Here is a 72089-nt window from a genome sequence, read left to right as displayed (position 1 = left end):
TGGGATATCGAGAGAGACCCCTGAAGGAGATACCAATCCTCCATCATTCTATTCAGAGGTATGGTGTTGACTAAACCCTTAGACGAGAATTCTTGAAACAAACCTTGGCAAAACCAACTTAACTTAAGCTCCTTACTTACTCCCCTTTTCACGTGTTAGGCTTAGGTCAGGCACACTGGGGTAGGCTTAGTTAGAAGCACCAGTTGAGTATGTTAGCCTAATGTATATATGACTGTATATATGTTTTATTACTTTTAAACCATTGTATGGCTAAGAAACCATATCAATGCTTTTACAGTTCTATTTCGCAATTCTTATCTTACTGTACGTACTTTTTATAATAACAGTTATTGCAATTGTGGCAATACATTTCTCTTGTATGAGAAGAAAGACTGTTCAATAAATGTTAACCCTTTATTGATAAACGCCCGTCTCTCTATTCTCTACATACCGTGAAAGTAAACTGCACTAGACTGACTGAGTGAAATCTGTGTCTATTGTTTCACACGACCCTAGAGATCGACTCTTGATCTGAGGAGCAAAGTTGTCATGTTGCACGGTTGTTGGAAAACTGAATCCCTTCTTGTCTGTGCCAAGGAAGCTGATCACTTCCTATGCAGAGAAGAAAGTTTCCAGTGACCTCTGAGCTAGTTGGTAACACAACCCAATTAAGTTTAGCATAGTCAGTGGAGGCCTGGAATATCCGCAGTTCCACGTCGATACTACTGTTTATGTTATTCCAATGCGCAGGGCCTAGTGGGAAACTAGGAACTACACTACATGGCGCCCTAACGTTTGGTAAGGCGATAAACTAACGTAAGACTTGTAGAGTAACTCAGTCGTGCATATTTCACACCCCTTTCTCCCGTAAATACTCCAATAGACGTCTGGAGTGGGTGAAAGGTTAAAATCCGCCCGACCTTAGTAGGAAGAGATTCCTATGTAAAGCTCTGGTTTATTCAACGTTGAAGGATACAGTGTTCCAAAATATTGTGCACCTAATCTTTGTCTCCTTGGAGACCTACTCTGCAAACCTCGCATTTTTACAATGCCAGAAAACGGCACCTCTGGGGCCGCAGTAGATGCGACTCAGCAAGGTCCCGAATACACAGACCCGGATGCTATTATCATCCCGGTCCAGTTAAGAAGATCTATAACGTTAAAACTTATAGAAAACGGACTGACACCTCAAGGTGGTACAGTAATTTTCGTGATAGAGGCTCACGAGTATCGGCAGACAGAGGTATTCTATTCATGGATAAACTTTCCAGCGGTAAACGCTATAACACAAGAGTTTCACTATTACAAAATAGAGGAACCTCCGGATGAGTACGCCCCTTTCGAGGAGGTTGAAATTCCACTTAAATTTCAAGAGCACCTGCTCTGGTTTAATGGCGCCCTAAAACACAATGATCACATTACCAGGCTCGGTCCACTAGGTAGACCAGGAGCCACGTGGCCGGTTCTAGCCAGCTACACACCACATCCTGACATTGCAAAAATGTCTAAGGAAGAGCTGTTAGCACAGCTAAACACATTAATAAAAATACATAGGCAATTAGTCCAATATGTAATACGGACTGCAACAGTCCAGCCAGCTGTTAATTCACACCAGCTGACCCCTCATCAGGGGAACACAAATAAAATTACACCACAGAACATACAGTCATGTCTTGGTAAAACACCCGTAAAACGGGAACAAATTCCTTTCTGGTTAGCCCAGAAAATCACTCAAATAGAGGCAGTATTTCCTGATACTACCCCTATTGAGAAACACAGAATCTTGACCATTTGCCTTCCTATGGGAATCGCACCACACGTGGAGGACTGCGACACTTGGGGTACAGTCTTTGCTTCCATTTACACAAAAACACAGGGTGTTCCGTCTATGGCGGTAATACCAGACGTGCTAAAACAGATTCAAAATGAATTCGGTCCAGAGCCCGCTTTAAATCTAGGTATGAAATTACTGAAAGACTTCAAGCAGGTCACGGCTATATTATTAGCCAACGTAAAGGGAGAAGCAGCATCTGTGGCGATCCGCCAGAAGTTGAAGGAAACAGATATAAAAGATCCTGTTGAACTTGCAAAAATCATAGAGAAATGCTATGAAGAATTAGGTAGAGACAGCTTGGGTGGAAAACCAGTTAAGCCCCAACTGCTCGAAAATCCTGAAAAATTATTTATTAAAAATAATTTAAACACTCCTAAAAAGAGCTGGGATGGAAATAAACAATCCACTCCCAAGGAAAAAGTTTTCCAGTCCAGAGGAAGGTCTCCTCGACGGAGGGAAAGAACTCCGACTCGAGAACGCCAGTCTCCCCAACGGGAGCCCTCTGAGAAAAGATATAACCTTAGAAATAGGGATAATATAAAAAAACCTGATAGATATCAAAGTATTGATACACGTCCCTCTCGATCTTCTCCACAGAATTCGGAAAGAAGAGGACGGTCAGACCCAGGAGAGCACACCAAGTCCAAAGACAAGGAACCTGCTCAAAATAAGAAATCTCAATTTCAGAAAAAGAAGGTAGCCAGTATTAGAGTAATCAACCATGCCGAGAATACTGAGGACACAGTTGAAAAACGGGGAGTGGGCATTGACAATGTTGGACAGTGCAGCAGAAATCAGTATAGCGCGCAAGAACTTGATGAGTCATCTGGAGACAGTGGACACGAATGAATACATTCAGGTTGAAACTGCCGACACCAGACTTAGCGAGCCCCATAAAATATACGAAATAACATTGCGTATGGAGGGTGATAAGACTAGGAAAATTAAGGGTCTATTTTGGGATAAGCTCTCAAAAGGCTATGATATTCTGTTAGCTGAAAAAGATTGCCCCCCGGAGTTTGTCAGGGAGTGCCCTCGTGGCGAAGAAGTGATTATGCCTGCCTTCTCGAATCACATACCGATTCACAAAAAATACACATATGCAAGGAAATGGGCAGTAGCCCAGGCACCTGCATTGTATAAAAATCATGTAGGATGGGATGAGGATTCTCCTCCTCACAAAATCCAACTAAAAGGTGAACCAACTGCCCAACGGCAGTATCCCATAAAGCAAGAAGCTAAAAAACAGGTCAGGGAGATCTTAGATCAACTTGAATACCAGGGGGTGATTGAAACATGCACCTCTCAAATGAACAATCCTTTGTTTCCTGTCTCCAAGCCAGACAATTCATATCGTCTAGTTTTGGACTACAGACACCTTAATACATGTTGCAAAACTTTTGCAGTACAAAACTCGCATAGTGCAGCCCTAATGAATAACATAGTTAGGAAAAAATACAAAACGACATTAGACATTTCTAATGGTTTCTTTTGTCAAAACATTGCACCAGAAAGCAGATACTTGACCGCTTTCTCCGCATTTGGGTCGCAGAAAAAATTCTGTCGACTCCCACAGGGGTTCAAGAACAGCCCAGGACTATTCTCAGCTAGGGTAACAGAGTTACTACAAATCTATGATGATGAAGCATTATCTTACGTAGATGATATTTATCTCACAGACGACGACTTGGATACTCACTTGAAAAGAGTGAACACCATTATACTTGGGTTCGCAGCAGAGGGTTACAAATTCAACTTTAAAAAGTCCCGAATTGCCCATCTGACAGTACTGTTTTTAGGGTACGAATTATCAAGTGAAGGGAAAAGCCTAGCGGACAACTTCTTAGAGAAGTGCGCTGTACTCCAAGCTCCAAAAACGCTGAAGAATTTACAATCAATACTAGGTTTTCTGAATTTCGGAAGAACTTACATTCTAAATTACGCAGAGAGGGTTAAACCTCTCTACGAACTAATTAAACCTGATTTAAAACAAATCAATTGGACTCAAAAACACACAGAAATTTTGAGATCACTGCAAACAGACATGTTAGCAAAAACAAAATTAGACACACGTGACAACACACGTGATCTTGTAATCCGAGTCATCCCAGGAAGATGCGGATTCACGTACCTAACCTCTAATGAGGGAGAAAAGGTACCAATAGCATACAAATCACATTTGTAAACAAGGGCTGAAATAAAATTCAGTTCAACGGAAAAAATTCTAACTGCGGTTCAGACTGCTGTAGCGAAAGAAAGGCCCCTAGCACAAGGTAAACGAATAATAATCGTAACACCCATACCGGCTTTGGAAGCGGTAACTAAAGCAAGCATTCCTAATGCTAAAGCTTTGCATCCGAGATGGATTCAGTGGGTTAATTCTCTTGCTGCAACAGACGTAGTTTACGAATTTGATCCTAACTTAAAAACACAGGAATTTTTACAATATGAATACGAATGTCCTCTGCCAATTGAAATCCTGCCTCTCGAAGAATACGGAAGTATTATATATACTGACGGATCAGCACAACCCGCAGTTGGGGGTAAGCAAGCTTACAGTGCTGCGTGCGCGATTGTTAAAGGTCGCTGGCACAAAGGAAAATTTAGACCATTGGTCACTAAAACACAATCTCTAGGAGATTGCTCGGCTCAACGAGCTGAATTAGTAGCATTTAAGATGGCGCTAGAAAATACAGATCGCGAATTCCCCACACTAATAGTGTGCGATTCATTTTATTGCGTACAATCTTATAATGAATACTTGCAGAATTGGGTGGAAAATGGTTTCAAAGATGCAAAAGGTGGCACAATAAAGCATAAAATGCTTTGGGAACAGGTAGTTCTTTTACAAAAAGAACTACAAAAGACTCACGTGATACATACACTGAGTCATCAACGTGATGGCGTTCACGTTGCAGGGAATTCATTGGCTGATGAAGCCGCGAAGGCAGCTGTGCAAACGGCTTCCGTAGCTGCGATAACTCGGTCACAAACAAAAATAGACAGCGATATTCTACAAGCTGTCAGTACGTCAGTAAAAGATGATAAGAAAACACTCCCAAAAGGCTTTCCTAAAAAGTACTTGTACTTAACGGATACAAATAATGTTCCTTTTGCTCGAATCCCTGGAGTGGGGGATAGAGTAATTCCAAACAGGGAACACAGACTAGGACTAATCAAAGCGGCACACGAAGGGCTTGCTTCTGCACACGCTGGCGTTTCCGCAACAATATCACTATTAAAACAAAGATATTGGTGGCCTCGCTTGAGAATACAAACTAAAAAGTATGTATTAGAATGCGACATATGCCAAAGGATAAAAGTATCAACAGTGAAACGACCAGCGCAGACACCCCTTCTCATCTCGGATAAACCATTTGCATGCGTTTACCTGGACCACTGTGGTCCCCTACAATGGGACGGCAACTATAGATATATTATGGTAGCAGTGGATTCCTGTACGAGGTTCATATGGATGTGGCCCCAGCGCTCGGCTGACGCTAGAACGGTTATAAAAGATTTGCGAGTCTTTATCGGCACATACGCAATTACCACGTTCCATTCTGACCAGGGTCCTGCTTTCAGCTCTCGAGCCTATAAGGAGGCCATGGCTAGCATGGGAATTGGGTTGCGGCATTCTTGTCAGTCATACCCCGGAAGGGAATAGTGTGGTAGAAAGAAAAAACCGGGACATAAAGCAATCTATAACAGCGAAGGTATTAGGTTCAGGCGCTGGGTGGGTCAAACATTTAATAAGTGTCCAGACTAGTCTTAACAACATGCCAAGAAATTCTCTAAAAGGTTTCAGCCCATACGAACTATTGTTCGGAATTAGAATGAACGTTCAGGACCTCGATAGTCAGATGTCAGTGGTACAAGAAGAAACAAAGCACTTTGATGTAAAAGACCGTTTGGCTGTTTTACAGGAACTGAATGAAACAAGAAAATCATTAAGCAACATAAAGTTAAAGCAACAGCCAAGTACCACTGACGAGGCACCACCCGCAACAGCCCCAGCAAGGCCTGTCTGGATTCCAAAGATTGGGGACCTAGTCAGAGAAAAGATCGCGGTTAAGAAGGAATTTGGGCCTTCTTACAGAAAAGCAGTACCTGTCTTGGCAGTCACCGGAACAAGATCAGTTGTGCTACCGCCGCTTGCTGGTAAAAAGGAGAACAGAATCGTATCCATCGATCTGGTAAAACCACAAGCATGTGGCCTATAATCAACAGTAGGCCCAGTGGACTCCCAAGAAACAACAGAATACCCAAACTTGCAACAATACAAGAGGTTCAAACTGAAAGACTCATCACATTCGATCAGCCTGCAGTGCACAATGAAGGACTATGCAATAATGCCATGGAACTCGTGCCTCTTGAAACACAGATTGAAACAGTTCGTCAAGAAACAACACCAGTCTACACTAATGTGGCATCAGAAAGTGCTACCGAGAGACAGATTGAAAGAACAATCCCATCAATTGACAGAACTGCCTCTGGTTATTTCATCAACTTCGACAACTTCTCTGAAGATTTTAACGACCCCGAAGTGATGCCAGAAACAAAAAAGTCTTTTAAAGATAAAGCAACAGAACTCTTTCATCAGCTGAAGGAAATCTACCTTGTTTCCCCTTGGTTAGAGTTCTGGTTCGGTCTAGGTGTATTTTTCCTCCTGCTTTGGCTCATCATGGTACTGTGTTTGGGAAAATTCATTGAAGGAAAATATATTACAATGGACACAGCAAGTCAGAACATCAACCTAGTCCTGAAACCACACAGATCATCCCACGTGAAGAAAAGAGAACTGTCAACAGTAAATGTCACAGCAATTCCAATACCTGGTGGGGTAGTATGGGAGAAAACAGACTATGAGATCTATGGTCCGGTCGAAATCCTGAAGTATCCTCATCAACTAAAGGTTTCCTTAAGTGACTTTGTGACACCAAGTACATTCTCTGATGATTGGGACTTTAACAGTATTAATGACATGATGTCTGATTTAGTAATGTCAGCTAGATTCACAGATCATGATTATTTACAAGGTTCATCTAGTTATGAGCAATTATTCTGTTACACCCACTATGGGGATCATTACTTGCATAAATCTGCACAGCCTAGAAATGTTTTTATGTATAATCAATGGGAACATTGTTCTACACCACCTAAAAGCAGTTCTAAAGCATTTTTTGAGAAATTCAAATATTTTTCAGGGTTTAACACAAGTGATGCAGAAACGTTTTATTATAAACTGTTAGATAAAACAGGAATGAAAACAATGCTGACAAATTCTAAATTGATATATTCAGAAGCATTTTATGATAAAATGATGACATTTGGTTTTGATTATTGGAAAAATAATATTGAAACGAAAACAATTTGGGGTACAAAAGATTGGCAGGTGCAAGGCTTAGAAGCACTGTTTAGAACCTGCATGATACCAGAACAAATGTTATTTTTAAATGACACTGTACACCAAACATCTTGTCTTGGCCTAGCTAAGATCAAAGACCTTAAAACACCGTCTATACCAAAGCCAATAGCTGAGAATGCAACTGCAGATAATGAGTTAGACGTGTCACACATTTTACATTTCAACAGAACACATCCTGATTGGAAAAAATGGTTAATCTGGCCTACAGACACAAATAGCTGTCAAGATAGGTTCCTGAATAAAACACAGGGTTTAAAAATGACCAGATTAGACTCAAGATATTCCCAGAGACAACATCCAGGAATAATAACAACATACAGTGTAGGGAAACTCTGCCTAGAATGGCTAACTACATCCACACTGACTGAAATTAAGCAACACTTGTCTTTACTAAAAGATGGTGCTGATTTGCGCGATTTCATTCTTGGACCACGCAAACAGCGTCAAAAGCGTTTCATAGCGACCAGTATCTATGCTGCTTACAACGAGGCTTGGAAAGTAAAGCAAATTGAAACTGCTGAAAAAATACGAGAAATTGATCGTATTAATTTGGAGAAATCACTTTCTGTGGTAGACAATGGGTTAATGACTCTGTCTTCCAGAATATATTCTTTGGACAATATTGTATCCTCTGCCTTTGATGTGATAGACAGAGATTTGCTAATGTTACAACATGGCCAGTCTCAATTACGCTCTATTATAGAACTAGGCTGGACGCTGCAAAATCTTCGTTCAGGCTATGTGCCTTGGCGTTTGATAAACACAACGTCATTATTTTCCATTTTTAACCTTACTGATAAACAAATCAGTTTGGCACAGAAAGGGGCAGACTATACAATCGTGAGCATCGAGAAACTCGAGAGATTACCATTGACAATGTCAGAGAGCCCTGTCATTGAATGGATAATACACGGAATTATCACAATTCCGATAACAACTTTCCGATTTCATAAATGCCTTGAGTACATACCTGCTGGCCAGTATGAACAATTGGGTAAGGGATATATTAAATCCGAATGGAAATTACCATACACTCATTCTTGCTATAGTGACAGCGACAAAAATGTATTTCTTAGTGGTGACAACTGTAAACACTCACTAAGCGGTATACTTTTGTGTCAGGGTATTAATTTACACGGAGCATGTGATGGAAATTCAAACAACCTCTCATGCCACCAGCTAGTCACACCTGCAACTCAGATAGAGCCCTTCTTTATGCAACTTTCGAACGGGAGTTACATTCTTAGAACGGATCACAGGTGCTGTGGCCTCGCGCCCGGACTAAGTTATCTAGTACAAGTAACGTCCATGGTCAAATGCTGTATGCAAGCATTGTTCCCGAGCGGGCCTCCAGACATAGTGACTCCCCTCTGGCCTCGTCTGAATCTCTATTCTATACGAATTGATACATTAAGCAAAATGAAATCTGTGCTTTTACAGACAACAGTGCCTATAACGTCATCTAAAGAGACGTATGATCTTCTAGTCGCAAGGACGGCTACTGAGGTCCATGACCTTTTATCAACAAATTGCCCCGTGCATTTCGTAGAAATGTTTAGCCAACTCCTTAACATGTCTAGTGCAACAAGCATCCCAGGCATATTTAAGACAGTCTTTACGGGACTGCTAACACCCTTCCAGGCAATTTTGGGATCTTTCCTAATTTTGTGCACTCCATCTTTGGTGGTATTCCACTATTTTTGGGACTCATCGCAGGGATTCTATTTTTGACCATCCTGCTACGTTATGGCAAGCCTCGGCTCAGACATAGCTCCCATGGGAATGGAAGAGACAATCCTAGCAATGCGCTACAGGGACAGGATAACTAACGTCCTCGGATTGGCCAGGCTGAGAGATCTAAACATGACCAGGTTCCTTTCATTCAGACCGATATGGCAAAGTTGCATTTTACCTGTGCTACGGTGTATGCTTTGCGGCGAGGAATGCGTGTTGGACATCTGTCTTTCACTTCCATCAGCAGTACCAATGGACGTCGATACTTTGCTAAGTCCAATAACGGCTCACGCATTGTGTTGTCCCCAGCGGCTACCAATCCTGATGACGGCATTCGTGGAGACTCCTGTACTACAGCCAAGTGGTAACAGTGGAGCGAGTGACAAAAGCAACATCATCCAGGTACAACGTTCTGTGAGCATTGCTGGTCCTGCCTTCGATGACAGCAATCATTCTCACACCTGCCAAGTTACAGCGCTATCTAATTTGGTTGAACTATCACCTGATTTTGTAGACCAATTCTTTGCGAGCCTGTCTGATACGATGTTCTCTCCCATAGAGAAACAATAACTTTTTAAACTTTTGAGAAGCTTTCCGACACACAGCGTTCCCATGAACTCTGAATTCGGCCTTCAGTTTTGATCAACAAACAACTGCCAGGAGCTTTGGAAATCTATTTTCTTTTGAATTGGACAATTTTTTTAATATTGACCTTTTTTGGCACGAACAATTCTTTGCTTAACGTAAAAACTATTCTTAGAGAACAGAAGCTTCACACTTCTATTTCTAAACACATCTAGAGACATAACAACATTACACCAGCCTCTAGCACACATGTTATTACAATGCATTTTTATGTGATGATTTATCTCGCATTTCTTCTGTCAGAGATACTTCATGTGTAATTCTTTTTGCATAATCGTTCATTGATTTTATATGCAATAACCTTTTGAATGATTACTATGCTTTAATAAACGTACAGTACCTAAATTCCATGTATTGCAAGTACGCCTATTTCGAATGCATTTATGTATTTTGGGGTGGGCTATGTTACACAATGTTACACATGCATCTAATTGCTTAGTTTTAGTAATTTTGATGGACATGAATACGTGGAGTGGGTGTTATGTGCTTATCTAGGTTCCTGATCGATACTGTGACCTTATGCCCCTATTCGGCTATAAAGCCCTTTATTCCCTATATTGGCATAACCGTTCAAGTGCGATTTTCTGTAAAGTCATCTCTGGCCTCACACGAACAGAGCCACATTCCAGCATGACTCTCTGCTACTTCCTTTGCGACCAATTAGTGCAATGACAGAGCAGCAGTCACTATCTGATATTCCTAGATAACACTCCGAGTTCTTCAACAAGATAAAAACTTAGCAAACCTGGAAATCCCCGCTTGCTATGTTTTGATTAGTAATGGAACTCTAATGAGCAACTGATAACTGTCACTTCCTAGTGACATCTTTAATTGACGTCTTATGTCCAGCAAACTTGCGTCAAACCCGGCACCTGTCAGGTATAAATATTACCAACGTTGCCTTAAGCAAGGAGCGAACCTGTTGCTGATGCCAGCTGCCTGCATGACCCCGTGTTGGTAACAACTAGCACTCTGTCGCTGCAGCCTGCTATCCTGTGGTGGTGAAGCTACTGATTACCATTATCGCCGCTACAGCGCGAACTGTGGTTCAGTACGCTTGAGGAGCCGTGCAGCCGTCCTCTGCGAAGACATCCAGCCCAGCTGCCCGCGGACGCTGTCACCCCTCCTTCCTCCCGACGCGCTGAGAGAAGCCGCTGCATTTCTCGTGCAGAGAAATCCAGTCCCGGCGCTTCCGGTTTACCCTCGCAGGTGACTGGGATATCGAGAGAGACCCCTGAAGGAGATACCAATCCTCCATCATTCTATTCAGAGGTATGGTGTTGACTAAACCCTTAGACGAGAATTCTTGAAACAAACCTTGGCAAAACCAACTTAACTTAAGCTCCTTACTTACTCCCCTTTTCACGTGTTAGGCTTAGGTCAGGCACACTGGGGTAGGCTTAGTTAGAAGCACCAGTTGAGTATGTTAGCCTAATGTATATATGACTGTATATATGTTTTATTACTTTTAAACCATTGTATGGCTAAGAAACCATATCAATGCTTTTACAGTTCTATTTCGCAATTCTTATCTTACTGTACGTACTTTTTATAATAACAGTTATTGCAATTGTGGCAATACATTTCTCTTGTATGAGAAGAAAGACTGTTCAATAAATGTTAACCCTTTATTGATAAACGCCCGTCTCTCTATTCTCTACATACCGTGAAAGTAAACTGCACTAGACTGACTGAGTGAAATCTGTGTCTATTGTTTCACACAACCCTAGAGATCGACTCTTGATCTGAGGAGCAAAGTTGTCATGTTGCACGGTTGTTGGAAAACTGAATCCCTTCTTGTCTGTGCCAAGGAAGCTGATCACTTCCTATGCAGAGAAGAAAGTTTCCAGTGACCTCTGAGCTAGTTGGTAACACAACCCAATTAAGTTTAGCATAGTCAGTGGAGGCCTGGAATATCCGCAGTTCCACGTCGATACTACTGTTTATGTTATTCCAATGCGCAGGGCCTAGTGGGAAACTAGGAACTACACTACACATGTTTGTTAACACATCATAACGTGCTAATCATTTGATATTAGCCATTCACCTAGTTTCAACTCTCAAACCTGCCAATTACATCACACTGATGAACTTAAAACACACAAAATTGTACAAGTGATTGTGCATCTTAGATCTTGCTCTAAGTGCGCCCAGAAATGCTGATACTGGCACAAATGATATTTGAACCCGATTACAGTATTTCAGGTGTCGTGGTAGTACCACAGACCACCAATTTTAACACGCTCAAATTTCTCCATGCAATACCTAGACAAAACCGCATGGAGAAACTTGATAAGAAAGAAATTTGTCTATAATACCTCTGATTCTGCAAGTTATCCTACATTCCAAGCAGGAATACTCAGAATTGTGTGGTAACCTCAACCCAGCGACAGACGTGGCAACGGATTTTCCTTGGGGGAAATTACTTCACAATAAAAACATTCTACTCCAGATCAGGACCTTAGAGTCCGCCTTTGGCTACAAGAAACACGTTTAAAGAGCCTCTGCATTTTTAGATCTTATTCTGAGGCTTCATGTGGAATGTTTAGCCATAATTGGGATCTTCCAAGCCAAAAGCTTGGGCTGTGCCATGATTATGGCGTGCAGTCCCTTCGAAGGCCACTGAGGGTGCATTATAGATTTTTCATGGGATATGATTTCATCTCATTAAAAATAAATGAGGTTTCTTAATCTGTGCTCGCTCTATAAAGATTGACAGACACTATATGCCTTCAAAATAACATAGTATAAATGTATTAATACCAAGGGTCATAAGTCACAGCTTCCTAGTGATCTCAGGGTACAAAGAAGCTGGAAGCCGTACCACAGGCAATGGGTCAAAAATCAGGACTTCTAGTGTAGACATTTTGAAAGTAGTGTTGTATCAGAGAGCAGGTAGGGAGGGTTCCGAGATGTTGTCAAGAGTCTGACCTTTGTTTCGGTATGGAGGTCAGCCGACAGGTAGGCGGCTGCCCCACCCGCCATATTACAATCCAACGGCCATGAAGGTGGGCGAAACATGCCTTTTCCAATTGCGGCTTCTGCTGCGGCCCGGAAAAGGTGCGCAGCACAAGCCTTAATTGGAAAAGACATGTTTTTAAACATTCAGGCACCACACCCCCCCGACCCCACCCCAGGCCACATAGCGAAGGCGCGAGGGAAATGGGTCCCTGCTGGGGTCCCCAAAGTCACTTTCCGGCTGCCTGTTCATGGCAGTGGGACCGCCATGAACTGGCAATCGGAAAGGGATACCCTAAGCCAGGGGTCTCCCCTACGGCGGTGCCTACACAGGCATCGCCCCATTGCAGGGATTAGGAATATGACCGCCCTGATCCTGTCAGTGGTGCTGGTCCTACTGTTCACAAGAATGCAAGACTGAGCCAATCCTTCTAGGAAAGACAGTAGGGAAGCCTCATACGAAACAGAGAACCAGAAAATGAGAAAATGAAAAGAAGAAAGCCTTTAAGGTCCGTCTGCCGTGGATGAACTCATGCTGTCAATCTGCACGCTCTCTTAACTCTTCTCTAAGGACCAGGCCTTGTGTTCTTTTGCTAGGCTTCTGTGAGACCTGTGAAACTGGTAACGCTTGATGTTGGTGTAGCCTGCCCTTTTTTACTGGAACGTGAAATGGATGTCGTGCAATGTAGCTCAACATTTTATGAATGTCACAATGTATCCCCATGCTATCCCCATGCTGTCACAAGCACAGAGTTACTATGAGCCTACCAACTAATGTTAAACAACCACTCCCAGGAGGCAGATTTACTAACACTTTGCACCATGTTTGTGTCACAAAAGTGACACAAACTGGAGCTGAGTGTTGAAGTGTGATTTACAATTTTCCCTCGAAAGTAGCTCTGAAGTAAATCAAAATAGTGCGATGCGCTGCCAGTTGCTACTTTGCACCAAGGTGTTGCACCGTGGGTAGTATATGGCCATTCCCATGCAACAACCCCTGGTTTTTTATGTAAAGTCATAGCTACTAAAAAGTGTGATAGGGCTTTGCACCAAAATTGTCTCGTCGAGTCAGGTGTAACATTGGATAAAGGTGTTCTTTTCTCAAGACTATTTCAGCTTTGCATTGTGTGCTGTGGTGTACAGCACACATACAAACTTGGAAAAGTTCTAAACTATATCGAAGCATAGTTTTTTATACTGGGAGGGTCCCCTTCCAATACAAACCCTATGCTAGACATCATGCATACACATCTACACTATAATGCAAGGGTGCCTAATGAGCACCAGTGCAGTGGGAGAGAGAAGCGGCACCATATCTTAGTAGATATGGCACTGTCCTGCTGTCTCGCTGTGACGCAACAGAGCACAGCAACTTTTATTACTGCACTGCATTGTTGATATCAGATTGAGGTCCCATGGGAGCTTTATTATATTTGTATGCATTTATATTTAATAATACAGCATCTGATTATATTTGGAATGTATTCGGCAGGGCGGGATACATTGAGATGATGGTGCTTCTCCTGCTTGTCATTTCCAAGGGAGACAATTATTTGCTGGCATGAGGTAAGGGGAGCAATGTTTACTCTGAATAGTAAAAGAGCCAGGGTGTTGCATGTCAAGGAGCTTGCCAATGGACACTTGGAAAGCCACCAATCAGGGTACATTTGCTGAACATTATTAGATGTCTACTCACCTTGCCATCTAATAGCTTCTTCCTTTCAGGACTGAATATTTATTTGTAGATCACCTGTTTCATGGCTGTGTCTGCTGAATCAGTTGGACAATATTGTTTTGGTGTTGGAGACATGGGAATTATGCTGCTGCTGGGAACCAAAACTAGAAATCCATGAACAGCAATGTTTGGTAACTGTAATACAGCAGGCCCTCTGGCAATAAGTGAAAGAAAAAGTTCCCGCTCAGCATCAAAGGGTAGACCAGTAAAGGTGCTCACAGGGCCTTGAATCATCGAACGAAACCCAGTATAAGCTGCAAGTTGCAGATTCCCCAAATATACTGTGGAATATGCATTGGGGGTAGGAAAACAGTGGAGAGCCATCCTCTGCTGACACAATTCAAGCACGTTCACACAAAAGCCAGACACCATAACTGTGCACCAAGGTCAAGAACAGCAATAAGCAAAGCAAAGATTTTTTTAAAACTGCAATCCAATGTTTCTGAAGTGTACACAAGTAGCTGCACAGGAGGTAGAATGAACTAAATTGTACATTTCCCCACGAAATCACAAGCCTGCATGAATTCCACAATGACATCCACCATCTTAGGAACTACAAGGCTTGGTGACCATGAAGTCACTGACCCTCAGCCTGGGCACCATACTGATGACCCACCACTGGCCCTCCTGGCAGTGTAGTCAGCTCTACTACCAATTATACCAATCATATGTTTCTTAAACCTGGCTCAAGCTCCATTGCCCCTCTGCAGACTCAAGCCAAGATTGCTTAGATGATGGCTTGGCTGGGACTGTTATCTGGCATACAGTTACAACAATGCAAGGCCTTGACTTGTCCTACATAGGGTTCAATCAAAGAAGTGCATTGGGTGGGAAAATAGAGTTTCAATTCCTCCAACAGCCATCCATAAATAAGACCAGGCCTCAAAAAGAGCGGTTTGGTGGATTTTCTGAAAACATAAATGTATGCCTAGTAACACAAAGGATGGGCGGAACTCGCAGAGTTTCACTCCGCAGAATTCCGCGTTGTAATATGAAAACTCCATGAGACTCCTCGGACTTAGGCAAACTGGCGGAATTAGGCATGTTGCACTGCTTGCACTGGTTTTAGTTCCAGGAGCTCGTTCCGTGCGAACAATCAGCGTAAATGACAGCACACGGTGAAGCAAGGGTGCTGCTTCTCACGGTGATTTTGCTGATGCTCAAGTATGTTTTCTGCTCGAGCGGCAGCTTTCTTACTGCAAGCGAATGAAAAAAATCTAACCTGGACCCTTATGACTTGGCCAACTACAGGCCTATATCCTTGCTACCTGGACTCAGCAAGATAGCTGAAAAACATGTGAATCAAGTTTTGTCCTCATTCATAGAGACCACAGGAGCCCTTCACCCATCCCAGACGGGATTTAGATCTAAGCAGGGGACAGAGACCGCGTTGGTGGCAGTGGTGGAGGCAACCAGGAGTATTGTAGATGCCGGAGGCTGCGCGGCGGTGGTCCTATTGGACCACAGCGCAGCCTTTGACAGGGTGAATCATCCCCTCCTGCTCCACCAGCTCCGCCTCGCCAGGGTCTCTGGAATGGCCCTTAAATGGCTCCATTCTTTCCTGTCGGAGAGATTTTTCTCAGCTTTTGAAGGGGAGGTGTCATCAGACCAACTTCAACTGTATCACGGCGTTCCCCAGGGATCCTCACTCAGCCCTACCATGTTTATCATCTACATGAGACCATTGGCTGAAGTGGTGCTTCCCTGGGGAATTCAGCTTATCACCTACGCTGACGATACACAGTTGGTCGTCTCGCTGACTAGGGATGACACCATAGATCAGGGGATTAGCAATCTGACCCTCTGCCTCACCAAGGTGATGGAGTGGATGACCTCCTCTTTTCTAAAACTTAACGGGTCAAAAACGGACATCATGCTCTTGGGCTATAAAGCCCCTCTCAATCTTGACCCCTGGTGGCCAATCTGTTTTGGTCCTCGCCCCCCCCCCCCCAAGACCCAAATAAAGAGCATGGGGGTATGGCTTGACTCTTCCCTTGGTTTTCAAGTCCATGCAAAGAAGGTTGCTGCGACCTGTTATGGATTGATTAGGGTCCTCAGGAAGGTTTTGACCTTCCTTCCTTTTGAGGCTAGACGCATGCTGGTCCAGTGGTTGATCCTTTCACGGCTGGACTATGCAAATTCGGTCTATTTTGGGGCCCCTGCAGGTTCCATTCAAACCCTGCAATCAGTACAGAATTGTGCAGCTCGACTGCTGATGAATGTACCCAGACGCAGTTCTGCGAAGGCCGCACTGCGGCTTCTCCATTGGCTGCCGATACATGACAGAATTACGTTTAAAATCATGTGCATGGCACATAAGTCCATCTGTCCTTCTATCCTTCACCCTTTGTTTCGTCGTCATCAATCTTGCAGATCCTTAAGATATAATCAGCGTAATCTGCTTGTAGTACCTAGGGTGCAGCGAGCTCGTATAGGAGGACGCCAGCTTTCCTTTTTGGCAGCCAAGTGCTGGAACAATTTACCAGACAACATCAGGCTCGAAAGTAACCATCTCGCTTTCAGGAAGCAACTGAAGACACTGTTATTCCACTGAGTGTCTATTCTTAGCACTCTGGTCTTATAGCGCTGAGATGCCTTAAGGGTAGCCATGCACTCTATAAAAGCGTATTCATTCATATATGAGAAAAATAATTGACCGTGGCAATCAGTAAGATGTTTGATGGTACTTTTCAGATGTGAAGTAATCCCTCTTGAATTCCATTCAAAGCACTTCTTTGAAGGCGGAATGATACACCCAGCAGCCAATAACACGATGTGTGAGAAAAAGAGAAACTCTCCCTCAATTGCACCAAAGCCGGCTCCATTGTATTCATTACTGAAGTGGTGACAAATGGTCATGCAGATGATGGAGCAAGGATTCGCACTTACAGCGACTTGCTCACATTCAAGAACCTCACATAACTCATAACGTCATTAACCAATCCGTTTTGTCATTAATATTGCACTTTCACACTACACGCGGGTGTCCCAGAGATGCTTGCCTATGTGTCTATTAATCCTAATGAGGCTTGCATACTACAGAATCGCTGCTTCGCAGAAACCCAGTCTGCGCATGCGTCGGTCATACCCATGTGATGTGACGCACTCGCAGTTCTGGAGGGATTTTTCGCTCATGCGCATTACAGCTAAAATGGCCGCTTTTCTTTAAACATGCTCTCCGCTTGCTCCTTCTGCTTTGCCCAGCTGTCTATTTCTGCCTAAAATCCTAATGCTATAGATATTATAAAGTAAGGGATGTAGTGCAGCTATTCATGGTGTACAGTGTATTCATCTTTTCTGTGTTTCTAATTTGTTTTCGCTTACTTTTCATGTACCGCGTATCTGTGGGCCTGGGAGTGGGGAGTCACTCCATCTTTGAAACCCATTACACCCCAATTATGTGATGAGGGAAAATTCAAACCGCGCAGAAGCAAAACCTCGCCAGCTGGCTGCCGAAGCTGAGATGCTCATGAGAAACTGAACTATGACCCAGCGAGAGGAGGTGGTGACAATGACCTAACCACCTCTCCTGACCAATCCAATGTTGGGTCACTTGCAACATTTGTCGGTGGCCTAGTGACCCGAAATTAGTATAACCAGCCTAGTTTTAGCTAGAGAAATTGTCCGCCTTGTCCGAGTAGCAGACCTGTCACCGACCCTACAAGCTCTATAGGTGAATTGATACAGAGAGCTGCGGAGCACTCTGTCCGAAATTTCCACAAACACCAAGGGGTGGAATAGTTTTAAGTGCTGGCGAAGCACTTTGCTGGGAGATTCGAGAACCAAATCGGGGTTACTGGCAGATTCCGTGCAGAGAGGGAGTAGCGCAGGCGTTGCATCCGAAGCTGCAGGTGTTGGTCGTGCCCTTTGGTGAGCCCAGTCCTGATCCAAATCCTGAGGGGTATCCTGTCCTGACTGTCCATGAGCTGTACCTGATCGCCTACTGGCATCCTAAGTCTTTGAGGGTCCTTGTCCTCGCCTTTTCCATACTGACCCGTGGCCAGGGTTAGTCCTCATTCCTGTCTTAGGTAAATATATATTGGGTGACCGTCTATCTATTGCTTATTTTTCCCTCTTTAATACAGCACTTTTGCCCGTATTATTTCCTCTTTTTTTCCAAAATTTATATGTCATTGCTTATTATTTATGTTCCATTTTTCCCTACCTGTAGGACATCATTGAAACTGTTTTACTTAATTAGTGTGATCTAATATTAATGGGATTTAGAATCTAGGCTTGAATTAGCAGTTAGACTAAGATCAGTTTGAATCACTTGTAGGATTTTAGCAATTCACTGACCAATATGTTTTAAACTCACCTACTTTAGTATAAGTCTGAAAACTGAATAGTATGTTCCCTGTTACCCTTACCCAGTAGTTTTTTCCACTCGCACTCAATGGTGCTTGCCCTCATTCACAGTTACATTGTAGTTATAATCCTGATTATTGATATTCTAATCTGTATCAGTCTTATTCTTATGTCATTCTGATTTTAAACTTACTATATAAAATCTTTAAAACCCTTCAGGTGTCTGTGGTCATTATATAAGGAATATGGTATGATTAAAGGTATAAAGTATTCTGGCTACTCTTATCTTCTGTCCACTGCTAGCTCCTGATCCGTCAGGAAAATAGGTACCTGTGGTAAATCAGGTAATTTGGTAATAGTGGTAAAGAAAACACATAGAATTACTGATGGTGGTGTGTAAACTCGCCCAATTCACAAAAATACAGTCATAAACACGTCATGGGCCCAAGTGTGTGAAATCTGGTGAACATAAAGAGTCGGGCGACCTGCGCGCTCTATCACAGACAACTGTGCTGTCAAGACAGACCTAAAAAATCATGGTATTGCATTCATGGATTATTTCAACAAACTGTGAACCATCTAGACACTTTTACATATATACACACTAATAAAAAAAAACAAATATACATTTGCTTGTAAGCGATCAATTGCTGCGTATGGTACCTGCACCGTGCTGGTAAAACCACCCCGGTCACTCCTCTACGTAAATACAAAGGGGCATATTTACAATTACTGGCGCATCCCTGCAAAGTAGAAGGGATGCACCAGTAATTGTGCGCCATGCCTCCGCCACCCATGATGCACCGCATTTACAATGCGGCGCACCATGGGACAAAAACGGCACCGATGCGTCACGCATCTGTGCCGTAAAGATGTCGCTTTGCTGGAGTTGCGTCGCATGCGCGACGCAGCTCCAGCAATGCTCTGGGGGCCCATTCTACTAATGCTGTGTCAAGCCTTACGCCTGCTTCAAGCAGGCGCAGGGTTTTGACGTAGCATTGGCCTAAAAGTGACTGAGTGAAATCTTGTGGATTTCACTCAGCCACTTTTAGGAGGCGTTCCTGCGCAGGAACTCCCCCCCCTGGCACCGGAACGCCTCCTTAAGGCGCAGGGCTTTACAACGTGATGCATCTCCCAGATGCGTCACGTTGTAAATAGCTCGCACCATAGTGCATCTTTTGCGCCGCCACTGCGTCACAAAAGTGACTCAATTGTGGCCCAAAAGAGGCGCAAGGGGCTTGTAAATCTGCCCCAAATTTACTAAGAGTAGCACAATAGAGATCGTTTTAAAGAGCACCACACACTGATTCTAATGGAAGGAGCGGAATACTTTCATTCAAAATGTCCGGGAACGTGTCCACGAGGGATTATTTCCTTCCTGGACAAAAGAAAAGCAAACACAAACAGATTAAAAAAATACACCTGGTTGAAACACACGTTGCAGCGTTCGATCGGGTTAAAGAATGCTGCAGTACTAGAAAAGCAGGCAGCTTTAAAAAACATAAATTCCAAATAAGGACCCAAGGGAATAGGAAGGTGCGTATTAAATAAAAAAAAAGAACCTTCTAAAAATGTATATACTTTGCTGGGGGAAAAGGTAGGGACGGAGTGGAAACAGCACGTAGACAAAGCACACGCTGAAAGGTCAAGAGGTCATACATTAGGGTAACCTTTCCGCTCCATTACACTTGTATGTCTATTCTCTACTTCTCGTGCTTCTAAGGCCGCCTCCTGGCCTAATGCACGGAATGTTTATAAGACGTAGATTAATGTAGCATTCAGCCTTTTTCCCCGAACTGTTTACACATCAGCGGTGAATTGGTGCAGACATTTTAAATAAACAGAGAACAATACAGGATACAGCCGGGGAGAGTATTTTTGCAGTGGAGCTGTTTTCAGCAGGGTGTGGCATGTCACTCATTCAGGCAGTGGAGCGCTGAGTGAATGCTAGGTTACAGAACTAATGCCCCCGTCCTGACCTTGCTATGAACGGAATGTTAGTCTTTCTGTCTTTTAAATCACACCGAAAGACATTCAACTTTTCCAGACCCAACACACGTGGCTGCCCCCCAAAATGACCATGGTTTTGTCTCTTTGACCCAAACAAAGTTTATCCAGGGGTTCTGATGGGGGTTCCTTGAACCCAGCAAGTCATCGAAACTCAACTTGCTTGGATCAAACCCAAAGTAGCAGCAACAGTAGGGATTGTAATGTATTGTCAGTAGCATTTGTGTAGCATTCAATTCCCTCTTTTAGGCTAAAACCACTTCCTAGTAGTCGAGTAAGAGGCTACCTATGCGTTTTACAAGCTCATAGAGTGATGGTTCCTAGTGTGTGAAGCAGTGTGTATGTGGTTCAGGAGGTTTAAAAGGGTACCCCCGTCACCTTGGGGCACTTCTGTTACCATGCTTACCAGTGGTCTGCAGCAGAGAGGTGTAAGATGGCTAGCGTTCCACCTGCATAGATACATACCATGGCTATCATTCCGCCTGCATAAATACATACCATGGCTAGCGTTCCACCTGCATAGATACATGCCATGGCTAGCTTTCCACATGCATAAATACATACCATTGCTAGCATTCCACCTGCATAGATACATACCATGGCTAGCGTTCCACCTGCATTGATACATACCATGGCTAGCGTTCCACCTTCATAAATAAATGCCATGGCTAGCGTTCCACCTGCATAGATACATACCATGGCTAGCGTTCCACCTGCATAGATACATGCCATGGCTAGCTTTCCACATGCATAAATACATACCATTGCTAGCATTCCACCTGCATAGATACATACCATGGCTAGCGTTCCACCTGCATTGATACATACCATGTCTAGCGTTCTACCTGCATAAATAAATGCCATGGCTAGCGTTCCACCTGCATAGATACATACCATGGCTAGTGTTCCACCTGCATAAATACATACCATGGCTAGCATTCCACCTGCATAGGCTAGCGTTCCACCTGCAAAGGTACATACCATGGCTAGCGTTCCACCTGCATAAATACATACCATGGCTAGCGTTTCACCTGCAAAGATATATATCATGGCTATCATTCCACCATCATAAATGCATAACATGGCTAACGTTCCACCTGCATAGATATATACCATGCTTGCTTTGCACCTGCATAGTTACAAACCATGGCTAGCGTTCCACCAGCATAGATACATACCATGGCTAGCATTCCACCTGCATAAATACATACCATGGCTAGCGTTCCACCTGCATAAATACATACCATAGCTAGCGTTCCACCTGCATAGATACATACCATGGCTATCTTGGTGATCAAGTAAGAGGTTGCTCCATTTGTTAGGTAAGGTTTATAGAATACCAGTTTGCATTGTGGACTTTGCAGGAAGTTTCTCTTACGCATGAGGTTCCGATGGGTGCTCCAGGCGCGTTGTGGTGGACTTTTAGGTGCACTAACGCAAAGAGTGCAAGACATGCCTGGATAGATAAATTTGGGTTTGCAGTTAATCTTCTGCTGGTATGAACTATGCCTTCGAAGGTCGCAAGTTTTGGAACATCCTTGTGTTTATCACATTCCAGTATGCAACATTTTCATTGATGATCTTTACTGTTGCAGGGTGCGCGTTCCAAAATCTTGGCCATCTGAAAATTGAAGAAACATCGGTCTGGCATCATGTATCGTCTGGTGGGAAAGGTAGAGAACCCGACGTGTGATATGGCTGGCCTCAGGCAGCCAGGGTAAGGCTTGTAGAGTAGGAATTATGTGGAGCATGCATAGATAAAGGAACTCTCTGGCAGCCACATTCTGAGCTGCAGGATAAGTAGAAACAGGCCCCAGGATAGTGCAATAATGGCCTGCATTCTGGAAGACAATCCTACATCTCGACGGATAAGATATATGATTTGCAAAGTGTAGAAGGCACCTTTGCTTACTTGATTTCCCTGCAGTACAAGCGAGAGTTTGGAGTCTACTGATTCCTCACTGCCATCGAGGGACTTCCTCGGTGCCCAAGTTCCTGGGGCAAGATAGTGAAAGGATGATAAATTGGTTCGCGGTTTGGATATCTCTTGCTCTCAGTTACTTCCCATTTTCTACGACCCTTGGGGCATATTACCAAGCAGTAGCGATAATTATCGCTATTGCTTGGTTAGAGACAAACATTTACCGCTGAGCTGCGGCGATTGTTATCGCAAATAAACCTTGGTATTACCAAGGTTTATCGCAAATGCAATAAAAATTGCCCGCAATGCATGAATATCGCTGAAAAGTCAGCGATATTCATGCATTACCGAGCTAATGCTCTTAGCCATGTTATCCACCTCCCATTGGATAACATGGCTAAGAACTGCTCAGGGCAGGTGTTAGCTTTTGGAGATATTCGCACTTAGCGCGAATATCTCCAAAAGTTGGTAATAGGAGATAGCGATGTTAGCGACTGATTCCAGTCGCTAAACATCTTGGCACGCCCACTTTGCATGTCATTAGTGATAAATATCACTGACATGCAAAGTAGGGCCCAAGATGGTCGCTATCTCCTACTAGCTGTCGTTAACTGGAGTTAGCGACAGCTAGGTAATAGGGAGATAATTTTATCTCCGCTTTCTTGGCTTTTAAAGCCAAAAAAGCGGAGATAAACCCCCTTGATAAAATGCCCCCTTATTCCTAGTGCATGTGTTGGTGCCTGGGCCATATCCTGTAACCCTCGGAAAAAGAATCATCTCATTTATTGTACTATGCCTGTCATCTACAAAAAGAAGAACTGAGATGCGCAGGAGTAGTTAGTTAAATTAGTGAACACAGTGACCAGAGATGCTGTTCTAGGCACCAAGGCCCAGATGTAGGTAAAATAGATTTACCGATTTTTAATTACCGAATTGAAGCCCATAGGAATGAATGGGTCATTACCGGTCGGTATTTACCGAATCGGTAAATACCGATTTTGACAAGGGTGCAGGGGGTGTCACTTTGACACCCTCTAGCACCCCCAAAAAAGATTCGGGGGGCCATGTGGCAGGCATACCTGCCCTAAGGGCAGGTCTGCCTGTCATATGGCACAGGTGTGCATGCACACATGTGCATGCACACCGGAATCGGTATTTTACCATGAAGTTGGATTTCATGGTAAAATACCGATTCTGTAAGGCTTGTGGGACTCAGAAGAGTCCCACCTACATCTCATTGTTACCGAATCGGTAAAAATACCGATTCGGTATTTTACAGATTCGGTAAATTTACCGATCGGTAAATTTACCGAATCTGTAAAATATGTGGCCCTACATACCATTTTGTGAATCTCGGTCGGTAACGGCCGAAAATACCGATTTTCGGCCGTTACCGACCGACCTACATCCGGCCCTTAGTCACTGATATCTGGCCGGAAACGTTCTAGTGAGGGTGTGAGGCGGTCTTGCCTTCACTTGATTTCTTGGTCATATTCCACCTCAACGCAATAAATAGTCAATCTGCCCTCCTGACGCGATCGATTTTCACTCACTGGATAATAGATTCTCCCTTTTCCGCCCATATCGCCACTATTTCTGAATAAGTGGCACATTAGCAGAAAGCTTGCACCGAAAAAGTACTTCATGTTAGGTCGATGAATCGCTTTGTCCGATTTGTAAACGGGGCTGCTGTGAAAAACCACATGGGTGCAGATAAAAATCGGAAATTGTTCTTCGGGTGCTTAGAACAAATGTAGCATTTCAAAACATGAACTGTGACCCGGGATAAGCCGGAATTTACTTCACTGACATGAATTGATGGAATAGTTACAACGCTGCAGTGCAGACTTCCACATAAAAAAGTTCACAAAGCAACAGATTTGTGCCACGCTGTAATTTCAGTTTGAAATATTAGCAAATATCTGTGAATGTGGATGCTGCTAAACCTGTATAAAGGTAGGTAGAGTCACGTTCACCTTGTTATACATCCAGGAGGAAAGGTTCCAGAGAGTTACAAAGATAAGCTGAGGTGTGTGGCCTGCTCTGACCAGGAACCAGTAAACTTGTGCGCCAGCCCTCCAGCCCTCCAGCCCTCCTGCCCTCCTGCCCATCCCTCCGCGACACCTCCTGCCGTCTTCGATGCCACCTCTAAGGGCTTTACCTCCTACCCATCTCTCTCATCTCCCCTTTTGCTCTCCTAACCTCCTGTCTGTCCTAACTACGTCATCACCTTCCAGCCACTCCCTTCCGTCCTTCTTTTCCCTAAGAGACAATACCCTCCTGTCCTCCATTCCCTTCTTGACGTTCTTCTTCCCCCGTAGCTTTCACCTTCACCCTTCTCTCTTCTCTTGTCCTGCCCTCTTCTAGACATTGAAACAAATGGCCGCCCGCCCGACCCAAGACATGACCAAGCGGACGACACAAGATAACGAGACAGGGAAAGGAAGTATTTTATTGCTTATAATACTTTTATTTGATTTATAAAAATCATAAAAGGGTGGAACTTACGGTCAACATTTTCATCTTTAAAACAGTAGAAAGTGAGCAACAAGTCGAAATTAAAAGTAGTAACGTAAAAGTACACAAACTTTGCAGAGTTAGTCTAAGGGGAATAGTAAATCTTAAAAGAGTTGTGTAAATTGGATCAAATTACACGTTTTAACTTAAAAGGGTACTTGTATTATACTAGTGTTTGGAGGGAAGAATATCCATTGAGCAAAATGAAGGAGGGTCCGTGACCAACTATGACCAAGCCTATTATCATAAGTCCTCTTTGGTTGGTGCCTTGTTTTCCAGCTCTTGGGCGGTGTACTCCAGAAATGTTATAGTATTACAGGATAATTGGATCCGAGACCCACTAAGGCATTTAATAACGGCCTCCCTGCAGGTTCTCACCTGAGCGTCTCTTAAAAGTGGTAGCAAGAGCGTTTTCCTTAGTTCCTGAAGTGCCGGACATATGCATATTAAGTGCAGTAGTGACTCCGCACCGTTTCCACAAAGGTGACAGTCGTGTGTTGGCCACGACCGTATCCATTTGGGGGTAAGGTCTTTACTCGAAAAGCAACCCAGCCTTATCAGGCTTAATTTCCTTTTGTAATAGTCCCTTAAGCAGTCTTGCAAATATGGATGGAGTTTCAGATAGATGTATGATGGCAAGACTATCCAGGCGTGGCTTTTGCCAGCCACTCCAGCTTTGTCCATTAGTAGTGACGCTTGTTTAATTGCTTTGTTGGTTAACTGTTTGAAAGCGGTGTAAGTCATGGGTAAAAGCCAGGATTCTTCCAATGCTAACGCATGAAGCGCTTGCCTAAGGGACTTGTATATGGAGTTGGGGAGCCCTGCCTGTTTTTCGACTTCTAGACAGCACAGATGAGCCAGGGAGTGATCTTCTGCGTCCCTCATTCACCAGTAGAATTTGACAAGGGCTCCTTGTCTTGCCGGAAACTGATTTGTGAGACCGTATTCCAAACGTATTTGGGCTTGGGAAATATGACGCGGAATTGAAAAAGGTTTTTGAACAGGCTAGATTGGGCGAGATTTAGGACTATGGAGTCCCGGGTTGCAATCAACTCAGAGCCGTATGTGAGCGAAGACAGGAATTTGGCAGCTACAATCATTAAAATGTGGCCAGTGGAATTTCCCCGTAAATGTTTTTGGACGGTTTTAAAGGCAAATTGGAGTTGTTTGACTTTTGATTTCCCTTGTTCCAAGTGCTGTTTATACTTTAACTTATGGTCCAGTAAAATGCCCAAATATTTGTATTGGTCTACCTGAGTTAATGTGGTAGAGTTTATCTTCCAGACAAATTTTTGTCTTTTCTTGCGAGAGCCGGAGAAGCATAGGATGTTTTTTTTTTAAGGTTTATTGCTAATTGTACATTCGAGAGATACAACGCAAGTTTGGAAATCATGCGTTGTAGGCCGAGAGGAGTTTGCGATAGGAGCACAATGTCGTCTGCGTATTGGAGACTCATTATGGGTAAATTACCCAGTTTGGTGGATCTCCCTGGATAGAACGTAAGTCGCTTTCTAGGTCCGCGGTGTAGATGTTGAAAAGGCAGGGAGCCAATACGCAGCCTTGCTTTAAGCGGTTAAGCGTGCAAAATTTCTTTGTCAGGCATCGGCCGTCTCCTTTTTTCACTTGGACCCTAGTGTGTGAATAAAGCTCTATAATTACTCCCATTAGCTTTAGCGGCGCACCCCAGGCTTTCATTTTAGCCGAAAGTTTGGATCTGGGGACTTTATCAAATGCCGCTTTTAGGTCCAGAAAGCAAGTGTACAGCGAGTTAGAATTGTCAATTGCCTTTTTTGCTAGGAGGGTTATCGTGGATAAGTTTGTAAGAGTGCCCATCCCTGGGCAGAAGCCTGTTTGTGTTAGAGGAATTAGCCCTATGCTGCTAACCCAAGCTTCCAGTTCTTCAAATAGTTTTGACGCGTAGAACTTAGCCTCCACATCTATTAAGGCTATCAGCCTGTAGTTGTTAGGGTCTGATCGGGACCCGGATTTATATATTGGGTGTAAGATACTACCCCTCCACGATTCTGGAATGTTCCCGGTCCTTAGACTGTGATTGAATAAGGGGAGTAGTTGGCTGGCCCAGAACGTGGGATCTTTCCTGAATAAGGCATTGGGAAGACCATTTGGTCCAGGCGCTCCATCTGCTCTCATTGATTTTATGGTGTTAGAATCCTGTATAGGTGTAATCAAGTCAGTTTTTCCTGTGTGCTTTGTTAGTAATGGTTCACTGATAACTTTAGGATCAAAGGACTTTAAATCTGCTGTTGTTCTCAGACTTGACGGTAGAGTCTCTGAAAGAGACTCGGCTTTGTTATCTATGCATGTATCATGCGTGGAGTTATATAATAAGTCGATGTGGCTGCACCAAAGCTGATCTGTCTTGTCTGAGTTAAACTGCCGATGTTTGCCGTTGAGCAAAAAGTTTATTTTTGACCAAAAATCTTTTGAATTCTGCAACTTGCTTGCATGGAGTATGGTGCTCGCTAGTTTTTCCTTATATGATCGCTTGGCTCGATTTGTCTCTCTTTATAGCTCTTTTTTTTAAGGCTTCAATTGTTTTCAGAGTATGTTGTGAAAAATGAAGTTCCTTTTTGCGTTCAGCCCTAAGAAATGCGTTCATTTGCCTTTTTAGTTGTCGTAGTTTTGGGGTGAACCATTTCCCTCCACTGTTTCTTATGGTTTTTTGTCCTCTGTGGTTAGATTGAAATTTCTTATTTATATCTGCTACAAAGGACTCCCAGCTCTTTATTATGTTCTTTGATGTGTCAGATAGGGAAAGCAATACGTGGCATGACGCCATTAGGTTGGAGAGGTTTTCTTCTTTCCAATTTAGCCGTTGTAGGTTGAAATTTTGGGTGTTCAAAGATAGAGGCTGTGCTTCCTCTGACTTTTTTGGTAAGATGGACAAGGTAAAGGTCTGTAGGAAGTGATCACTTTCTCCACGATCCTGGATGTGAAAGTCTCTGATATAAGGGAATAGGTCAGGGTCAGCCAGGGTGTAATCTATGGTTGATCCTGAGTTCTTGGAGACCCTCGTTAGGGCTGCCGGTGTATCTAGGTGGCCCCTTCCATTTAGGGTGTACAAGTGGAGCGCTTCCAATTCTGTAGCACATTTCCTTCCCATTGCACTTTGTCTGCCTTGATTGCCCTGCCGTGGATCAATATGGGTCGGAAGGGTTCCCTCCTGGCGTTGAATTAGATTCATATTGAAATCTCCGGTTATGAGGATGTTTTCACTTGGGTAGGTGGACTTTAACATGTTAATTACGGTTACTAGTTGTTTTATCCTTTTCCCTTTTTGTTTTCCGCCGGGATGCATATAAAGGGTCACGATCAGAAGGCCCATGTTGGGGGAAATTTTAATTTTGATGCATTGCATCCATGTGGAATCTCTAGTCAATGTAGCTATGTGACCACAGGAAGTCAGTCGATGTAAAAATGGATAGACCTCCTTCAGCCCTGCCGGAACGTGCCTCCTTGTGTGCTGGTAAGCAGAATTCTTTGTATCCCACAAGAGGTGTATTTTTGGTCTGCCATGTTTCCTGGAACAATAATATTTTAAATTGAGTGATAAACTCTATAAAGTCTTCTTCCTCCAGCTTCGCATTTAGTCCGTTGACATTCCATGAGCAGAACGTACAACACTGCTCTTTCCCGGCCGTTGGTCTACTGTTGATTCATTCTCTGTTCCCTTGGATCGATGCCAGGGGGGCATGTTGTTGCCTTTCGGGCATATCTGCCTCCTGATGGGCAATCGTGACTGTAATTTGCCTGGGTTGGTAACCTTCTTTTTCTATGCTGCTTTTTAAATCTGGGCCTTTGGCGTTTTTTAAGAGGCTTGGTTTTGGATTTTGTTTCTGCAGAGGGCTGGGATATCGAGCGGGCTCTACTTTTTTCAGATCAATACCCCATAAGGCAAAGTCCTCCCGATAAGTCAGGATCAAATCTGTGATGATATGGTCAGTCCATGTCGTTATCGTGGAATCAGAGCCTTGTTGAAAAGGGTTTGGTCTGAACTCTACTTGTTCCAAGTCACTTGATTTTAAATGTTGCAAACCTGGTAGATCTTCTAAGAGTGTTAAGATGACCCCTCTATTCAAGATGTCATGGGTCCCTCTTGAGCAATATTGCGGAGTTAGCTCGATTTTGTTGCTTAAGGTGTTCCGCTTATGGATTTTTGGTCGTCTGCTCTCTTCGATAATTACAGGGGCCATTCCTGCCCGGTCGGCCTCTGGGTCAAATGTATGCGGGTTGACTGTCTGTAGACTACTTTTAGTTGCCTGTCCGTTGAGGACTATAACTGGTGGTGCCTGGGTTTCTCCGCCCTGCGTGTCTCGTGAGGTTGTTCCCTTGGTCTTTGCGGGTCTATCTGTGCCATCTTGTCTAATATTTTCTAGTGCTTGGGTGGATGAGATGTTATCCTTTAATCTGTTTCTTTGCTGAGTGATTGAATTTGTGGCTTGCTCTTGGGTAGATGTTTTGCAATTTGACTTTTCTCCGGGTGGATTAAAAATACTGAACACTTTTTTTGCGTTCTGATTTGAATTTGTGCAAGCTGTGGCTCCTTTTAGGATGGTAGTTTCCTTGTCCGTGGGATTGACTTTTAAAATAGGTCCTTGCTCTGGAGTTGTTTTGGTTTGGAGTGGAGCTCCCTCTAGCTGCTCCTTAGCTTCGGTGTTATTGGAGTTGTTATTGATTTAGTTAGGAAGCGTTGGTGGTACACATCGGCTGTGTGATTTTGCTTTTCTAGCTTTCCTTAAGCGCTTCCTTTCTCTCTTGGTGAGCGTATGAACCTTTATGATGGGGTTAGAGTCGGGTGCGGCATTTAATGGTGACTCCTGAATTGGGTGTGTTTCTTCTCCATGATCTGCTGGATTGTGTTTGTCTAAGCTTGCTGACGTCATGGTATCGTTAGAGGTAGAAGAGTCTGCTTGATCTTGGGATTCCAAGCTTACTTCGCCGCTACTGACCTCGGGCGGCCTGTCTAAACCTTCTATAACGTGCTGTTGGCCTGTTGCTTGACTTATAGATGTAATAGTTTCCGAAGGTGAATCCATAGAGGATTCTGTGACAGCCCCCAATATCTGCGTCATCAGACTGGGTACTGCAGCCAGTTTATCTACTATTTAGGAACAGTGGCAAGTATAAAAGGTGGAGTCCTTGTTAAGTTGCACCTTAATGATCATGTTGTTTAAGTCTTGTAAATTTGATTCAATTCTTCAAACATGGAAGGCCAGGAGGTTGAGCAAGTCGACTTGGGTGTCCAGTTTGTCTGCGTGATAGGACATGGCAGCACCTATGGTTTCCATTGTCTTTAGTAGTTGCGGCCAGAAGGAGGCCGTATGGGTGCGCTCTGATGTATCCCCCTGGGGATGACTAAGTGTAGATGAGGTAACAGGAAGCTCGTGGGGCTCTGATTGGTTGCGATGCTCACGCGGTTGCGCACTCCTTGGCGATGACTTTTTAACTGTGCTTTCCTCCTTTCCTGGACTTTGATCATGTTGGACCGAGAACTGGCGCATACTTCGTTCCAGTTCTACAATCTCACTTATTGTTGCATTATCTTCCTGTGGTTTCGATGACTGAAGGGGGCATTCCTCGAATGTTGTCGGGTCGTTTTCTGAGTAAATTGTGGGCTTTGCACTAGAAAGATCGAGTCATTGCTTGTGTCCGGGGCCCAGTGGACTAAAGCGCGTACCGGTGATATATAGGCTGTTTGTTGTGGCTTGCGAGATGGATTCCCCCTAAATTGGTCCGAGCCTTTGACTAGTTTGCAGGTGTTTGGGTCTTCTGACCCGATAGGGCCGGATCCCCCACTCCCAAGGTTCCTTCTTGTTCTTGTTTTTGTGTTAGAAGCGTTACAAGGTTCACTGTGGCACCTTGGGTAGGGCAGTGATGATGATGGCAATGTGACGCATTTGTTCGTGCCCTGCTTGGAGGCGCTTAATTTAGTACTGTTATATATAGAGCTAACATCATGTGGTGGGGGTTCCGGTCCGCTCCCAGTTGAAAGTCTTTGACAAACTTTAAGAAAGTCAGTAATCAATGCCCATTTGCTTGCTTTGTGATGCAGAGCTTGAACTTTGTGGGTCGGCGATGACGTTATATCGTACTCAGGTTGGGCCTTGTTCTTAGCTGCGGGGCTGGGAACTGTACTATCCTTGTGGGGCCACTTTACTCCCTCGTCTAAGCTCTGCAAGCCTGGTTCGGCATGATGATGTATCGAGGCCAGGGGGTTTTTGCAAGATCTGTTAAGTTGGAGCCTTGTTCTTCCGGGGTTGGATTTTTAGGGCTTTTGCCCCAGCCTGCAGCGGTCCCTTCCTCTGCTTTGTTGGTCACGCACGGAGGATCACCCTTGACTTTTTTTGTCTTCCCCTGCGATTTTTCTGCTGGGATTTCCTCGCCTCGTGGCTTCCCTGATCTCATGATCAAGGTGCTTCAGGTTAGACAATACAGTTTATCCTTTAGTAGGTGAAGTAACTTTGAGCTGGGAGCTCCGTTGGTGAGCTGGAGCTAGCCTGCTTTTGGTTTTTATGATGAGTAGTTTTACTAGTTGAATTTGCTATTTAGGCTTTACAACTTATGATGATATGGTGAAGATGGTGGGCGAGATAGCAGGCCGCAGATTTTAAAGGCGCCTGCTGTCCCCTCCCGGAGTGACTGCGAGGGGGGTGATTTACCGACCCCTTGCGTTGGTTTTTTTGGGGGGAGGGCTTGAGGGCTTGGGCAGCTCTGGGCAGTTTTTTGTTGCAGTTTTTGTTTCAGGGCGGGGGTACGAGCGCCGTGTTATCAGCTTGGGCCCAACGTTCCAGTTGTGGGGGGGCAGACAAGCAGAGCACACGGGGGGACCGCAGGCTGAGCAAACTAGTCACACAGCCTCCCTCGGTCTACTCCCCGGGCTCTTACTTTGCGGCCGCCTCTAACGGTGGCCGCGCTTGTGTCCTCCCCTCCTGCCTCCGCCTCTTACCTCGCCAAGCGCCGGAGCGCCGATTCCTTCTGCCTTGAGAGGTGCAGGAGCCTTGAAGCTGGGGCCCGACCGCTTCTCGCTTCTCACTTTCTCGCGCCCTGGGGGGGGTCCCAATCCTCCCCCTGAGTTGGGTGGTGCTGTGTTGAAGAGGAGGAGGCAGCGGGGGAGCCAAAAAATGCCGGCTTCTACCCTTCCTTCTCTTACGGCTTCTCTTGCGATTTCCCTCGCTGTGGCTTTCTCTGCAGTTTTCTCAGCAGCTACCGTGCTGCCGTGCTCCCCTGCTGCCGGGCTCGTCTAACTGATGTGCACGTTGCTACCGTAGCTCAATGCTGCTCTCTGCTGTACTCAGAGTACTCGTCACTTAGAGGGTTTCATTGCAATGGAGTCAGTGGGAGCGTACTTTACTGCCTGCCCTTCCACTTCATGGCTTGGCTTTACTTCATGTAAAGGTGGGAAAGGAGAAACACCTGATTTTTTAATTAAATAGCCTTTTACCCTTAACTTATTTTATATATAACTCATCTGTGCCAATGTAGAGCAGACAATGCAGTGATCAGATGGTAAAATAATGAGAGTGCAGCCTGAGAAGCTGAGGGACAAGATAAAGAAACGGATACAAAAGGTTGATGGGATGCAACGGGTGGGCGGCCACAGACAAATGGTTGTGATTAACTCTAAGACACGTTTTAGAAACGGACGTATGGAAACTCATAAGAATACAAAGACAATAATAAAATATCGCTCATCCGGGGTATAGGTTAAACAGCAGATTTCATCTGGGCAGCCACAAACAGAGACACGAGTTATCACATACACACATTAGGACAAACCACTATCCACAGATGGACTGGTTAGCAGCGGAAAGAGACCTACTGATCATAAAAACACAAAAGGGTTCTGTGGCAGGTAGGAAAACCCATCCCATCCCTCATAACACTCTCCAGCGACCCTACTCAAAACTCTTAGATTGACTAATCACTAACCAGCCACAGACTAACTGATGAGACATAAACGCGCGGGTGTGGGTGGAGGGTGGAAGGGGTCACCCATGTCCTTTCTCTCACCACATGTTATCATGCAAACACTTGAACATCATACCACCTACTGTTCATCTCCTGATACTATAGACCCCCACCCACAGCCTCATCTGACCTTCTCAGCCTACCTCTTCTATCCAGTCTTCACTCAGGGCAAAACTCTGCACACCTCCTGAGTTTACCCACATTTCCACCCACACCAGACTCTATACATCTCATTCTGTCAACCTCCTGATGAAAAACATCCTCATACCTCACCGCACCAGCACTGCCCACTTTCTCCCTGACACCTTGCCATCATCACTGCCCATCAGCATGTTAACCACCCTCTTCACTATATAACAGCACAATCGTTACCCCACACCACATCCCTATGACCCTGTCCACCTACTAATACCCCCTGACAGCATCATCCTCCCATTACCATTTCCCTGCTGACCAACACCACATTTGTATCCGTTCTATATACCCACCCAAGGGCAGGGTGCATTGTATGTGAAATGTAGAACATGCCCTAATGTGTGTGGCATGTCCTGATAGCGAATTACAGCCAATTTAGTTTTTCGCTATTGCAAGGCTATCTGTCCCCATAGGCCAGAATGGGCAGTTTGATTATAACATCTTATGATCCTAACTGACCCAGGGAACATGGTAGAAAAACTAATTTAGTACGCTTGAACTCAGAATGCTAAAATACATCTTTTAGTGAAGTTGGTTTGAACATTCTGTGTTGAAAATACCACTTTTAGAAATAAGGTATTTTCTTGCCTAAACCATCCAGCCTGCCTCTGCTAGGTTATGTATTGCATATCTGGGTTGTGAGTGACAGGGGCTGAGGGGATTCCAGGAGGCAGGGTGAGTCAGCACTAGGCTGAATAGACCTATCTGCATTGGGAATGGTGGGAGGAGTGGCACCTGGGCCTGAATAGGGCTGTGCCTGCCTTCCACAATGCTGGCTCCACCTCCTGTGGTGCGTCTGATGACCCTGGCCCACACTGACAAAGGAAGAAATTGTGCACTGGCAGAATGAACCCAGAACTGGTTTGGACTAGGTACAGACACTCTCTGCCCTCAAACACAAAGGATTTGTGTGTATAAAAAGGGGGACTCCGTCCCCAGAACTTTAGATCACTTCTGGACATCAAGACAGACCTTTTGCCAAGGAGAAGAACCAGAGAATCTGCAGGACTTTTTGACTTTCCCTGTGCCAGTGTGTTGCTTTCTGGGGCTGGCCTTCAGTAGTTTCTTTTATTGCCAAGGAAAGGAGAAAGACTTTTATTTGCAACTTTCATCATCTTGAAGAAGAATCTCCAAGGGCTTCAACTGTGCTACTCTCCTGCTGAAGTCTCAGGGATACATGACTTCACCACCAGCTCCCCCCTGAATTTCCTTGCTGGGAATTCTGTATGCAGAAGCGTGTATGGTGTTGGGAGATGGAAGCGTGCTCAACGAGAAGAAGCGTGTCGCATCCGCAGCTTTTGCCGTCGCGTCATCGGAGAAGCGTGCCGCCACCGCAAGAGTTGCCATTGCATCACCGTAGAAGCGTGTCTCCGTCGCAGCTGTGTGTCGTCGCATCACCGGTGAAGTATGTCGCTAATACAAGGGTCGCCGTTGCATCGCCGGAGAAGAGTGTCGCAGGGCCTGTCAAGGCTCCAAAGTTACAGAGTCGTCGCACGGCCGCCGGGCGTGCACTCATCGTCTTCACTTTGTCGCATTGCATCATGGGTGCCATTTCCTCGCATCGCGCTGGATCGTCGCATCGCATCAAGGCACCATCTTGTCACATCGAAACCGGGATGCACCACAAGATTGTCGCATCACCTCCTCTCCGGTAAGGAGCTGACGCATCGCCTACTTTGCGCAAGTACTGAGGAACAGACGCATCGCCTCACCCAAAGCAAGGAACCGACGCATCGTTCTCCCTACGAACCTTTTGTTTAACTTGCGTGATGCATCCAAAGGTACTTTGTGAGAAACGTGTCACATTTACCATCTAAAGTGAACTGAGTTATTTCAACCATCTTAAAGTCATTTTCTTAATACTGTATTGAGGATTTTTGTCGTTTGGGTCTTGTGTTAAGTTTATATAAAGAATACTTATTTTTATAAAACCTGCATTGTGTCGATCTTAGTGGAGAGGTGTGGTGCAGTGGCCAGGGCAGCTGACTTCGGAGCATAGGGTTCACGGTTCGATCCCTGACTCTGGCGGCAACTCAGCTCAGCAACATGTGCCTCTGGGCAATAGCTCACTTAATTTCCACTATGGCCCCAAGTGCCTTGAGACCCGAAAGGGTGAGTAGTTCGTGGTTTACAAATACGGATTTTACATCTGTCGTATTTTCATTAGATTACTGTATGTGTTCACAAATGCTTTACACACTGCCTGTGAGATATGCCTTCCTGCTCATGCCAAGCTACCATAGGGTTGAGCAGGTGCTGTTTAGGAGTGTAACCCCCTTAATCTGACTAGGAGCAAGGGTCCCTATTTGGACAAAGGTGCAAGCCATTGCCAACTAGAGACCCCCAGTTCTAACAATGCTCATTATGAAAACTCTGTTGATTAAAACACACACACAAAGTGATGGGTGAGACCAATACAATTGCAACAATTGACTCATGGATTCCCAGACAATGGACTGAAGGAAGGTGTCAATGCTGCCTCTCTCCACCTTCAGTTATTCTCCTTCTTGCTTTGAGATTACCTGCAGCATAGCATGGACAGTGTGCACATGGGTTAGACGATAGGTCACCTAGAAACCATCCGCAACGACTCCCAAAAAAGCCAAGAAAACAAGTGGAGGGGTGTTCATCAGGAGTTTTCAGTTTATTTAAGGGTTTTATTACAAAAGGAGACTTAAGACAGGTACATAGGTAATGAGGGCTCAAAGAGGCAGGACCAACTGGCGCTGAGGTGTTCCAGCCCTTCACCAACATATTCCAACTACAATAGTACATAGAATACAAGCACAGGCAAAATGGAAGATTTCACATATGGCCTGTAAAATAAGAGCATCAATAAAATACAATGGCAACACCCCACCCTTTGGACATCATACATTTTGATTATCCACAAAATAGAACTCGCTGAAACACAGACAGAAAACAAAGAATGTCTACAGAGTCAGCTCTAATGGTTAACCTCACTATTTTAAAATATTAACCCTGCCCAACAGTGCCAAGAGCCCGAAATAAGTGTAAAATGATGTAGCATAAAAATACAATACATCATACTCACAAATGTAATCACCTGCCCACCTACAGCAAAACCTGCTATTTTGTTTCACACTCACTCTGATATTAACTCACTCTCTCATGCTCAACATACTCAAATATCCATTCATGCAGCCATTTTCATATTACTCAGTCACATAGCCATCCATCCACACATGCTGTGTCACTAGCATATTCATTCATATACTTACTCCTATAGTTACCCATAAACTCATACTCTCTCATTCCCCCAGTCAGGTCATACAGTTTGTAATTACTTTTGATTTAAATTATTTTAATTAAACTGTCTCTAAAGAGTGTGGAGTTCATATACCCATCACATATCCACTTACTGACTTAATTGTTACTCAGTCAGTCAACATTCTTTATTCAGTCACATTAACGACCATAAAAGAACATACAAAATACATACAACAAGCAGAAATCAGTCATCAATACACATTTAAAAAGTTAAAACATTAGAAGTCTTTACTATAAAGTGTTACGCCCATGGCACCTCCAAACTCACCGCCGTATATAAGGGTCTGGTATAAGGGTCTGGAATTCTCATTTTTCTTGCGTTGCAACACCTCTTTGCTCCTATTGGCATCTCTTCGCTCCTGTTGGTGTCTCTTCGCTCCTGTTGAAATCTATTCACTTCTGTTGGTGACACTTTGCTCCAGATTGGTATTTCATTCCTGTGGGTTCCTTCTTCCACAATTCTCCTCTTCTTCTCAGGTCTGTCTTCACCTTGCTGACTATCCTCTTTGACGTGTCCTGTTGCCTGGATTCTGAAGTCACCACCTCCATCAGAGGTTTTTTCCCTTCTGGGTTTTCTCCTCTCGGGTACTCCTTCGGGAAGGCACTGTCTGCCCTGACGTTAAATTGTCAGTAGCGCCATGGCTACCAAAAAGGTCGCCCTTACCTCGGACAGACCAGAACCCTCAAGACCCTGAACTGGGAAACATCTTTACACCTAAAGGTTAGAAGAAAGAATTCCGAACCTGACAGAATGATGTTTCCCAAAATAAGCCACAGTGGACAAGTACAGGGGAACATGGCAAGTTGTCAGAAAATTTCAATTACAGTGAGAACTATTTATGTACCATTAAAAAGGAAAGATTGTGATTATAACATCAAACATATTTGTGCAAAGAGCAAAACTCAGTCACGATTTACTAGCATACTTCTGCCTGGGGGGTTTTAGGCACTGTATCACTTATTCTAGTATTCATTGTTTCATAGACTTTAAAATATATTTAATAATGCATTTAATCACTAGGTTTAGTCAAGTCTCAATTACTGAATTACATGCATGTGCACATATTCTCTCACTCACATATTTTAATGATAACCTTCATATACATTCTCACCTACTCACTATTTTACATGCAGTACAAACAATAAACATTGAAAAATGTGAACCCTCATTTAAAAATTACTGAATAATGCTACATCTGTGAATACAATGTGTACAATATATATGGGATAATGTACCTTCACCTGTGTGTTCTAAGGATATTGTAACTCACCATTGAGTTCTGTGACCATGTATAGGCATTAGGCCATAGGCCAAAAACGTTTTAGGGCATGAAATGCCAGTGTGCACCGCAATATCCTTTTTAAGGATACTGTTGGGGTATTTGAATCACTGACATAACCTCGACAGTCCGAATATGAACTAGACAAAATATCGATGACAAATTATCGACTACAAAAATATCGACTACCAATACTTAAACAAGAAATAACAAATATATTGAAACAACAATATTGATAAAAAAATATTGACTACAACATTATCGACTATCTATATTATCGCATGTAAAAAACATCGACCAGCAATCCTTAACAATAAACGCCGTCAAAATATCGACCATCACTATATAGAATACTATAATATCGAACATTTAATATTATCGACTTTACAAAATACATACAAAATGCGCTCTCTAATTAAAAAAACATATTATACACATCACAAATATAGATAATATATTTTTTTAAAAGGATACTACATACAATAAACATTTCTAAAATTTAAAAAAAAAACATTCACATCAAATATACATTTTAGAATACATATACAACATTGCAAATAATAAAACATTGCTTAATACACATAATAAATATTCTTTATCTTTAAATATAAAAAACGACATTAAACATTGAAAAACATTGCTTTACCCATAAAAAAACATTAATTGGCGTCCCCCATTTAAGGAAAACAATTACCAAAACAAGTAAAAAAAATTCAAATAAACCAATAAGAACAAGGTATCAAAGTGGATAACCAATAAACTTTCAGAAACAATTTAACACACCTTATAAAAAGAAAAATGACACCTGCTAAAATCGCTATCTAAAACACCAAAAAAAAGGAAGGAGAAACTCTGCCACTTTGCTGAAAGAAAACTGATTTACTTCTACCAAAAAGCAGCTACAGCTATCTAAAGTAAGTACTACCGCCTTTATATCTGTATAAAACGTAAATCTAAAACTTCTAACTGGTATTTAGAAAACAAATAACTGAAATATCTCTTTTATTCCTACTCTATTTTTTACAGATAAAAAGAAATTAGAGAAAAACTGCACAACATCAACACTTCAAAGAAAACATATAAAAAGTAGGTATCTAATCTAAAAAATGAATAAAAACCTTAATAAATAGAAAACTAAGGACAAACTAGGTAGCTGACCAAAACCAAAGAAATAATGTCTACATTTGTTTATTTTTACTTTATAAATTTAAATAAATAATTTCACATTAATTATGAAATTAGTGACAACAAATTCTCTAAATTAAAAAAAAAAAAAATAATAATTTAGAAATTAATTTCAAATAAATATCCACATTTAAAATAATAATTTCGAATGCTTTTCGATTGTATTTTCAAACAAATATCTAAATTTAAAGGAAGAATTTAAATTTCATCTCCTAATTATTTTCAAAAAAATATCTAAATTGTTAAAAATAAATGTATTTATTTTCGAAATTAACTTCTAATTATTTTCTAAATTTAAATAAACATTTTCACATACATTTCGAAATTATTCTCAAATAAATCTCTAAATGTAAATTATTAATTTTAAAATAATTTCTAAATTAATTTCAAAATAATTTCTAAATTTCAATAAATAATTTCACAATAATTTCGAAATCAATTTCAAATACATTTCTAAATGTAAATAAATATTTTTAAATTATTTTTGAAATTTAATTTATAAATATTTTAAAACACTTCCACCCTATTCCCCTATTAACCCACAACCCGCTACTAAAACATACATTTTTACTCAATTTTACAATTATTATACTTTTATTTGAATTTATTTCTATATATTTTAAAACACTTCCCACCCAATTCCCCTAAAAACCCACAACCCGCTCCTAAAAATGTTTATTATTTTTTAACTACATATTTTTTTTATTATTTACATATTTTATTACATTAAATAACAGACATAAACAAAATATTACAACAATAAATAAAAAGTACAACATTTTTAACATTATACATTCCACAAATCGATATTTTAACAGTCAATATTTTCTCTTTCTGACAGTCTATACTTTAACATTCGATATTTTTTACATATACAAAAACTCGATATTTTCTACACTCGATATAAACTACTCGATATTCTACACTTCGATATTTTTAAATACACTTAAAAATTGATAAAATTAACATCGATATTACTTACCTCGATATTACTGCCATGTCGATATTCTGTAGTCGATATTCTGTCCAGTTGATAAAAAATCTCGATATTTAGACTGCACACTGGGGTATTTATGTCATATAATAAGTGGATTTTCCTAACCATAAACAGAGGTCCTAAGGTATGTTTGCATTCTGGAACTTGAAGATTTGTGTTCCCCTTTACAAAGCAGGACTACAATGAACATGATGCAAAAAATAAATAAATGCAAAAAAGGACTAAAGTTACTGCTTATTCCACAGCTCTAGAACCTGGCAGGAGGGATAGAGCAGCAGGATGGCACAACAGATGATGTCGGCTTTTGGACTATGGGTGATTTACGCTCCTTGGTATCTGGAAGGGCTTCTTCCTCCTATAGATGATGTCTTGGAGAGGAGATAGGAGACTCATTGGATAGAGCAGGACAACTGCACTGTGGCTCAATCGGCTAGGAATGGCAAACAGTTAGGCAGGTGCAAGGTTTCGGTGAATCTGTGACTGCCAGCTACAAGGACTCCCTCCTCCTGCAGATGAGGTCAGGATTGGTGTAGGTAGGAAGACCTCAAATCGAACAGAACAAAAGTAAGTGGTTTTTATATATGCCTGTAATAATTTGCTACAGGCATAGTCTAGCATTAGAATGCACCTGTAACAAGAAATGTAACATCCAGAGATTTATAGGGAGATATCAATATCCTACTCATTAAATATTTTATTTTTTATAAATCTTTTTATTGTAACCAATGTAATAGCAGCACATCAGTAATATCATCATTTTACATATAATCCGATCAAATAGTTTGGTGTTACCCACTTATTAAATCTTAATTGTATTTGAAGTACCAGATACCAAACCAAAATCACACCACGGAAACCACCCTTATAGCAGCAATGGAAGACATCCAGATGATACCCGACAGGGGGGGAACGGCAGCCCTCCTTGTTCAACACCTATCAACACCATCTCACACCTCATCCCAATAAAACGATTCCACAAATCAGGCATCCAGGGACTGGCCCTCAAATGTGTCCTGCACTCACCTGGTATCAACTGCATGGACGACACTGGAGCCAATGCTGGGCCTCCTATCTCTCCCGAAGACAGCTAATGCCTAGGAATGTAAACCTTAGAGCACACATTTTCCCAAAGGGGAAGAGGGTTTGGGATAACATAAGAAATGAGAGACTTGCGGTGTTGGATCTGCTGTACGACTGTGTGACACTACGTGACGCGACCTGTCACTTCTGAGACCTTCTACATTTTGTGAGGTAGCTGTGCCTGGGACCAGAACCTTTGTTTTTGCAATGACGCAACGCACTGGAAAGAACAAAAGGAGGCAGTTACCATCTGTACTCTAACAAGTTTCTACATAAATGAAAATGCATTACTTTCAGTGACACAAACTTACAGGTTTCAGCAGCAGTTCGGCATGAGAGCAGAATATTCATAATCACAGATTGGAGTGAGTGACTCCTAGGAATAACTTGAAATACCGATTTTGGTACAAGGTCCATACATACAGCAAAGACTCTGAGAGGCTATCTCCAGGTACTACTGTTCATCAGAGAAACACAGAGCTCAAGTCCTTACCCGTACGCAATATATTTCTAGCGCCAAGGTTGTAGGGAGTGTCCGGAGATTAAATACACATGAAGTGCTGGAGTAAATCACAGAGAGGGAATGGAGGAAAAGGCTATAGTCTTTGAAAACAGGGATATTTGGTCCTGTTTACTACTGTGGTACGTTTAGTTTAGTGCACACTAACCTGATATCAAGTACTTAGCCTTGTTCTTCAACTTGTCTGAAGTTCAAAGAAGATCTCAAAGCCTTTACTCAGGGAGATGCGTATTACGGAGTAGCTATCCACGAGAGAGCGAGGAGGAAGACATTGAGAGAGCGGATGCCACAGGAACGACTGGTTCAGATGGAATTAAAGGAGACTGTATCACTTTTTGGTTCCAGTAGGATTCTTTAGGTGAGTGTGAAGGGGGAAGCTCATTCTTCAGGGAGTGAAGCCATGCCACAATTCGGGTTTGGGTGGAATTTATATACCCTCTTGAAAACTCGATGGATGTAACTAAATAACGGGCAGTACATGGGGTACATGGCCATCTGGAAGGTTCCCAAGCCTCTGAGAAAACACGTGTTAGTACACTCTCTATGACCTTACAGAATAGGCAGGTGCAGCTTGTTGATTGGAACCAAATTAGAGGACACGAGTGTGCTGGGGAAACATCAGTAATAAATATCATAGTGGACCATAAATTGCCATGGAGTAAAGCCACATAAACCCTTCACGCTAGGCCCACTGCACAGAGGGCACATGAGAGAGTCGTGACAGTTTCCCTCCACAAGGAACGACCTACAGTTTGCGATTTGTCTGGGTGATTGGCATGGAAGGAATGAGACAGGCAAGGGGCATTAACATTGCTGGATGGTTCCCAAGACTGCTCTTCAGGACCATGCTTTTACAAGTGTCTATGCTCACGCTTAGGGTCAAAGATTCTGTATACTTTGAATTCCAAATGGGAGAGGGGAGAAGATGTGGCGGTCGACCTTGAATCTGGGGAACCGGGTTCGAGTCTTAGCAACGACGTTCATCATCCTGTGATTCTCGGCAAATCACTTAATCTCCCTGTGCCTAACAAAAAAGAATGTGTCCATCTGTAACACAACTGGTGCCCATGTAAAGTGATCTGATACCTGATAACTTTGGGTCGAGTTTGCGCTATATAAAACTCTGGAGAGAAAAAAAAGACCATCCTATGTAATGGGTGAGAGAGGGGGAGCAGGATGGGTCTGTGCACAATAGAGCTTCAATAGGGACACATGACATACTGGATGAATGGGTAAATCTTCTGGCAACTTTATTTTCACAGCTAATGGGCTAATAATTTGTTTGATAGAAAAGGGACCCACATATCTAGGTTGCAGCTTGCTTGCGACTTGTAATCGCAGGTGTTTTATTGGACAACCAAACTTGGGGCATCATTAGGATTTAAAACGGCTTTGCCCGCCCGCCATCCTATCGGAAATCGGGACCGCCCGCCCTAAGGGCGGGGGTCCCGCACGCACCATTAGGATGTGCCCGCCACTGTGGCGGGCACATCCTGTATTTTTAGTATTGTGGCGGGCGGAGCTCTGTGCTCCGCCCGCCACAATACTAAAAATGCTTTGCAGCATTTACATAATCAAAGTGGCAGGCACCGCGCGGTGCCTACCGCTTTGATTATGTAAATGCAGGGGGGTACCACAGGTACCCCCCCGTGTGCCACCCCCCTTTGGCCTTCACTCTGGGGGCCCACAGGGGGCCCCCAGAGTGAACACCGCATGCCTTTCCGTGGCGGCATTGCCGCCACGGAAAGGCATAGAAAAATGCCCATTGTAATATTGCGGGCGGTGTCTGATAGACACCGCCTGCATGTTACTCGTTTTCCGCCCCGGCCGCAAGGCGACCGGGGCGGAAAAGTGGCGGGTGGTGTTTGGCTCCGCTGCGGTCCCCCCCGCCATTGTAATGTGGCGGGGGGGAAAAGGGTGGCGAGCGGGTATTTCTGGTGGGCGGATCGCCACCGCCACCATGGCGGTGGCGATCCGCCCGACATCATAATGGAGCCCTAAATTTTGATTTGAATTAATTTTTTTTGCAAAATGTATCTTTAAATGTGACATTTTTAATATACTTTTGTAGAGATTTTAAATTACAGTTTATTGCTAAATTATATTTATTTATATATGTTAAAATGAAGTAATTTATATCATTTTAACTGGTTTACATTTTTTTTATTTATTGTTAATTTTGTACAAATTTAAAATATTTGAAATAATATTTAGAAATATATATTAGGTTTAGGTTATTTACAACTTATTTCCATAATAAAATAATTATGAGTGCATAGCTTTATCATAATTTATTATGTTTTAAATATAAATGTTTTATATTTGTTTAATAAAAAGATAAATTGTATGTTTATTTGATTAATATTGCCTCAAAGTATATTGTAGAAAAATGTAGAAGTAACAATTTGTATGTGTAATATATTGTTTTACTGTTATGTCATTTAAAAAAAAATTATATGAATAAATATTTTGTATTATTCATATCTCTAAATAATTGTTTTTCTTTAAGTTTTCTGTGGAATGGTTGTATATTTAATTATGTGTTGTATTTTTAATGCACTACTTGTATTTAAGTCTATGTGATGCAAAATGATTATCTATTAATAACATTTATTTAATAATAATGTATTGTTTGTTATGATATAATTTAATATTATTGTATATCATTTTTACGATTTTGTAATTCTTTTAATATAAAATATATGCACATTTTAATACATTTTTAACTTAGCTATTAATATGAATTTTTAGAGTATTAAATATATAATGTGTTATATTTAGGGCCTGATTGCGATGAGACTTGGAAAGCCTGCACAAGTCGGAGCCTTTCTGAGTCTCATCGCTGGTTTAACTTTCGACCGCCGCATTACGATACTGGCGGTCAAAAGTGAAACTGTCCGGTCATTCCGAATGGATTCTGACAAGCTGGCCAGTCGGAGACTTGACCGTAACCCCTATGGATGGTGTTTCTGCCATAAGGATTTTGATGTTGGTTTCCAACTGGCTTTCCATGTCAGACTTTCTGACATGGAAACACAGCCCGCCACAGCCAACAGGAAACCGGTATTCCCAGGCAGTGTTGCAGCAGTCAGGGGCCATCCATATGCTTGTCAGGACTGCCGCAGTCGCACCAAGCAAATTAGGAGTTTCTGCTGTGCCTGGGTTTACATGGCGGTTCCTCATTGATGTAAACCCTGGCAGAGGGAAAACAAAGGGGGCCCTCCAGGAGGCCCCCTTGTGCCTCTGCGCCCTGTGGATGCATACGGTGTTGTGCCCCCCGTATGCATGCACACCAGTTCCTGCATTGCATGGATTTAAATGTCCATGCCGGGCAGGAACTGTTTTTGGTGTTCCCATTGCGGTGCCTGTTTTTAAAGGCATCGCCATGGGAATGCCCCAAAAATCCAGCCAGACAGGAGGAAACTCCTAAGCTGACGGGCGGCCTCACTACGGGTTTGGCGGTGCAGCAGTGGGGCGAACCCTAATTGGCCCTAAGTGTACTTTTCTAGTCTATTCCTATCATTTTTTATTGGATTTGCTGGGAGTGGGTCATTGTTACATGCTGCTGATCGTTAGATAAGGTAAGAACTTTTCTGGTTTTGCTAGAAGGTTTTAGGGTTGGGGGATATGGGTAGAATTAGTTAATGGTACGTATAGTGTCTTAGTTATAACTTCAAGGTTAGTTATTTGTCGTTTGTGTTCTGCTGTTTAGTAGTGTTGTATGTTAGGCCTACTTAGAGTTTGGTTGATTGTCGTGTTATTTTGTTATGTACTATTTAGTGTTTATTAAAGTTGGAATGTAAAGTGCAAGTTGTATTTGAAATTAGTATTTAATTTTTTTTTTAAATTTTTTTTTATTGTTGCATCATAACACCTGGATACAAAGTGGATCGATTGCCGGCGTGGCGTCAACATTCAGCCACGGTCAGCCGTGCGCGCAACTTTTCTGAATACAAACTCGCGGTAATTGTCAATTCTTCCATTAAACAGTACAGATTATACAGATGTATCATCAGGCAGGGGTCTAGGTATCGTGCTCTGTAAGGGGGGAAGGAGAATACTAGTGGGTACGTGAATACCCGCCTTGATGGAGTAGGATCAGGGTCTGTACAGATCTGATGACGGTATTACCAGTAACTTGGGGGACAGAACTGTGGGAGGGGAGCATATAGGCGCTGGCAAGAGCTCGGTAGAGGAAAATGTATTGGGTGTCGGGAGACAAGGGGTTCCCTCAGTGTGCACTCGCTTTAAGATAGAGCAATCAGAGAGTGGGGGCATTCTGTGACCGTGAGTAGTCGGGTGGGTGGTGTGGGGACGGGGCCATGGCCAGGGGCTACGTGCACATTCTAGTGGAAGGGGGGGAAGGGTGGAGGGGGGCGTGGGTGGGTCCTCCGTGTGCAGGGTCCGCCTAAAGCCATGCAGGAGCATGGCCCATTCCATAGAGATGGGATGCTTGCGCGCACCTCTGGCTTCCTCTTCCCTAAGGGCGTCCTCTTCCGCCGCCGCCCACTTACAGACCGCCCCCATCCAAGCCTCTATAGGGGGGCCTTCCGGAGATCGCCAATGCATAGCTATGCATCTATTTGCCAGCAATAGCGCCAAGGACACGAAGCGCCTGTGCACCGGGTCTCGTTTAGGGACATGGAAGATGCCTAGTGCGCTGGATTCCCAGGAGGCTAGTGACGTGAGACCTGTAAGATCTGCCAGTGTGCCGTGTACCGTTTTCCATAGGGAGTGGAGGTCAGGGCAGCTCCAGAACATGTGACGAAAATCTGCATCAGGGGATTGACATCTGGGGCACAGGAATTGTGTGGAAGGGTAGAACCGCTGTAAGCGTGCTGGGGTGAGGTATGCCCTGTGGAGTATATAGTATTGAATGTTTTTGAATCGAGCGTTCCTAGAGACGCGTTTCGGGGCCTCGAACGCCTTGGTCCATTCTGTGTCGTGAAGTGCGCGACCGATGTCTTCCTCCCACGTGGCCCGCAGGGCTGTCAGGGGGGCGTGCGAGAGTTCCCGAATTGACTTATACAACCAGGTGACCAAGTGGCGTCCCACTCCCATGTGTAGGATGGTGTGTATTACTGGATGTGTGTCTGGTTCGCCTGCCCTTAGATTACAGTAGGGACGGAATCCCTCGAGTAGTTGTCGGTATCTGAGGAATTGACCTGGGGGAAGTTCATACTCTGCCACCAGCCGATCGATTGACTTCAGCTGTCCTTCCTCGAAAAGCGACTCCATGTCTGTGACTGCACAATGCGTCCATTCGGTAAGCATTGACGCCGAGAAATAGGAGTCCCGTCTGGGGCAGCCTACTAGCGGCAGTAACGGGGAGTATGGGGTTCTACTGGGGGCCATCCGGTGGATCCGCATCATGCATTGACGCGCTATCGCGACCTGGAGGGGATATGTGCGCCGGGATTTAGTGCCCGGTAGGAGAAGACGAGTGAGCTCTGGGATCGGGACTCTACCGGTCGGGGTGAAGGTCTCCTGGTTGTAGCGGTCCGCCGTCCAGTACGACAGCCACTGAAGCTGTGCCGCTAGGAAGTAGGACTCGAAGGAAGGCGCTCCGAGCCCGCCTTGTGTTGTGGGAAGTTGGAGGGTTTTTAGGGCCACTCCGTGTCGATTCGTGCCCCAAATAAGGGTACCTAGGAGAGAGTTGAGGTCCCGGAAGAAGGATCTGGGCGGCACCACTGGTAGATTTGTGAAGTGGTAGGGGGAGCATCACCATTTTGGCCAGGGCTCTCCGTCCCACCGGGGCCAATGGGAGCTTGTTCCAGAAGGCGACCGTCGGGCGCAGGTTAGCGAGCACTTTACGGTGGTTGCCGTCGAAGATGTCTGCCGGTGAGTGGTACAGGCGGACTCCGAGGTACCGGGGAGCTTCCGCGGACCACGAGAGTCTGTGGGTTCCGAGCTCAACGTCCAGGGGAGGTAGGTGCGGGTGGAAGGGGTAGATCGTGTACTTGTCCCAATTCACCTGGAGTCCCGAGGCATCTGCGAACTCAGTCAGGGTCACTCCTATGGGAGTTAGGTCCGCCTCGATATCCCGGACATATATAAGGAGGTCGTCCGCGTACATAGAGACGCAGTGTGTGTCGTTCGCGATTGGGATGCCCCAGTGTATCCCCTCCTGGCGTAGCCGGACTGCCAGCGGTTCGACGGCCAGAGCGAATAGAAGAGGCGACAGGGGGCACCCCTGTCTCGTACCTCGGCGAACCTCAAATGCAGAGGAGATATGTTTCCCAATTCGCACTCGCGTTGTTAAGTCGGTGTACAGGAGACGAGTGTATGCCATGAGTGTCGGGCCGACGTTGAGACGATGTAGGGTCGCGAAAAGGTACGGCCAGGTGAGGGTGTCAAACGCCTTTTCCAAGTCCATAATTAGGTAGGCGGCGTGGGGGAATCTGTCCCGAACCTGGTCCTGTACATGGAAGACGCGGCGGATGTTCTGTGAGGTGTTCCTGCCCGGCACGAATCCACATTGGTCTGGGTGGACCAGTAGGCATATGACCTGGGTGTACCTGTCAGCTAGGATTTTCCCGAGGATCTTGCAGTCTGCCGACAGGAGCGTGATGGGACGATACGATCCCAGTTGGAGTGGGTCCCTGTGAGGCTTGGGGAAGTTCACAATTATGGATTCCCGCAGTGAACGGGGAAGCACCCCTAAGTGGAGGGCTGCCGCGAACATCCAAGCCAATCGGGGAGCCAGCAGGGCAGAGTACATCAGGTAGTATTCTAGTGGGAAGCCATCGAGCCCCGGGGCTTTATTCCGGGACAGGGCCCGTAGTGCTTGGGTGACGTCCGAGGGTGTTATTTTAGTGTCAAGTGTGCGCTTGTCTGCATCCGATATCGTGGGCAGTGTCAGTGGATCGAGGAAGTGATCGGGGCCTCGTATACTTTTGCGTAGTGGTGTTGGAACGCCAGAAGGATCTCAGCCTGAGAACGCACTAGTACGCCTTCCGGATTGATAATATCCGTAATTGGTTTGATCTCGGTGTCCTGCCTCGCCATCCAGGCAAGCATTGCTCCCGTCTTGTCCCGGTCTTTGTGGACTCTGGAGGCATAAGCCCGAAAATTGTATTTCCGAAGATCTGCGCAGGCAGCTTGGTACACCGATTTCGCTTCAGCCGTGAGCGCGACGTGTTCCTCTGAGTCGTCGATTTGTTTAGTGAGTGTAGCGAGGCGCTGTTCCGATGTTAGAAGTGTCTGTTCTAATGTGCAGCGAACCCCTGCGATTTGTTTAATGCAGTCCCCTCGTGCCACCACTTTGAATGCGTCCCATTCCACTAATGTCGACGAAGCCGAGTCTGTATTGTGTAGGAAGTAGTCCTGTATGCTGGTTTTGTGTGTGTCCCTGAAGACCTGATCTGATAAGCAGTCCTTCAGGAGGCGCCAAGTGGGGACTGGTGGGTGTGGGGGGCGCCAAATCAAGCACAGAATGTGGGCGTCATGATCCTAGAGGATCCGACCTAGGTAGTCCGAAGATGTTACCTTTGGGAGAATAGACGCAGAGCATAAGAACCTGTCCAGACGGACCCGAAGGTTGTGTGGTATCGAGTGGAATGAGTAAACCCGGGCCAGTGGGTGTAAGTGCAGCCACGCGTCAGTGAGCCCCCAGTGTGTGGTCCAATCTCTAAAGTGTTCCGCCTGTCGGGGGATTGGGGAGCCTGCAGGGGGTGGGTGTGATCGGTCTAGGGCGGGGTCCAGCGAGCAGTTGTAATCTCCCCCCAAGATCCATGGGATGGCAGTGAATTGGGCCAGGACTCCTGTGAGGTGATCCCAGAATTTGTCTTGCTCAGTGTTAGGGGCGTAAATGCTGCCCAGGAGGACCCCATGCCCATCTAAGATTCCCTCTAATAGTGCGTATCTGCCCTCCCTGTCAACCACCCGTCTGAGTGTTCGAAAAGGGGTGCCTGGTCTAACCCAAATCAAGGCGCCCCGTGCAAATGCAGAGTATGTCGTGGCGCAGAATGTCCCTCGCCATTTGGCCTGTAGTCGGCCCAGTTCGGCAGCGTTGGTATGTGTCACTTGTAAAAGTGCTACGCAAGCCGACATACGTTTAATGTAGGAGTAAACGGAGTAGCACTTGCTAGGTGTGTGGAGGCCCCGTACATTCAATGTGAGGACGTTAACGTCCGACCTTGGAGTCGTCATTGCTAGGATATCGTGCTCGTGTGTGGGGCACCCTTGCAGTTCCCGAGGCCAGTGAGGCCATGTGTGTCGCGTGTGTCCCTGCGCGCCATGCTTCCATATGTGTGGGGGAGGGTCTAACGGGGGCAACAACAGGTTGAACCAACGGTGGGTAACAGTCCCAATACCAGGGATATATCACCGGGGGTGGTATATCCAAACTAGAGTCCCACTAGGGGAGAAATATAACAAAATTTCTGCGGGGGTGGCAGCATGTGTTACTGCCGGGCTTATTCGCAGGTCGGGCTGTTGTAGGAGAGATGTCTATCGCGCGTGTGCACATACAGCCAATTGGTTATACATCTCTGACGCACAAACATTGCATAGCGCGTTAAACTACCAAGAAAAGAGGATACAGCATTTGTTCATTGGTTCATCAGGAAGAGGAGCCAGGTTGATCCGCCGGGGTAGCGTCCATTGTATGTACTGCAAGGAGGGGGGATGAGATCGGACCAAATCCCGACATTGTGCCGTCGCTGCCCCGGTCCTTCTCAGGGGTGAACAGGTGTGGTTGGCTTTCTAGGTCTGATGCTTGGGGAGAAGTGTGCAGTTCAGTCACTGCCCTTAAGGCGTCACGCCTCTCCTGCATGATTTGCGTGAGATCGGGCGAGCCCGAGGGTGAGGATACTTGACTCTTGGAGGGGTCTGTCCGGTTGCGGTTCGTGCCTCGTCTCCTGGATCGTCGCGAGTCATTGTTGTGTCTCCGCTGGGGTCCGGGCTTAGGAATCAACGGGCAGTGGAACTCCGCCCAGTCCTGCGCCTCCTTCGCCGTGGTGAAGAATATGGCCTTCCCATTATGGAGCACCTTCAGGCGGGCCAGGAACAAGATGGAGTACTGGAGATTGTTTTCGCAGAGACGTCTTTTAACCTCCAGATAGGTCGAGCGCTGCTGCTGTACCTCTCGGGCGTAATCTGGGAACACGACCTGTTGGTCTTCCACTTGCAGGGGGCCCGCCACCCGGGCCGCGCGGAGCACCGCGTCCCGGTCTCGGAAGTGCAGGAACTTAGCCAGCATGGGGCGCAGGGGGAGACCTGGTTTGGGTTTCCGGGCAGGGACCCTGTGAGCTCTTTCGATAGAGAAGAATGCTGACCGCTCCGACTCGGGGGTAAATGATCTGGTCCATGATTCCATATAGGTTAGTGGGTCCGAGTTTTCGATCCCCTCCGGCAGCCCCAGGACGCGGATGTTGCAGCATCTCGAGCATCCCTCCAAGTCGATCGTGCGCTCCTCGAGGGCCGCTACCCGTCGCAGGACCTCCTTCATGTCTGCTTCCTGCGCTTTCACCGTGGGTTGAAGCGCGGCCACGACCCGCTCTCCCTCCTTCACTCTGTCTGCCAGTTTGCGATGGTCGTCGCGGATCAGGCTGATGTCCGTCGTCAAGATGCCAAAACGTTCCTCCATGGAGAGCCGGGACAGTTCAATGGCTGCCAACACCTGGTCCAGCTTCGCCTACAACGAGGGGTCCGTATGCGGCGTGTTTGCTTGTGTCCAGGCCCGCGTGTGTGGCATTTTCTCAATGGCCGTTTCAGGGACGGCAGTCACCTGCGAGCTCTTTGGTTTCCCCATTGGTCCGAGGTCCGAGAGAGAGGGCGCCGTCCTGGATCAGTTGGGGCAGATGTCGACTCAGTGGGGGGTCGGGTATCCAGTCCTCATTGGAGCCGAGGTATTTCTGGGTCCGCTGCGAGGCGAGGGTCTGGTGGTTTCAGTGGTGTAGCACCCCGGGAGAGAGGCCCCCCCGCCGCCCTGAGCGAGGCAGATGGCTGGTATTCGCCCCTCCCCCCTCTGGGCAGAAAACAGTTTATATGTCAGGTGTTGGGGCAGGTGGTAGGCCCAAGCAGTAGATGCTTGTAGTCTCTGTTGTGGTGTGCCGCCGCTGTAGCCCTGGAGGGACGCCGCCGTTTCTATGCGGAGGTTTGCGCCGTGCCCAGCATCTGGGGCTTCCTGGGCACCATGTCAGGGTCAGGCAGCCCGACCCACTGGGCCGTTTGCGGTGGTAGGGATGTCCAGGGCCCTCCGCCCCTCCGACCAGGAAGCGTGGTGGCGGGCGTCTCTTGGGAGGCTCCAGAGGAGGTCGTAGATCGCCTGAGGCGTCGGCGCCAGGGGGGGGGGGGGAAGCGGACACTCACCACTCGCGGGAGATGTCGCGGTCCCCAGAAGGTCTAGGCGCTGCGTTGGTGAAGTGTCAGCCGGTGCCCCTCAGATCCCGGTGGTCGGGCTGCAGTCGGATAGACGCTCGGCAGGACCGGAGCTCTGATGGGATGAAGATTCGGCTTGGAGGCCGCCATCTTGCGCGCCGATGCACGCCTGTAGGGGTGATCCCGGTGCCGAGTATGTTGCTGTGGGCAAGTCGCGCCGCCCAGCTAGGAATTCCGCAGTCCTGACCCGATTGGATGTCCTCCTGGGTCTCCGGTCCCGACACAAGGACTCAGTGGAGCCGGCCTCCGAAGGTCGGCGCCGTGGCCGCCATTTTACCACTTGGCTCTCCGCTCCGGCAGGGAAGATTTCCCCCCTCTGGCGCCACGCCCCAGCGACGGCCACAGTTCACCTGGTAGGTGCCTCAGGTGCGATCACACTGCTGGTGACTTTTCCGTCGGCTGAAGCTCCCGGCGATTCGTGGAAACGGGCAACATGCGAGCCCGATCGTGGAGCCTCAGCAAAGCACAGCCGCCATCGTGGCCTGCCAAGCCACGCCCCCCTTGAAATTAGTATTTCATGTAAGTGTCATCTCATGGAGCAGTGGTTTAAAAAAAAATGTAATAATAATTTTTTTATTAAAGAAAACATCAGCAAAAAGAACATTACAAAGGTTCCTTCAGAGCTGCAGATTATATATCTGGGGGTCACAGGATAAACAATACCTACAAATGAAAGGGAACTTCACGGGGAGGGGGGTCATCAAGAACAGCATTTCTGGGTGGCGTACAAATTTCTCCTCTCTAACAATTTCAGGACCCCCAAACCAGTGACCACTTTCGAGGGCGTCCCTTCGCAAGATACGTAGTTTTCTCCCTAAACATACACCAATCTAAAACGTTTTCCCACACTTCCAGGGTGGGAGATTGCTCCGCTCCCAATAACTGGGCTATATTTCTTTTAGCTAACATGAAGCCCAGAGTAGCCCATTGCGTCTGTGAGGTATTTAAGTCGGTAGGCTCCCATATGTTCAGGAGGCACCTCCTCGCCTCCAGTGTCAGGGAGATCCCCAGTACCCTACGCAGAGTGTCATGTATCTTGCTCGAATATGTGGTAATGTGTACACACTCCCAGATGATATGCATAAAGGTACCTGTGAGACCACATTGCCGTTGGCATAGTCCCATATCTGACAGTCCCATGCGTACCAGTTGGGGTCCCGTGATGTAGACTCTTTGCAGAATCTTAAGCTTAATCAATCTCAGGCGAGCTGGGATGGCGACCTCCTTTGGGGATGACACTGCTGTCTGCCAATCTTCGTAATCTAGCTCACCCCATCCTGCACCCATTTGTCCCTTAACGCCTCAAGGAGATCAGCTTTGTGGTTGATTCGTTTTTTTATATATCGAGGAGATCGTTTTTTTAGGAAGGTGGCCATCCAGTATCCTATCCTCCAGAGGCAAAGCCTCTGGGGGTTCCGTATCCCCGGGCAGCACAGAGAGAAGTGAGTGTCGGACCTGTACATAGCGGAAGTATTCGGCATTTGTTAGTTCATATTCCACCTGCATTTCCTCGAATGATTTAATCCTCCCCTTACCCCAGATATCCTTGACAGTGGAGATTCCTATAAGGTCCCACTTATCGAAACCTTTTGTTCTCCAGAGCTTACCTAGCTTCTCGGAGTTCCGCAGCTGGATGGCCATGGTCAGTTTGTCTCTCCAACCCAGGGAACCCGTGGCGTCATGTCAGATCTGAACTGTATGTTTAGTTGGCCCTGTTAATGCCACTTTCTTCGGTCGGGAGTACAAGGCCCTGCTATACCTACCCCCGGGAAGAAGTCATTTATCCATGGCATATCCAAGATCATCAACTCGACCATATGTTCCGTGGTTAATCGCAGCCAGCTGGGAGGCCCAATAGTATCTTTTGATATCCGGGAGGGCGATGCCCCATCATACCATGGAAGTGTTAGTTTATTCAGAGCGATGCGGGGCCTGCCCTCCCACAGTAGACTCCGCTGCAGGCTCTCAATCTCACAGAAATAACCAGGTGGCAAAACATCCAAGGTATTCTGCAAGTCGTAGAGAAAACGAGGCAGAGCCATCATTTTAAAGAGGGCTTCCCTACCCAACAATGAAAGAGGAAGCTTCCTCCAGTTGGCAATATCACTCTTAAGCCTCTGCAGGGGGGAAGGAGATTTCGGGCATATCTAACTGAGGGATCCAGAGAGACAAAGACTCCCAAATACTTGAACCCTTCTGTTTCACGGAGGGACCGGGGGCTCTCCCCTCAATACAAACAACAAGGTTTTCTCCCAGTTGATTGAGAGTCCTGAATTTCTCCCTAAGGAGGCTAGGACATCGAAGATCACAATAAAGGACTTACAGGGAGAGGTCAGGTAAAGCAGAATATCATCTGCATATAAAGATATGCGATCCTCCCATCCGGGGGACCACCGCATGCCCCTAATCGATGGTTCCCAGCGTATCCAGGCGGCAAGAGGCTCCAAGGCCAGTGAGAAAAGAAGGGGGGACGCTGGGCAGCCCTGACGCAAGAACGGTGCTGAAACTCTGTTGCTTACCACTATTTGGGCGAGCAGTTCCGTGTATAGCAGACGTATCCATCTGATGAATTCGGGACAGAACCCAAATTTGGCCAAGACCGCCCACAGATAGGGCCATTCAATTGTGTCAAAGGCCATTGTTGCGTTGACTGGCGCGATTATAGCTGGTTCCCGCAGAGTGTGGACTCTGGCTATCACCCTGTGCAATCTACGCAGGTTTAGGGCCGTATTCCTATGGGCATGAAGCCCGATTTGTCGGGGTAAACCAGACCGCTGATGACTTTTACCAGTCTATTTGCCAGGAGCTTGGCCAGGATCTTCGGTTCAACATTTAAAAGAGAGATAGACCTGTACGAGGCACAGTTTGTTTTAATCTTGCCCTCCTTATGAATCACAACCACCGTAGTCACTCTCTGATCCCTAGGTAGAACCCCTTTGTCTCTAGAGTCAACAAACATTCCTTTCAAATAAGGTGCCAGTTTGTCCGGTTTGAGTTTATAGAGTTCGATAGGGAGCCCGTGGGGGCCTAGTAACTTACTAGAATTTAATGAACGGATGGCTTGGTCGATCACGTCAGCTGCTAGCGCGCTATCCATAAACTCCCGATCCACAGGGGAAAGACATGGAAGCTGTATGTCACGGAGTAGTAGCTGGGAGTCAGCTTCTGAGTGAGGGGAGACCGATGTGTAAACCGCCTGAAAGTGGTCCACAAACGTATCCACTATGTCCTGTGGTTCGGTAAGCGATACCCCCTCCTCCGTTAGGAGCTCTGGGACGAGACAGCAAGCCCAATCTCTCTTGTCCAGCCATGCGATAAGCTTCCTTGCCTTATCCCCCAGGTCATAGAGCCTGCCCTGCTGGTCCCTACCTAGAGCCTTAGCCCTATCAGTGACCAGCGTCTTGTAGTCGTGTTGTTTCAGTCTCAACAGATGAAGTTTAGCCTGCGTCACTCCTGGTTCCAACTCTCCCTCCAGCCTACTAATTTCACTCTCCAGCTCCACCACCTCCCTCTGCTTCTCCTTTTTAGAGCCCGCTATCAAAGACAGAGCCTGACCCCTGTTAACAGTTTTAAAGGCCTCCCACAGGGACCGGGAAGAGGATACCAACCCCACATTATTAGTAATGTGTGCATCTAGCGTTGCAATGAGGTCTTTGTGAATTTTGGGATTACGCAGATAACACGGATTGATGGGGGCCACCCTTCCCGCGGTCCCCTGAGTTACGACTATGTGGACCCACAGCCGAGAATGGTCTGAGATGCCTCTGGCCAAGTGTGTGATCTCTGTTATGTAGGATGCTTGTGTGGCAGGGACTAGACAGTAGTCCAGTCGCGAGAGACTATTGTGTGCCCCCGAGTGGAATGTGTATTGCTTTTGATCCGGGTGGAGCAATCTCCAAACGTCAACCAGGCCCATTGCGTTCATGAAGTCAGGTAGCCACCGCATCGCCCGCCCCGTTTCCCGTGGGGAATGCCTGTCCACCATACCAGAGACCACTGCGTTAAAGTCGCCTCCCAAGCTTAAAATTCCCTCAGGGAGAGTAAGTAGGACTGTCCACAAATCTGCAAATGTCGTGCCCTGTAGCCCCGAGGAACATACATGTTATTATTTATTTATTTATAAAACTTATAAAGCGTACTATCACTTTGCAGGCATCCTGGCGCTGGTGGCTACATGAGAGGGGCAGAGTGTGTATCGGGTGAGCACAGGAGACTAGGACTTAGGAAACAACCAGGTTTTCACACATTTTCTGAACGGGAGAAGTTCACTGATTTGCCTGATCTCCAATGGAAGGCTGTTCCACAGTTTAGCAGCTGCCACCCCAAAAGATCTTCCCCTGACCTAGCTTTCCTAAACCTAGGTACTCTCACCAATCTAGCGGATGAAGAGCGGAGCACTCTAGTGGGAGAGTACTAGACAAATTATGATTATTAGCTAGGGGTCCTAGCCCTTGGAGAGCTTTGAAAACAAGGCAGGGGGACTTGAATTGTACTCTCTGCCTAAGGGGGAGCCAATGAAGTTCAGCCAAAGCAGCTGATGCGGAATATCTTCTAGGCAGCCCTAATACTAACCTAGCTGCGGCTGATTGAATTCTTTGAAGCCTATCCAAGAGGAAGCTGGGGGAAGCAAGTAAGAGGGCGTTACGGTAATCGAGCCTGCTCAAGATTGATCATCTTGTCACCAGAGCGCGTGCATGAGTGGGTAATAGGGGCAGAATCTTAAGAAGGGACCTAATGATAGCAAAGCAACAAGTTGTGGTTTTAGTAACCTGAGCTTCCATGGTGAGTCTATTATCCAGCATAATGCCCAGGTTACGGACAGTTTCAACTGGTCAGACATTGACCGATGTTTCAGGGGGCCAGAAATCGCCAGGAAAGTGACGAGGAATCCTGCTCCCTGGACAGAAGAGCACCTCGGTCTTAGCAACGTTAAATTGAAGAGAGTTGTTCTGTAGCCAGCCGGCCATATCCCGCAGACACTCATGAAAAACCTCCAATGATGTTGCATCCTCACCCTCAAAGGAGAGGATCAACTGAGTATCATCCGCATAGTTTATGGTATTGATCCCATAAGATTTGATGACCGTAATCAAGGGTTTTATATACAGATTGAACAAAATAGGGCTAATTGCCGAACCCTGAGGGACCCCATGCGGCACAGGGGAGAAAGCGGATTGGAAAGGGGGGAGGGACACCGCCTGCTGTCTACCCTGCAAAAAGGATCAAAACCAACGCAAGTTGCAGCCTCTTACCCGTGCCTCACTCAATCTACGCAATAGGTTTTCATGGTTAACCGTATCAAAGGCGGCAGACAGGTCGAGCAGGATCAGGGCAACTGCCTGTCCCCTGTCTGCACGCCTTTGAAGCTCGTCCATAGTGGTCACCAAGGCCGTCTCGGTCCCATGGGCCGGCCAAAATCCAAATTGCACCTCCTCCAGCAACTGATGCCGCTCCAGATGTTTAGAAAGGGATACGCTAACCATGCGTTCAACAATTTTGGCAGAAAAAGGTAGTAGGGAAATAGGCCTGTCATTTTTTTCACATTCGGGATCCAAGGATAGTTTTTTCAGCAGCTGGGATACCAGGGCCTGCTTCCAGTGGGAGGGGACTATACCACTTGCCAAAGACTGGTTACATATCAGGCGAAGAATAGGGAATAATTCCTCCTCATATTCTTTCCAGATCTTATGAGGGGTGCACACACAAAATATCGATTCAAAAATATCGAATGGACAAAATATCGAGTTAAAAATATCGATAATAATAAAATATCGATAACAAAAATATCGTAGGTCAAAATATCGATTAAAATAATGTAAAAGAAATATCGAGTACAAAGATATCGACAAAATATATATAAATAGTCAAAGTAAAAAATTTCAATAATATGTAGAGAAAAGGTTAAAAAAATTAAATAAATTTTTTTATTAATAGTAATATAAATTGTAGTTAATGTTTAGGAGCGGGATGTTGGGTTAATAGGGGATAAGGGTGGGGAGTAATTTAATAATAATTAATTAATTAATATATGTTTGTAAATATTTTTAATTATTAATTAATTAATATTAATTAGTTAATTAATTAATATAATTTTGTACATATTTTCAATTAGTAATTAATTGGTAATTAAATAATATTAATTAGTTAATTACATTAATTAGAGTAATTTATTTATATATAATTTTTAGTTATTGTTAATTAATTAATTGGTAAAAAATAATATTAATTATTAAATTAAATTAATTACAGCTAATGTGCTAATATATTTACTTTATTGTTATTGTTAATTAATAATTAATTTGTAATTAAATAATATTAATTAATTTTGGGTAAAGGAGTATTTTTAGGGTTCAGGGTCAGTTTTCAGTTTTTGGATAAAGGGGTATTTTTAGGGTTCAGGGTCAGTTTTCAGTTTTTGGGTAAAGGGGTATTTTTAGGGTTCAGGGTCAGTTTTCAGTTTTTGGGTAAAGGGGTATTTTTAGGGTTCAGGGTCAGTTTTCAGTTTTTGGGTAAAGGGGTATTTTTAGGGTTCAGGGTCAGTTTTGGGTTTTTGGGTAAAGGGGTATTTTTAGGGTTCAGGGTCAGTTTTGGGTTTTGGGGTAAAGGGGTATTTTTAGGGTTCAGGGTCAGTTTTCCCTACTGTTGCACCCACTGGAGTGGGAATAGTAATTTTAACCCCTACGCTATCCAACGCTTTCCCTACGCTTGCACTCTTTGGAGTGGGAATAGTATTTTTTACACTTCTGGTATCGTACGGTAATATATTAGTATATTATTTAATTATAGTATGTTACTATATATATATGTTTTCACAAATAAGATTGTAAATGTTTTTATTATTTTCATTTATTATTTAATTATTATAAGTTAATGTAAGTATTTTTAAGTATATTTTAATAATTAAATTTTAATATTAATTTAATTTAACACTGTTTTTAATATAGGCGATATTTTTTACATCTATATTATTGTAAACGATATTTTGTACTCGCTATTTTTGCACTTACCTGTTTGTAGATACAAACTCGATATTTTGACTGTCGATATTTTGTCCACGATATTTTTGCAAGTCGATATTTTATCCCTCGATATTATTTCAGTGATCCCTTATGAGGGACAGGGTCCATAGGGGAGCCGGAGGAAATGCCCCATGCCAGCCTGTTAAAATCCTTCTCCATTAGAGGCAGGAATTCCGATAGTTGATCCGCAAGCTGCCAAATGGGGCCATTGTCTCCACCCTCCGAGGCCCGATCCCGCAGAACAAGGGAGCTGCTAGACTTAGAGGAATCCTTAAGATCATTGATGATCAGTTCAATTTTCTATCTGGAGAACTTAGCCAAGTTCTCACAGAGTTTCTGCGAGGGGGGTATAGAGTTCTTAGAGCAGTCAGGACTAGTGAGGCTGTTCAGTATGTTGAAGATGCTCCTAGAGCTGTTAGCAGCGCTGCAGCTCGCCGAACAGAAATAGTCAGCTTTGGATTTCCGCGTCAAGGTCTTATATTCCAGGATTTTGAGCTTCCAAAGCATCCTGTCTGTCTCTTTATAACCATGGCTCAATCTTCTCTCTGCCTGTTTGTCGGCTAATTTCAAATTTTTCAAGGTGTCATTAAACCAAGGAGCCAAAACTCTACCCTTGCGTCTATGTTTTTTGAGGGGGGCGTAGGAGTCCATAACTGAGGTAATCTTAAAACACAGCGAGGCATAGTTCTCATCGACTTGTTTGTCCAAGGAGAAGCAATCTCCAACCTTGAACACCAAGGTAGTGGTCCTCTGCCGTGCAAGAGCCTTCCAGTCTCTGCCAAAAAATTCCATATTAACATGCGGAACCTTTGTCTGGGCAGCATTGGATTTGACATAAAATTTGATTAAAAAATGGTCTGTCCAATCCATGGGCAGCGTATCGCTCATATACAGCAGATTAGGGACAGAAAAATGAAATCATGGCGGTGACCCTTCTTGTGAGTGGCTTCCGCAACTTGCTGAAAAAGGCCTAGGCCTTCACAAGAGTGAAGTAGGTTAATAAACCCAGAATCAAGGGAGCCATTTGGCCACAAATTAAAATCCCCCAGGATTATCAGTTTATTGTGGGTGGCTGCCATGTTAGTGAGGGTAGATAAAAAGGATTGTTGCTGCTGAGCACTGAAGGCTCCAGGGGGTCTGTAACATACAACCCCAGTAAAAATAAGTCCAGATTCATTTTTTATGGACAGGCGAGTAGCTCCAATCCATTGACCAAATCCATATCAATGGTCCCTATTTGCCAAGAGGCCTTATAAATGACCCCCACGTCCCCACCTCTTCCAGTTGGTCTGGGATGATGCAGAATTTTATAGCCAGGCGGACAAGCCCATCCAGGATCGACCTGACAATCCGGGCGAGTCCACGTCTCTGTCATGAACAGGATGTCAAGCTTGTTTGATTCCACCAGTAGTTGAATATCGGCGCTGGGTTTTGGCAAAGACCCTACATTAAGAAGTCCACACGATAAGAGGCCCCCGCCAAGAAAGTAGCACGGAGGGTCGGTTGACTCAGCGAACCCAAGGGTCCCTTTGCAGGCGTGGCACTCACCTATGCGACGCAATGCCTCACTTGAATAACGTGTAGAACCCGCTATCAGACCTGGGTCTTCAGTGTGGAAAAGACAGGCAGCTTCCTTGGCGCAGCGCTTCCTATCTATCTTAATAGATAGAAAGATTATGTTTTGACCCTCCCACATGCCCGTAACTCCAATGTATCTGCCACTCCCATTCTCCCACGTGGAAGTCACTGCCAACAGGAACGCGTTGCGAATCAAAATGCCAACTTCCCTGGAACCCGATGTGAACCCTGAGTGTGCGACCAATTTGTACTCCATTCTGTGCAGAGCTTTGCATGAGTTCCCAACAAGATGCGTCTCCTGAAGCAGGACCATGTCAAGGGGCCTGCCTTTTAAGATACTGAAGGAACACCATCCTTTTAATTTTGTCCCCTAGTCCGTTAACGTTCCAACTCAAAACCTTCACTTTCCTACCCCTCATCGTCTACATGGTACAGTTGACAAACCTCAGCATTTTGTCTATCGGACAAAAGTACTGTGCTGATGCAACCAACAAACCACTCAACAGGTGAACCAAATATCCCTCCCCAAAACCCTCCCACCCCGCTGCCCTGCCCACTGGGCTCCAAACTGCCCACTGAAAAAAGCAGAGTGCCTGTCGCCCCAGAAAATTCTAAGAAAGAACAAAACTTAGGGGGTACCAGGTCATGAGCTCCGACCTGTGTACCCAACCCATGCAACAGTTGGTCCTTATGAATGTAGAATTAGCAAACTATCAAACAGCTTGCACCCCTATAACCCTAGCACAAGTGTCTCATCCTTCCCGTACCCCTAACAACCAAAGTCCCCATTACGGGCAGGTTGAGTGTTCTAGAGGCCTCAGCTTAAAGGTGGCTGACTGTCTGCTTTGCCATCATCTCCTCGGTCCACTGGGGCCCGAGCTCCCTGATATTCGAGCCACTCCATCACCACCTCCGGTTGATCAAAGAACCACGCTCGGCCCTCCACTTCGACTCTGAGACGGTTTTTGAATTTCTTTTTTATGGAAATGATTTTTGTTTCTATCAAACCAATATTTTTATTTTTTATTTTCCTTAGAATTTTCAGGTTACCTGAAGCATTTCTTTTTTTCAGTTTTTTTCAATTTTTTATGGTTATTTATGACTTTGGATTACTTCAATGGATTTACCATGGACATTTTTTCATTTTTGCTTTTTTGGGGGCTTTTTTTGGACTTTCCTTTTTCTAATTTGGTGGGTTACATTTTGACAACATGGATGTGGATGGAGATCTAAATTCAACTATAAGTTTTATTTATTTATGGGTGGGAAATGTTATAGTTTAATATGTCTGTGTATTTGCTGTAATTAAATGTGTTATTTTACAATTCTATGTGTGGATTTTCTTGGTTACATTTTGTATTTATTTCCAATGTTGTGCATTGTGATTGTTGATGGGCTGATATTTAATTCATTATTAAACATATTATTTTCATGTATGTCTTTTCAATGTTTTTTATGTTTTTTAATAAATGTATGCCATATTGATTAATATTTATTTTAAAGTCCCTAATTCATGGTGGTGTGTACCTTTGATAAGGTTCCTTGGATAATGTGTAGGTAGATAGGTATTTTATAACGATAATTTTGTTATTGATTGTAAGTAGGGCACTCCTTTGTTATTGATAAAGATTCTAAATTTACATAGCAGGATTTCATACAATCTACTGGTTTGTTTACTTATTTTATGTTTAACTTGGGTTACTGTTTGCTCGATTCTTGGTTGGTGGTTGCTTTGTTCTTTTTGTAAGGCTTCTATGAATTTGTAGATCGTAGGTTGGGTTCTCTTTAGTGTGATTTGGAAGGCATTGTTCCATCATTCTACGGTGTTGTTGGTTTTGGCTTCTTGAGCCATGGTGCTGTCATAGACATTCCACCACGGTATGTGGAATTTGGGTTAGTATCTGTGTCCAGAGCGGTGCAGTCTGCTACCCCAAGTGTCTGCAAAGTAGTCCATTAGTGGACTTAGTTTGTGTTTGTTTTGTTGGTAAAATGGGCTTTCCGTAAGTAAGTTGGAGTGGTTACCTACCTCTGTTACAGGGACAAAGACTAGTGAAATTTGTTTTTTTATTTCGAAGGCAAACTGGCTGTTTATTGAAAATTCTACATTTAGGGGCCGATTACGAAGTCGTTCCGAAAGGTTCCGAATGGTATTCATTATTGCAGAACCCTTGTTTCCATACGAATTGTACACATTTCCCAATGACTGATTACGATGCCCGGAAATTGTTCGGGCAGTCCGAATCGGTTCCGAAAGGCATTTGGACAGCTCGAGTCTTTCGGAGCCGAATCGTACAGGCCTATGGACACGTTTCCGAATGAGCAATTACCATGCCTGATTCAGACAGCCGTTCCAATTTGGTCTGCCCGACACAAAACGGCTGTCGGAATCTGTCTGTGGGGGCCTGTTATGGGCCCCCCTTCTCCCAGAAGTGTCCGATTGGGGCCTGTGGGGGTGCCCCAGGGACCCCTCTTCACACCCATTCACAATGTGGCAGGCACCATGGAGTGCCCGCCGCAGGGTCCAAGGTTTTCTCCAACCACCCCTTTTTTCAATTGGAGGCCTTGTTCTCATTCAGAACACAGGCTCCCATTGAAGTCAATACGAGACCACCCGATCAATTTTGGGAAGCATCATAATTGGTCATTCAGACTCGCAGGACCCGATTAGTTAGGAACAGTTTCCAAACAACATAGTAATCTGCCCCTTAGTGTTGATTGTTGGAGAGGTCTCCAAATGCTTTTATTAAAGTGGTAGTAACAGCTTTGAATGTCTGTGTGTCTCTACAGTTTTGGTTTTGTTTGTATAACTGCTTGTTCCAAGTCAATTATTATTTTATGTCGGGAGTAGTTGTTCATTTTAATGTTAATGCAGTTTAGTAGTTCGTAGTAAGTACTACTTTGTTTATTATGCAAAGGAAAGTGGGGAACCCAATTAAACCTTGGAGGATTGGGAAAGTAAACTATTAACAGGTAAATGTGCCTACAATGGATTTGTTTAGGCGTACTTAAGTTAGACAATTCATATGGTAATGTGTCAAGGTTCCAGACGGTAACCTACAGTTAAACCAATCTTCAATTCAATTGCTAATTACTTCCTAAAAAGATCTGTAAAAGATACTAATAAAACGGGTGTGAATTCTTCAAAAAACAAATGTATGTGATGTAAATAGAAAGGGTACAAAGAATTAGAGCAGCACAAAAATGACTGAGGTTTACAAAAGAATTCTGTACTGTTAACACCTGAGTCAGTAATGCGAACATCTATTTCAAACATAAATATATAAATAGAACTGTGAATCTGAACAAAACAGAAAACACTTTCTAAAGGAAACCAATAAAAAGGGAAATAGATGCAGTTGTCGACGTTTCAGTCTTGTCAGTGTTCGCATCCGTTAAACCATTTCCAGGAAGATCACAAGAACTGTTGCATGACCCTCATGAACATTTCATGGGGAATGTCTTATCATGACTGAATCTGTTATGTAAGTAAAATCTTCCTGGTTAATTGCACCGAGAAAAAGTATTGAAGAACTCTTTCAAACAAAGAGCGGGACGCTACTCCTATGACTTGCCGCTGTCCCTGCAATCAGCGTTCAATTATAAGGCTCTGGTGGAGTCCCCTGTAAAAGTTTCCTTGGTATTTGTGCTTGCAAAATTCAAATTCAAAATAGAGCGCAACTCCTCTGACTGTCCGCTGTCAGAGAAGTAGTGCTCTATCTCGTGTCTGACGTACACAGGCATAAGTATCAACGGTCAGCCTCATATTCTCCAAGGGACGCTGACTGTATTCACAGCGAACTGTCAGAGGAGTAGCGCTCTATTTTGAACTGTCTAAGTACGACTAAACAAATCCCTTGTAGGCACACTGTTTATTAGGTAGCAAGGCAAAGTTAAGTGGTATACTGGTGTTTTGATATGAACTATGTATGGTGTATATCTGCGTGAATTGCTAAGGGCACACTTTGAATGGATGTACGTTGTTACCACGCGATGTATTACATCGCGGTACTTTACAACGCGTCTTTTACAACGCAAGTCGTTACCACGACTTGCGCTGTAGGGGTGCTGGACTTAGGAATAGTTAAATTTACTATTCCAACACCAGCCTTCGTACAGTAGGGAAGGTGTTGGAATAGTATATCTACTATTCCTTAGCCTAGAGCGCCCCCCAGCGCAAGTCGTGGTTACGACTTGCGTTGTAAAAGACGCGTCATAACTGCACTGCGGGGTAACATCCACGTTGTAAAGGATGTTCCCCCTTTGAATGTTCCGTCAATCATTCATGTTTGCCATTGGGTTAATCTTATTAAATGATCTGCTGTAGCAAATATTATAATGTGTTTGTCATTATTTAACTTCTCATGTAAGAGCGAGGGTTCATCATTATATGTGGGGGTTAAGTGTTCAGGCATTTGGATGACTTTGAATCATCTAGGGGCAGCAGGTGTGTCACTGGTGGCTTTTTAAGTTTATGCCATTAAGCAATTTAAAGTGGGTATAGCTGGTAGCTGTCCTGCGATGTGTTCAGGCACTTAGGGGTCGATTAGGATCGCGGACGGAAACGTGTTCCGTCCGCCGAGGAAGGTGGCAAGATACTCCGGACCTGCCCGCGGAAAAAACGCAATAGCGATTAGGATCAAATGTGATAGAAACGCCGACCGCGGCGGACGGAGCACAACAATCTCCGTCCGCGGCGGTCGAAGTACACCTGAGGCCGCGCCATGCGGGCGGAACCTACAAAACACCGACCGCCGCTTACGCACATGACCAGGAGAACAACAACCTCCCCCGCGATACCTGCGTAGTGTCCGCAATTAGGATAACTCCGCAAGTACCCCGGTAGCCACCGCGATCCACGTCCGCGGCGGTACCAATGCTAGGAGAAACGGTGCACCACAGCGGAAGTCCAACATCCCTACAGTCAAACCAATGGCATACATACCGACAGAATTCATCACCAAACACCGGAAAATGAACGAACACCCACCTGACACATCTAAACCAAACACAAGACACAATGACCCACCCCCAAGAACTGCATAAACCACACCTGCCAACACACCCACCTATCACCTGACTGCCAATCAACATTCACACAGGGCCAACACACAGACTATAAATTAACTCCCACCCACTCCAGAAATCCTCTGCATCACAGCATAGCTGCTAGCAGGACACAACACTTGGCGAACAGCAAACAATTTAAATCAAACACATAACCCACACCCAAACACACCCTGCACACAAACACCCACCACACCATACCCAAACACCACACACCAGCACCTCCTAATTCACACACACAAACACACCCCATGAGCACCATGGCACCCAAGAAAAATCCGAAATTCACCGACACCGAGCTCAGGGTAATGGTCGATGAGATTATTCGTGTTGAACTCCACATCGTTGGATCCCTAGTGCAGCAGACTAGCATAGCTAGGAAGAACAGCCTGTGGGACCGGATCGTCACAAGGGTCAATGCCTCCGGGACCGTCCCGAGGACCAAGCATGAAATCCAGAGGCGGTGGCATGACCTCAAGACCCGGGTGAAGTCCATCAGAGCCAAGAACTTCCTCCGGGCCAACCACACAGGCGGTGGAACCCCCCCGGAGCCCCTACCGTACACCGAGTGGGAGGAGAAGGTGCTGACCATCCTGCACCCTGAGACCCTCGATGGACTTGATGATGGAGAAGAGGCTGGTAAGTACCAACCAAGCACCACAAACACAACAACACGATGTGCCTCACACAACTCTGAAGACACATCTCACATACCCCAGCCTTGCATGCAGTCCACATACTCACCAACGTCTAAACCACTCCTACAGGCCCCCATGTCCATAGAGAGGGTGGTGGTGGTGGGTGGGGTGTGTGAGGGGTCACTAGTCCAACTCCCAACAGGCCCCCATGTCCATAGAGAGGGTGGTGGTGGTGGGTGGGGTGTGTGAGGGGACGGAACTACAACTCCCAACAGGCCCCCATGTCCATAGAGAGGGTGGTGGTGGTGGGTGGGGTGTGTGAGGGGACGGAACTACAACTCCCAACAGGCCCCCATGTCCATAGAGAGGGTGGTGGTGGTGGGTGGGGTGTGTGAGGGGACGGAACTACAACTCCCAACAGGCCCCCATGTCCATAGAGAGGGTGGTGGTGGTGGGTGGGGTGTGTGAGGGGACGGAACTACAACTCCCAACAGGCCCCCATGTCCATAGAGAGGGTGGTGGTGGTGGGTGGGGTGTGTGAGGGGTCACTAGTCCAACTCCCAACAGGCCCCCATGTCCATAGAGAGGGTGGTGGTGGTGGGTGGGGTGTGTGAGGGGTCACTAGTCCAACTCCCAACAGGCCCCCATGTCCATAGAGAGGGTGGTGGTGGTGGGTGGGGTGTGTGAGGGGACGGAACTACAACTCCCAACAGGCCCCCATGTCCATAGAGAGGGTGGTGGTGGTGTGTGAGGGGACGGAACTACAACTCCCAACAGGCCCCCATGTCCATAGAGAGGGTGGTGGTGGTGGGTGGGGTGTGTGAGGGGTCACTAGTCCAACTCCCAACAGGCCCCCATGTCCATAGAGAGGGTGGTGGTGGTGGGTGGGATGTGTGAGGGGTCACTAGTCCAACTCCCAACAGGCCCCCATGTCCATAGAGAGGGTGGTGGTGGTGGGTGGGGTGTGTGAGGGGACGGAACTACAACTCCCCACAGGCCCCCATGTCCATAGAGAGGGTGGTGGTGGTGGGTGGGGTGTGTGAGGGGACGGAACTACAACTCCCCACAGGCCCCCATGTCCATAGAGAGGGTGGTGGTGGGTGGGGTGTGTGAGGGGACGGAACTACAACTCCCAACAGGCCCCCATGTCCATAGAGAGGGTGGTGGTGGTGGGTGGGGTGTGTGAGGGGACGGAACTACAACTCCCAACAGGCCCCCATGTCCACAGAGAGGGTGGTGGTGGTGGGTGGGGTGTGTGAGGGGTCACTAGTCCAACTCCCAACAGGCCCCCATGTCCATAGAGAGGGTGGTGGTGGTGGGTGGGGTGTGTGAGGGGACGGAACTACAACTCCCCACAGGCCCCCATGTCCATAGAGAGGGTGGTGGTGGTGGGTGGGGTGTGTGAGGGGACGGAACTACAACTCCCAACAGGCCCCCATGTCCATAGAGAGGGTGGTGGTGGTGGGTGGGGTGTGTGAGGGGTCACTAGTCCAATTCCCAACAGGCCCCATGTCCATAGAGAGGGTGGTGGTGGTGGGTGGGGTGTGTGAGGGGTCACTAGTCCAACTCCCAACAGGCCCCCATGTCCATAGAGAGGGTGGTGGTGGTGGGTGGGATGTGTGAGGGGACGGAACTACAACTCCCCACAGGCCCCCATGTCCATAGAGAGGGTGGTGGTGGTGGGTGGGGTGTGTGAGGGGACGGAACTACAACTCCCAACAGGCCCCCATGTCCATAGAGAGGGTGGTGGTGGTGGGTGGGGTGTGTGAGGGGTCACTAGTCCAACTCCCAACAGGCCCCCATGTCCATAGAGAGGGTGGTGGCGGTGGGTGGGGTGTGTGAGGGGACGGAACTACAACTCCCCACAGGCCCCCATGTCCATAGAGAGGGTGGTGGTGGTGGGTGGGGTGTGTGCCAATGCCGACTGAATGTCAAATATAAATAAATGTACACGTTTAGGCAACATGACTCATCCTCACATTTTTGTTTTGCAGGGGATCCTAATCTGACTGCTGCAATTAACACCAGGCCTCCAGCATCCCCACACTCTGAACTTTCAGGGGACGATTGTCCAGCCACCTCCGGGGCGGAGGATGGTGCCGGATCAAGCAGCCAGCCAGGGACCTCTGGCTCGCAGGTCACACCTGCACCAACAACAACTACGGGCTCTGGCATCACCACAACACCGGCTACTGTGACCTACACAGCTACCTCCAGCACCACCTCCACCACCACTACTACCACCACTTCTGCCCCTGCCACCCTGCCCAACCCACCGGCCAACGCTGGGCCAGCGCCATCCCAGCCACGCAGGGAGAGAGTGAGGCAAACCACTAATGCAAGGGCAGATCCTGCAGGCAGGAGCACAGCGGAAAGAAGGCATGATGACACTACACCCAATGCCGTGCAACAGTGTCTTGAAGCACTAGTCCGGGTGGAGGCGGGCTATGTACGTAGCCAGGCACATGCCGACCGGGCCCACCAGGACTTTGTGGACAACACAGCGATGTTGGGGGCCATCGAGAGGCGGCTTGGCCAACTCGTGGACATTTTTAGCACGAGGATATCCGTCAACACCACCCACCACACCCCCCCTCAAACAACGCCACCGCCAACAACACCGCCACCGCCACCTGCGCCCCTGCGCCCCTGGCGGCGGATGTGCCACCTGATCAGCCAGCGCCCCAAGCTGACTCCGTCCCGACACAAAGACGGAGGGGCCGTCCGAGGCAGGAAGTGGGCGAGAGCAGTGTCGGAGCTCCTGCCACACGCTCCAAGAGGAGCCGACAATGACTCTTTAGAGTACCTGAGCCTGCCATCCACCCTGCCAACTATCCGGTCCCACCTGGCACAGGCCTGCTGCACTAGGCAGACAACACCCTATGTGGTGTCTGCACGGACATCTCATCTGCCATTACCTTGGACTCTCACTCCCCCACCCCTTCACTCATTTGTAAATATGCACCTACACCTATGCACAATCTGTAAATAAATGACACTTACTCACTCAATGATGTGTTGCCTCCATGTTTATTCACATGATTGCATCAGAAACAGACGTAACCAGGTTCAGGGATCCAACTGGTACAGAATCATGCCGCAAGGGAGTGACCTAGGGAAACATAGAAATCGCAATCAGACGTTAGGAAACACCATCACACTCATCCCAACTCACTGCAGTGCAACTTTCAACAAACCACACACATCACTACACGAATGGATGACACTACACACATCATGGAGAAGTGCATGTACTCATAAATGAAGAGACACACACACATGCATACATCACATAACAAAACACATAGATGATGCCCAACACAATGACACAAGAGCAGCAAACCTACACAGGGCATACACAAGCAGCACAAGAGGGGCACACTCACAATCAAGGGAAGTAGCGTTCAATGAGCTGCCGCCTCTGGTCCACACCTTCCTCCTCACCACTATCCTCATCAGTCGACATGGGTGGGTCGGGAGGGCGAGGAACTTGCTGTTCATCTGGGTCCAAGATCAGTTCAATGTCATTGCGCACAGCCAGGTTGTGGAGCATGCAGCAGGCAATCACAATCTTGCATACTTTGCCTGGTGCGTAAGGCAGGGCCCCTCCAGTCTTATCCAGGCACCGAAACCTAGACTTAAGCAGGCCAAATGTTCGTTCCACCACTCGACGTGTCCTACCATGGGCATCATTGTATCGCATTTCTCCTGCTGCAGTGGGATTGCGTATTGGTCTTAGAAGCCAAGGCCTGTTTGGGTAAGCCGAGTCGCCTGTGTTTGTGGAAATTAGAGAGAGAGAGAGAAACATCACTACCTGAACATGTGGCCACACAAAGCCACACAGATATCACTCCTGTCACCACAGCATACTCACCAACAAGCCAGGCTTGTGCCGGACGCAGATTTGCCATCAGTTGGGGGACAATGCTGCTCCGCATGATGTGGGCGTCATGTGCAGAGCCAGGAAATCTTGCACACACATGTGAGATAATGTTGTCGGCCTGGCACACCACCTGCACGTTTAGGGAGTGGAAGTGCTTCCGATTCCTAAACACCTGCTCACGTGCTCGTGGTGGAATGATCGCAATATGCGTGCCATCAATGGAACCCACAACGTGTGGTATGCGACCCAGGGCATAGAAGTCAGCTTTGACCGCTGCCAACTCTGCCGCCTGTGGAAAATGTATGTAGTCATTCTTGTACAGCATCATGGCTCTCAGTACATCCCGAAGTACCGTGCTAAACATGGCCTGTGACATTCCCCCGGCATGTCCAACAGTGTACTGAAATGTGCCTGTTGCAAAAAAATGGAGTGCCGCCATCACCTTTTGGGTGGGTGAAATGGAGCCTGGATAGGTTCTTCGCGGCTGCAGGTGAGGAGACAATTGATTCACAAGCTCCAGCAATCGACGTCGATCAAGCCTGAATTTCCTGATCACCTCCTCGTACACCATATCCTCCAGCACAGTGTATGGGCGATGGACATTTGGAGCCCTCCTGTGTGGGAGTAAATGGAATGGAAGTCAATTCACATACAACGCATGTCTGTGCAACTCATTCACATGTCATCGCACTCTATCCAACATGTAATAGGCAGTGTTCAATTAGCATATGTGTGACATTTCTGAATGTCACAACAACATGGATTGACGTAGCAATGTGCACCCACTAGCTACATGATGTGTTGCAACATGTGCAATGCACTTTGTCTCACCTCAACATCACTGCCAACAAGACATGTGACATGACCCAAAAGTGACGGACATTAGTGGCACAACGATGGGCATGGTATGGACACACATGGGATACAGCATGAAGTGTGGAGTCACGCAATTACGCACACAACCGTCATCATGCAGCTGCAGACAATGAAACAAGGTGCATCGTCAGCTGACATGCAATCATTGACGCCGCCATGGCGGTGCACTGCTTCTGCTGTTTACGTCTCGCCATACGCCGCCCGCGTTCAACATTACCATTGTCTGCATGTGCGCAGACCGTCACACTCACACACCGGCAAGTGCATGTGCTACACACCGGGACGGATGCATCATTTGCAACAAAGTTCCAACAGTGGCGCCTCCATGGCGGGGCCCGTATTCGGCGGGGAAGGTGGAGGCCAAAACATCCATAAGCTGATGTCCATGCACATGGCAGTTCATGACCCCCCTTACAGTGACATTGCATCAGCCAGCCTACACCGGCCGGCCCAGGCCCAGCCCATGACCGCCGTTCCGGCCATGCCAACTACAGCCGCTTCAGGCCCCCTCCACTACCGCCGTGCCAGGCCCAGCCCATGACCGCCGTTCCGGCCATGCCAACTACCGCCGCTTCAGGCCCCCTCCACTACCGCCGAGCCAGGCCCAGCCCATGACCACTGTTCCGGCCATGCCAACTACCGCCGCTTCAGGCCCCCTCCACTACCGCCGTGCCAGGCCCAGCCCATGACTGCCGTTCCGGCCATGCCAACTACCGCCGCTTCAGGCCCCCTCCACTACCGCTGTGCCAGGCCCAGCCCATGACCGCCGTTCCGGCCATGCCAACTACCGCTGCTTCAGGCCCCCTCCACTACCGCCGTGCCAGGCCCAGACCATTACCGCCGTTCCGGCCATGCCAACTACCGCCGCTTCAGGCCCCCTCCACTACCGCCGTGCCAGGCCCAGCCCATGACCGCCGTTCCGGCCATGCCAACTACCGCCGCTTCAGGCCCCCTCCACTACCGCCGTGCCAGGCACAGCCCATGACCGCCATGCCAGGCCCGCCAGGGCACGGCGGTAGTGGAG

The sequence above is a fragment of the Lissotriton vulgaris genome, chromosome 2_1, assembly GCF_964263255.1.
Source record: "Lissotriton vulgaris chromosome 2_1, aLisVul1.2, whole genome shotgun sequence".
NCBI classification, from domain to species: Eukaryota; Metazoa; Chordata; class Amphibia; order Caudata; family Salamandridae; genus Lissotriton; species Lissotriton vulgaris.
Note: the sequence above shows the minus strand (reverse complement) of the source record.